Source organism: Pelobates fuscus, chromosome 8 (genome assembly GCF_036172605.1).
Source record: "Pelobates fuscus isolate aPelFus1 chromosome 8, aPelFus1.pri, whole genome shotgun sequence".
Lineage (NCBI taxonomy): Eukaryota > Metazoa > Chordata > Amphibia > Anura > Pelobatidae > Pelobates > Pelobates fuscus.
In genome coordinates this window covers 120,687,796-120,750,508 of record NC_086324.1, presented here as the reverse complement: position 1 = coordinate 120,750,508, position 62,713 = coordinate 120,687,796, and the positions used below count along the sequence as shown (strand labels likewise).

General features: G+C 42.1%; 1 protein-coding gene across 1 annotated transcript; it reads left to right on the top strand.

Moving 5' to 3' along the window:
• Positions 1-5,077: 5,077 nt before the first annotated feature.
• Positions 5,078-46,888, top strand: ARPC1B (actin related protein 2/3 complex subunit 1B). The gene is made up of 10 exons (XM_063430263.1): positions 5,078-5,221; positions 10,703-10,768; positions 25,143-25,247; positions 25,623-25,845; positions 26,787-26,894; positions 28,007-28,213; positions 28,617-28,692; positions 43,282-43,478; positions 44,196-44,286; positions 46,620-46,888. The coding sequence occupies exons 2-10, from the start codon at positions 10,705-10,707 to the stop codon at positions 46,656-46,658; spliced, it is 1,110 nt and encodes a 369-aa protein (XP_063286333.1). The 5' UTR covers positions 5,078-5,221; positions 10,703-10,704; the 3' UTR covers positions 46,659-46,888.
• The last annotated feature ends 15,825 nt before the right edge of the window (positions 46,889-62,713 follow it).

Here is a 62,713-nt window from a genome sequence, read left to right as displayed (position 1 = left end):
GGGGCTTTTGAACTGCAGCCCATGCAGTGATTGGTTTTCTGTGTCCTCTTTCTTGGAGATGAATCCAGAGAGATTCTAGGGCTTAAAAGACAAGGCCATGTGTTAATACTTCCAGGCCGTCAATGCCCCCATGAACTGGACTCACCTTTTTCTCATAGATCTACTTCTAATGGAAGTGGGAGAAGAATCCATCTAAGTTAAATAAGGTTACAATATTAGAAGAATAATAATAATAAAAAAATATTTCCAAGAAACATTAGCGATTTTTTAAAGCTTTACTAACCTTATGACGAATGCAGGAAGCAAAGACAGCCCACACTTACACCAATGCTTCTTATCACCTGTTCTGTTAATGGCTTGATAGACTCCACAGGAGCCTCCTGTATGTAATTAAAGTTAAAATTACAGAGCAGGAGATAAAAAAAAAAATCACTTTTTTAAGTTAGTTGCATCTTATTGAAAATGAAACCATTTATGTTTATGGCGTGTGAGCCACAGCCAAGGGAGGTATGGATAGTTCTGCATAATAGAAGCAAAAATGATTTAACTCCTAAATAGCAGAGAATTGAGTAGTGAGACTGCAGGGGCATGATCCATACACAAAAGGCTAAAGTTGTTTGGGTGACTATAGTATCACTTTAATTTTATAAAATAAGACAGAAAATTACATATTTGTCTTGTTCTTGTTGGGAAGAACAATTTGCTTTTGGTGACACCTTATTTAATTGTGTCTTAATTGATTACCTCTTATCCTATGTAGAATGCTGTTATTTTGCTTTGGTGTTACACTTGACAGGTTGAATGTAAACTCATCTCTGGCCTGCATCTTCTTGACCTCCTTCCACCCTCACCAGAAGCGTGTGGCATTGCAAGACACTTTTCTGATGTTTCCTTTTGAATTCCTTAAACTCAGGGTCTCCTATATGACTTGATCCTGGGTCATCTCCAGCCCTTCTGAAGTAATCTGTCCAGTCAGTCAGAAACATGTTGAACCCAAGCACCATGGAAACAGCAAACTGGCTAATACATTTAGGGAACAGGATTGCCCTAATTGTTCTCAGTAATGGAGTCTCCTATCACTACAACCTGTCTACCCTATCTGAATTAGACAAGCTGTTGCCTACGTGGCGCAATAATTTCAGAGTTGACCAAATCTGTTGTGACTACTGTCTTTCTTCTTCCCTCTCCCATACAACACCTAGATGTTCCACAGTTGTGTACCTCTTCTACCTATTCCTCATGTGCCTTACCTGTATCCAAATTGCTAAATGACTCCACTAAATTTTACTCAGAATGTTTAAATATTGATTTGAAACATAAAACTGTGTACTAAGTCACGTTCTCAAGCTTGAAGCACATATTGTTGACACAGAAGAATGGAACTTTTTGCAGAAATGAAGCCAGATAATACGATATTTACCTACACAAACACACTCACACATTCAGTTTCAAGCAATGGCAAACAGGGTATGTCTCCTACTGATTCTTTTGTTCTGAGCAAACCTCCTGTCCACATTCCATGCATTTCAAGAAATAAACTACCGTGGACTACTATATTAGCTGCTTAAAACAATGGTAACATCACTGTCTTAAAACTGGGCAGCCCAGGTTTTGAATCTCATTTAGAACACCTCGCCAGTAAGTGTCCTTTGGCAAGACACCTAACAGTATAATTCATTTTAGCAGAATTCTTTTCAACTAAATATTCCCTTAATAATTGCAGAATGCTGTGAATATGTTGCTACTTTTTCAGTAGGTTCCCACCGATTACCAAAGACACATTACATTCATTAAACCCAAGGAGATTTGGCTGTCAATACAGTCTTCAAGGGACACCATCAGTCTAGGTATTTTTCAGTTTTTCAGTAGAGGATGATATATCCTCTTACTCTGTGATCATTTATAGTTACTTACAGTAACAGTTTTATTCACTATAGTGAAAATTGTCAGAAATTCACAGAATTAAACATTTAGAGTAAAAATAGCTGAACTGAAAATATTCTCTAAGTCAGCTATACTTCCAGCTCAGGTATGTTGGTCTTTTAATTTCTGTTAATTCTAACTTAAGCAAAAAAAAACCTGGTAGTGCTGAGTACTTACAGAGCCCTCTCTACTGTGTACACGTGCAAAATATTTCAGCTAGCAGATGCTGATATCTGAGGGTTGCGAGTTAAAGGGACACTGTAGAACCCCAGACCACTTCAGCTCATTGAAGTGGTCTGGGTGTTGTGTCTCTTTTGCACCGTGGCCAGCTCTTAGTCTTAGTTGCTTCCTGGTTTAAATAGACCTTTAGTCCGGTATATGACGCTGGAAGTCCTCACGCTTTGAATGAGGACCTCTAGGTTCAGATATTTCCCCATAGGAAAGCATTGATTCAAGGAGGACACTAGCCTTACAGACTAAGTTTACAATCCATCTCGAGAACAGGAAGGACAAAAAAAAATGCATTTGAGAATTACACACTTGAAGAATACAAACAGAGTTATTCACTAAAGTGAGAATTGTGGAAATTTAAAATTACTTTAATATTCAAGACTAAAATAGCTAAACTGGAAAAATTGCCACGCTGTGGCAATAAGTTCCTCCTCATAGAGATGCATTGAATCAATGCATCTCTATGGGGAAAGTTCAGTGTCACGCTGAATGCCAATGCTGCACATTGTGCAGTACTGACACAGAAAGCACCTCTACTGGTCGTGTAACGAGCCAGTTATGTAAACACTGCCTTTTCTTTTAAAATATTATAATACAATATTATAGAGAACACTGTGAAATCATGTGCTTTTCTACCTTTGTTTCATAATAAAACAGATTTTAAAAATATATGTTTCATTATATGAAAGCCCTATTTGTCTTGCACTCTGTCCTTCATGTCTGTCTCGAGAATTGGCATGCAAAACTTAATGTCTTGACATTAGAAGTACCTATTTAGGTACCCGTGGTTGGACTATAGCAACCGAACGTGTTGTGGCATTGACACCATAATAATAATAACGGTTAAAAGTGTTAGTCAAACAGCCAAGATGGCGGAGGCCACGTGTGCGGGGACCGATCTGCAGATCCTGAGGCAGATGGCGGACGGGAACTGACTGCAAACGTGTTGGGACCCACACAGTACAGCAGCACCCGAACCCGGAGACACATCAGCAGCAAGACCCGGCACATCGCTCAACCCATATGGACGGAACCACCCATGGGACCGATCGCCCTTCTTCTGGGCTGGGTGCTCACCTAGAGGAACTCCTCTGCAGCCTGCCATACTCCCTGGGAGAAGACCGCGATCCGGCAGAACCCAGGGCCCACGATCCTGCTGAAGGGATCAATGGCGAAAGGGCACGAGCGCCTGTTAAGGCCTCAGGCTGAAGGCTGGTAGCCCATGGTAGCGGTACCACCACAACGTTGGGAAATCCTAAACCCGAGAGACGGAACCACGAAACGCTTACCCAGGTTTTGGGCCACAAACCCTCGCCACTGCCAACAGGTAAAAGCCTGTGGACTGCTTTGAACTGTCTGATTGCCTGGCTGCACACAATCCAGGGCTCAGCGGGCAGGGCCCGTACACAACAGGGCACAGCAGGCATTCTCCTCTGGGCAACATGCAGAAACAGACGGGACTTAACTCATCTATGTAATTATCATGCATACTGTGTTTTCTGCCTAAACGAACCAACATATGTCTTTTCACTGTGTTCAGTCATGCATGCAAACCCCTTAGCCCGTACTAAACAGTGATATCTTGAATTCTGCTTACTGCTGTCACTAGACTAACTGTATTTGTGTTAATAAGGTAAACTCACAACCCACATACCTCCTAGTGCTTAATACCACCATGAGTTACCATAACACTAGGCTAATCGGGCTGCAACCTTAACGCTACACAACCGGTGAGAGCCAAATATGGGAGGGCTACCTGCCTGTTAATATGCAGCTGATGCCTATCTACGCTATCAATCCCAGTCCGGCTGCATATGCTACCATTAACTGACACACCAAAACTTAGCAAAATGAGGCACTAAATCGTGTATTGTATACTGCACAGACGTTCCTGTTATCTGTTCGCGCTACTGAACAACGTATCCATATAGCCTGTTAAGCCCAGTTAGAACACCAAGTACACCCTCTTGGCATACCTGAGGGTATGCCATTAAAATTCTGTTTAATTGAGATGTTCTTATCCCCTGCTATGTTAATAGCTTGCTAGACCCTGCAAGAGCCTCCTGTATGTGATTAAAGTTCAATTTAGAGATTGAGATACAATTATTTAAGGTTAATTACATCTGTTTGAAACCAGGTTTTTTTTTCATGCAGGCTCTGTATGATATCCAGGGGAGGTGTGGCTAGGGCTGCATAAACAGAAACAAAGTGATTTAACTCCTAAATGACAATGAATTGAGCAGTGACATTTTAGGGGAATGATCTATACACTAAAACTGCTTTATTTAGCTAAAGTAATTTAGGTGACTATAGTGTTCCTTTAACAATTCACAAAACAGATCCCCCAGGGACTTCCTTTTTTGTACCCCTTGAGATTTTTTTCCCTGGGGCTACTTGTTCTTTAGTTTTCACATTTCTGTGAGGGTTACCCCCTTTATGGTTCTTCCTACACACATTTGCTAGCTCCCCATGAGGGAACTAGTTTACTTTTCAATCCTAAAACATAGCTGTTTGCTATATTGTACCCCAAAATGTATTTCACATTGAATTCCAGCCAATTAACACTTTAGTGACGAACTATGAAAAGTAATGTGGAATATGGTTCTTTAGAATCCCGTGACAACAGGATAAGAATTGCATGTTCTGATGGATGAAAACTGTTTGTAAGCCAGTTCCCCAGCAGGACCAAGTGCCCCCTCTCTTTGCAGACAGCACAAAGGCCTCTCTGATTGCAGCAGTCTGGAAAATATTGGACATGTCAAGCGCCTCCAGATGTGTGACCCTATGTGAACGTCAGCGTAGCACACACAGGCAAGGAGAAGGGAGGGCGGGCTGATGCATTTACATTCAGCGAGTTTCTCCCTTTTTCTGTGCTTTAAGCACTGAGCTAGGTCCCTCCGCCCTCAATCAAGGAAGTGGTTGCATATCTCAGAGGAAAAGGGAAGTTCTGAGAAACTCTGACACTCATTGCATTCAGTTACTGAGCCAGTGGCTGCATCCGTGTAGACTGCTCAGAGTCCACAGATTGCAGCTCATTATTATACCTGAAGGCCCCAGGGAGCTACAGGTGAGTGATATTTATTGTCGTAAACATTATCAGCGATGAGAACTGGAAATCTATACTCGTATACAGGCTCACAAGGGAAGGGTCTTATTAGACTTTTGAGACTTTAGCAGACATTCCCTTTAACACTAATTGAAGACCCCCCAGCATATTACGGTATTGGTGCAATATTTGTCTTCCTAAAACAAACGTGTGGTGAGATTTGTTGTCCGTATCAGACTCTAATCCATGTGATCCCTTTTTTTTTTCTTTCTCAATATCTCCAGCATAATTACAGAATACTAACATTGGGTATTCACTGAATCCCTAATTAAAGAAAATTGAAATCCAATTTGTAAAATTTAGGCAACTGTAGTCAAAATGTGACTATTACAAAGCCTGAGACTGTTAACATATCCACTATAGGCTGGTTTTCTTTTCATTCATATTTCAAATTGTTTCTTTTTGAAGTTTAGTGAATAAACCCTTAATATTGAGCAATCCTATGTAGACCAATGTCTTTGTGATGGCTCAATGGGTGACTTTCTATGCTATTGTATGGGTTTTGTCATTGTGTCCAATGAACTGCCTAATTGCATTATGAAAGCTTTAAGTTATTACTTTATCCTTAATGTGGCAAAGCATCATGGGAGTTTTAGTTCTGAAATTATTTGTCTGTAGTAAACTCTTGTAATTTGTAGTTCTCTCTCATTGTTGGATGATCTGTCTTGCCTTTTCAGAATAACCTTTTTACTGATTCAGTCAGTGTAAACTAGGACAGTACTGCCTCTCTGGCCACCTTAAATGTCAGGGTGTGTACATCTGTTTAGATTTTTTCCCTAGAGCACTCAGATCAACTGTCAGCCAGAATTTTGCAATGACTGGAACAATTGATCGATTCCATTAAACAATGCTAGAAAATTAGGAAAGCTACTATGTGACATGTGGGCTTGCAGTACAGGTTTTAGGAGGAAGTAGCAATTAAATTACCCTACAAACAGCAAATGACAAAAACACAGACAACAAAGGAAATTGACTAATTCTAGAATCTGGAGATATTTCTGCATTTGTCTTAAGCTGTTTTAGCAGTTGTTTAGCCGAATATAAATATATATATCTTACCTAATTAGATAGGTTAGCAACAGTGCAATGATGCTACTTTGATACCAAAGGACCTCATTCTTAACCCCTTAAGGACACACACATATGTGACATGTCATGATTCCCTTTTATTCCAGAATTTTGGTCCTTAAGAGGTTAAAGGAACTTGTTTCTCACACATGCACAGCCAGCCAAGTGTGTCCTTCCCATATCTCCTCTGACTTATCAGCTGCAGAGAGGCCAAGGCCCCCCCAGGTTTTTTTTTTTTTTTATTTTATTTTTTTTAAACCTCAAAGACTGAGAATGGCAGCCACAAACAGCAATCTGTAATGGTTACTGTGTTCAGCCTGTCCCTTGAACTAGACTGGCTACTTTCAGTCCTCAGAGTTGCCCACTCAAGCAGGTCTGATATTAGATGAGCGAAGGACAGGTCTTGCATATGGGCATGGCAGACATATATATTGTATTGTGATTTTTCATTTAGTAGTGGAGTCTCCTGAATCTGGGTGACAGAGCTTAGTTTGGCAGCAAAACCACGTGGGACGTGGTAGGTCAAAGTCCCTGCCCACTACAGGCCTTCTAAAACGGTATAAAAGCACAAGAGTAATTTTGTAGTGCTGCTTATTTCAGCTTTACATGGTCTTTATACACTAGAAAGTTGTGCTTACAAAATTATTTGGCAAAAAGAACATCTATATAATGAAGCATAATGTTGCATAGAAATTACATTCTTATTTTATGCAAGTTTTTTGTTTTTTTAAGTTTAGCTCAAATCTGTATGATTGGTCTTCACATACAATACCGTAGTATTGCAAGAGCATTCATACAATTTGAGTCTGCATTTTAGGTGAGATCCATTGACCAGGGCAAGTAAATTAAAAGAGATTGTTATATCACTTGAATTGTTGCGAGAGATGAGATACATTTTTAAGTGTCTAGGGCTGGCAACAAATATTTTAACATGTTCACCACAAAATGCATTGGAGCTCAGAAATGTTTCAAAAGCAGGAAGAGGTTAGATGAGTCATCATACACAACCACCAACTTCTGCATATGCCTTTACACTATTTGTCCTTAAATAGACACATGTATGGTAAAACAAATTCACTTCTGCTTTATATAATTCAAAAAAGACATTAAGATAACTTTTAAATGTGAAATCAATTTTTTTTTTTTTTTTTTTTTTTATTATTTCGTTGCTCTGGGGATTTAATGAAACTTTACATCATGGCAGAAACTGTCTGGGGAAAGAATATAACTGAATGCCATAATGATTTTATAGAGCTAACTAAATAAAAGTACATCTGGTATGTTAAAGTTCTCTGGAAGGAGGTTGGACTTTTTAGAAGAATTTAGTTAAGCTAAAGCATTGAGTTTTCTGATGATTTGGCACTATATACATATGTGACCCAGAGCTTTACATTACAGTTTGTGAATTGAGATGTGCATGTTTTAGCAATACTTAGTGGATTTTTATTTATTTATAAAATATTTTACCAGGATGGATACATTGAGATTTCTCTTGTTTTCAAGTATGTCCTGGGTCCAGAAACCATTGCATTGTTACAATAGGATATAATATTACAAAAAATACAACATGTATATCACACATAAATATATGCAGTAGTAACATCACTGCAGATCTTACGGCTTGACTGGTGTGCAGATTTTTGTTTAACAAACCTTTAACATTTTGTTAATAAAATTAATATGCATATACAGGGCTAGCGTAAGATCCTAAAATAATTTTTGAAAGAGAAATAGATTAACCATTATACGTAGAGTTTTATAGGAACATGAGATATACAACATTTTCATTTAATCCTTTTGGAGCCACTGTGCCAAAGGAATATATCCAATAGGCTTCTTTTTGCAAAAGTAGTTTGGATCTGTTTCCCCCATGTATTGAGGTAGTAGGGGGGATATGATCAATGGCCATGAATCTCAATGGTAGTCTGTGTTGGACTGACAAAAAATGTTTAGCCACTTGAATGTCCATACGTTGGTCACAGAATGCTGTCGTTATAGCAGATCGATGACCTCTGATCCGATTTTCTAAATTTTAAATCAATCTTTCCTTCATAAGATCAACCACAGGGACATGTAATTAGGGATGTTACATGGTCTTTGGCACACAAAATATAATGTTGAATGGGGATGCGTTTGCCACTGTGAGGGTGTGAAAATGAGGTACCACTGATCGTGTGGCTACACGTAACACAACCACTGCACTTGACCCATCCATTTTTAATGAATAGAGTGGGCTTCCTGCAGCAATGTACAGGATTAGTCCGTCCCAAAAGATTTTTCAAAGTTCCGTTTCATTTATAACTGATTATGCGACATTTCCAAAACCTTAGGTAGGTAAATTATCACATTGCAGCAATCTCCAATATTTATTAATGGAGTCTCTTTTTTATATATGCAGTACATATAAGGAATGTAAATGTCAGAAACATCTTATTTTGTTTCATCTCATCCAATTTTTAAAAGCACAAAATAGAGAAGGTCAATCATGATTAAAAATCCAATCAGGTATATAGTTGTCTTAATGGAACTCCCCATCTCATGCTGAATTAAAGTGGCACTGTCTTGTCAAACTTACCTTTCTCTTATTGTTTCCTCTTCTCTTCCTCTCTCGGAATCTGTTCTTCTTTTTCTTTATTTCTGATCTAGTTGCAGCGCCCATCTTCTGAATATAATATTTGTTCTAGAATCTGAAATGTTTCATGGTTAGTGTCTAGTAACACATCTCCAGATTGAACTCAATTGGAGGTCCCTTGTAGTTCATTGTCCTCTACGTGGGAAATAATGGTATGTATGTTAACGCTTCACATCAAGAGTTACAAGGAAAACATCACAGTCCAAAAGAATGTCTTTAAAGCGCAAAACATAACGTCAGAGATGTCCTTCTCACATGTAGGCAAAGCCAGCATTGGTGCATTATAAAGACCATTCAACTGCTTGCTAATGTGTTCTAGGAGCTCATCCATGGCTGACATGATGGATCTACTTGGAGGTCTTTTTGAATTTTGAGGAGAGTAAGTTAAGATGGGACACATGGAATGTTTCTCAAATGAAAAATTTTGCTTCACAATAGGTAATGTATGAGGCTTCCAGACCTCTGTCAATGGTAGCTTTGATAATGGTACTGGAGGTCTCCATAGGGTTGGAAAGTGAGGGAAATATGTCTCTGTCACTGAGTCATTCTGATAGTCATCGTAATTCATGAGATCAATAACGCTGCCCTTATCATCAAAGTAGGATCCTTAATGGCTCTCTCTGCCTGAGAAATCTTACTGTGGGGACATTTATCAGCAGTGTGTGCAGGCAAGCTGTCTGACCTTACAGAAGTCGATCAGAATGGTGCCCAAACATTTCAAGGAGTCTATCGACAGGGTTTAGAATGTACAAAATTCCATTTAAATGCATCTAGGCTACAGGTGGCCACAAAGGACAACCCTTTAGATAGTATGACAGTCTCAACAGGAGTCATAGTGTGTTAAATTGAAAATGGCCATCATACTTGCACGATAAGAGTGCTATTAGTGCTATATTCTACACTATGCTTTTTATCTTTATATGAGCTTTGGAGCCTTATTTTACTTTCTGTGCAATTTTCTCCAACGTTTTGGCTGTCTGTAATGCGTTGTATAGTTGCAGGGGTTAATTTGACTTTACTTTAGGACTGGTTTGTCTGGTTCTCTCACTTTAGACACTTAATGCACATCTTGCTTCCAGCTTTTTTGGCTGTTGGTGATGTCTTGTAAGGGTTCATTTCACTCTCCCCCAGACCGGTTGGTCCGGATCTCTGATTTGGACACAGCCTTTTTTTTTTTCTTCAAATCTTTTTTTTTTTTCATCCTCCTTTCCTCTGGTGTACACTTACCTGTTGATGGCAAAGCTAGACATTGCATTTGTTTGCTGCACATTGTCTTGAAAAAAGTCCCAGTTTAGATGAGTGAAATGTTGCTTGTATCTTTGGCAACAATTGACCTGCTTTTCACAATAAAGCCATTAACACATTAGGAAGGCCTCGGAGTTCTCTCTTATTAAGTTGATTTGGCTGGGGTTTAGCACCAGGGTGAAAATTTTGGGAGATGTCAAGTGCAAAGTTTAAGAGGTGGGGGGGGGAGAGGGTATATGTGTATATGTGTATATATATATATATATATATATATATATATATATATATATATATATATTCCAAAAAAACAAAAGAAAGTTGAACAGGTATTATGGGCCTTGTATACTACGGCAATACAGCTGGCAAAGCATCATGGGACTTAAAGCTATATGGGATATTTCTTCACCACCCTGATGTAGAATATAAATGTTGGGATGGAGAGGAGGTTGCAAACTCTGCATCTATTGGCTTTAATCTATTCTATTACTGTCTTGCAGATATGTCTTTCCACAGCTTTCTCTTGGAACCAATCAGCTGTCATGCGTGGAATAAAGATGGAACACGTGAGTAGTCTTTCTTAAATCCTTCTTTTCTTCACTGATAAACTGTTACATTGATTGAAATCAACATGTAACATTTAAAGATCACTGCGATATAAAACGCATGCAGTGAGCAAAAACAAACAAGAATCTATTGATTATCCGGAAGTGTGATTTTATATACTAAATTGATATAGAATCTATATACGTGCAAAGATGTAAAATTGATGTAAATATTGTTAAAGTGAACCTGCTATGAAAACATAACTTGCCTTAAATCACCCGAAATATATTTACATCATATATCACAAAGATGCATTTTGTATTCAGTGTAAACTATTGAGATGTACTACATGCACCTCGCTTCCATCACTGCCATCTTCTGAGGTTGTGGGAGTTTTTCTTCTTGTAACACCAACCTCTGGCCTTATTTCATGGATTGCTTCACATAGCAGGACAAACCTCCTCAGTGGCCCTGGCATGCTGGCTTATGAACGCAGTGAAGTGGTCTTCTACTCTCTAGCCAGAACTAGCAGCGATGGCTAAGGGGTTTCCTTAGTGCAGGGGAGAGCAGAAGGACCATCTGTGGGAGGTCTTTTCTGCTCTCTTTTATCAGTCAGTTCATCGGCATAGCGTCTATACCGAAGACTTGAGTGAGAGGTGGGAGAAGATGTATTTTTAGATAGATCTTTCTCCCAATTTATACATTTGTTAGCAAACCTGCTACGGCAATGTATAAATTTCATGCTCCTTTTCAAAGAGCATAAGTAGTTTGGGGCATGACCGGTCCCTTTTAATTTAGTTTTTAAACACACGTGAATGTGTTTGCATGGTATCATTCAGAGAGATTGTTTGCTACATTCTTAGGACTTAGGATCCTTATGTTGCTGACCTCACATCAGGATATATTAAGACCTAGTTATTGCAGACTGCTGCTTTTTAGGCTTGTACCTTTTGTCACCTATAGCCATCACAGCATCCTATGTTTATATTTAGTAATGGGATCCAACTTCTGGCAATAGGGGGTATATAGGTTTTATCCAATAGACCTCTCTATATTCTTACATTTAGGTCTGTGGCACTATAGCATTATGGGCTATTTATTCTGACGAAATCTAAAGCAGATTAGTGCCTACTATCAGCCTTATTTTTTGACTATACCCCCTAATTTTTCCATAGGGTGACATTTATTTATTTGACAAAGCGACCCAGCTTCCTTCTCTCTCCAATACACTGAATAGTTGCCTAGGTTCACTGAGATATTGTTACAAATTACAAATTATATAATCACATTTTGATATTATCTATCTCATAGATAAACCTAGTAACTTCTCTACAAAGATGTACTGAACATTCAGCAAATAACAGATGATTCCTATATCTATATATATTGTATTCTTTCACTGTATATACACATTTTCACTGTTCTTTTATTTCTATTTTTTTTTTTAATCTTTCTTTTATTGAGGCATTTATAATACGGGGTACAGAGTAAAGAGTAGGGAATGCATAATTTGTACAGAGTGGGAACAAGACAACGCAAGAAAGCATTTCCTATGAGTGTCAGCCTCATTTTATAGTAATAGAGTGTAGCACAGTTATACCAACAAGGTGAGCGATCAGTAGTAAAAGTAACAAAGCATCGTAACCGCAGGCTTAATACAGATCTGAACATTTCAGTCGTGAAGCAAAGGAATTAGTGCATACGCTAAATTAGAAAACATATATTCAGTTTCTAAATTCTTGGAGATCTGTCTCATTTTTATATGTACAAAACATGCTAGGCAAGCTGATAACAATTTGCTATGCTATGTAACGACGTGTAACCATTAGAGGGCAGTGTCAGCACAGCTTAGGTTGTGTAAATAAAAGGATGATGGTCAACAGGCTTGATGGGTTAGAAGGTATGAAATATATGGCGGTAGCGTGTGGGTTAGCCGGAGGTTGGGCAATAGCCCTAGGCAAGTTAAAGGACCACTATAGTGCCAGGAAAACATACTCGTTTTCCTGGCACTATAGTGCCCTGAGGGTGCCCCCACCCTCGGGGTCCCCCTCCCGCCGGGCTCTGGAGAGAGGAAGGGGTTAAACTTACCTCTTTTTCCAGCGCCGGGCGGGGAGCTTTCCTCCTCCTCTCCTTCTTCCTTGCGACGTCATCGGCTGAATGCGCATGCGCGGCAGGAGCCGCGCTCGCATTCAGCCGGTCGCATAGGAAAGCATTTACAATGCTTTCCTATGGACGCTTGCGTGCTCTCACTGTGATTTTCACAGTGAGAATCACGCAAGCGCCTCTAGCGGCTGTCAATGAGACAGCCACTAGAGGTTTTGGAGGCTGGATTAACCCTCAGTATAAACATAGCAGTTTCTCTGAAACTACTATGTTTAAAAAAAAAAAAAAAGGGTTAATCCTAGAGGGACCTGGCACCCAGACCATTTCATTAAGCTGAAGTGGTCTGGGTGCCTAGAGTGGTCCTTTAAGTGTTAGCATCCCCAGGGCAGACCTAGTGTACATTGTGACAGTATAGGAGTCAAATAGGCTATGTGGTCGCGTGTGCCATGCGTGAGTGAGGATTCCTAAGCTGTGGTCTGCGGGTCTAAGTAGATCTATTCAAAAGCGTCAGGCCTGCTGTACTCTAGTAGTAATACTGTACAGTGGGTTTTAATAGGCCCTTAAGTGTGTCATGGCAGTCTCTAGTCCATCATATTGCCGTAGCGGACATGCAGGGTTTGTCTGCAACGTGAGTAGTGCGGCCGGTGATCTGGGTACGTTCTGTCTCACGGTCAAAAGTGTCCGTGAGCTGGTCCTGCAGGTCGATGAGTCCCCTGTCAGCCAATGCCCATGCGGAGTGCGAAGGGACCTCGTAGTTGGGACCTCCCCCAGCGGGCGTTATGGTGTCTCTGTTGAGAAGCCTCCCTCCAGTCCCCAGGTGCTGGAAAGGCCTGCACCAGCGTTCCACAGACTCGGGTGCCTCTTTGGGCCGGTCTCCCCTTTGTCGGGCGCCTCTGGAAGCCCGGGTGTTCTGCCGCCGCCGCCAGCGGCGGTCGGGCTTCGGGCGTTGTGGTCGGTGCCTTGGAGATAATCTCTGATTGGCCGTCTTCCCAGGTCGGCCCTGAGGGCGTACAATAGTGGTAGCTCTGCATGCGGTGCCTTGGTGCGGCCCGCTCTCATGCCGTCTCCTTCTCTGCTTGTTGTGCTCGCAGAGATGCTTCTTAGGGGTAGGCTTCTGCACAGTGTAAAGGCAGGTTTTAGCTGTTGCTCGTTGGGCCATGCGGAGCCAGAAGTTGTGGCAGATGGCATTAAACCTGGCCTCGAATAGATCCTCCCAGGGAGTGTCCGGGTCATCGGGCTTGGTATTCCACGTGGCGGCCATCTTGGTCGCGCCATGGGTTCCCTGTCGTGTGGTGCCCTCACTCTCTGGTTCCCCTGAGGTGTTCATCCTTCCACCTTGAGTGGACCGGGATATCCCCCACCGGTCCGGGGGGGGGGGGGCGGGTCAGAGTGCAGTGGGTCCGCTGGTCAAGCCGGAACGTCGGGAGGTTGGCCGCCTCTCCCCCGTCCAGGTGCCATCAGGCCGCAGCAGGGCTCTCGGGCTATTGTCGGTATAGGTGCTTGTGATGCATTTGATGTCGCTTGCCCGGAGTCCCCTGGGTGCCAGTGCTTCCAGGTATCGGTAAATGAGCCCTGAATATAGGCTTTTTAAATGCGTTTTCGTCGAGTTATAGCAGGAACTCATGAAGTGTGCGTCTGCTCTGCCTGGCAGTCAGGCTCCGGTCCCGTTCTTTTATTTCTTCTCCTTTGTTCCCTAAGAGAGATTTTAATAAAAAAAATTTTTTTTTTCAATATATATCATTCAAGTTCTATACTGCCAATTTGCTGCCATAAAATCATGAACAACTTGCATTCAGGGTATAGGGACTGATAATTGGGAGAATTTCGTTATAATCCTGGTTCAGTCTCTTTCTCTCTTTATTTACATTTCCTCTAGGGTTATGCCCTTATACCCTGCAACCCCACCAACTCCACTGTAGGATTCTTTTGGTCTTTCACTGGACGTTGTGTCATTAACCTTGTATAGCATTTTGTTTATCTCTAAAAACTAGTACGTCAGCAGCCAAACGTATGGAATTTAGTATGTCCTCAATGTATGTATTGTCTGTTACTAAGCTTTTTAAATACAAAGTCTAATGCGTGTTTGTGCGTGTACAAATGTATATATTTTAAAATGGCTCTCAAACAATTAATCTTTGAAATTCCAATGTCACCAAAAGAGATGTATATGTAACAACGTAGGACTACTTCTTCCCATGTAAGTGCCATCTTTAGCAATGGGTGGCTGATGGTAGCAATCATCTTGTGTTATGAGGAAAAAGATGCATGGGGCACCTTCCATAGACCCCATTTATGGTCTGGCAAGGGCATTCCAATATATATATTTTTTTTAAGGGACAGATTCCTAGAATCACCAGTGGTTCTTAGGGGGTGTCCATGTAAACACCAGCAGGAGTCTTGGGTCATCTGCTTTACTAGCTTTCCGGCTGGAACAGTTTTAGGCAAATTACAGGAACTATGAATTCCGTTGTTTCCCATTAATATCTTCCTTCCTGAATAACTACTTTAACAACAGCTCACAGTACCCAATATATTTCAAAACTCTAATTTAAAAAAAACACCACAAACAAACAACAACAAATTTTTATATATATATTTTTTTTTTAATTCAGTGTTTTTTATTTATTTTTAGGTTTTCCACATCCTCCTCCACCCACCCTTTTTTACTTTTATTTTTTATTATTAAAAGAACACTCAAACCACCTGCACAAAGAGTGTGTTCCCCCCCCCCCCCCTTTTTATTTCTTCACAAAAAGCCCTATTTGGCGCTTTTATAGATCGATAATCCTTGTTACACACCCCTCCCTGGCTGTCAGACAACTGATCTTGTTACATCCTGGTTTTTTGATTAAATGGAGCTAAACTAAAGAGACAAAGGCAATTGTTTATAGCACCTGCCTTGCAAAAGGATTTGTAATTGGACTGCCACAGAAACTTTTGGCTGTGGACAGCTGTAATTGGACAGCCACAGAAACTTTTGGCTGTGGACGTCTGTAATTGGACAGCCACAGAAACCTTTGGCAGTGGACGTCTGTAATTGGACAGCCACATAAACTTTTGGCTGTGGACGTCTGTAATTGGACAGCCACAGAAACTTTTGGCTGTGGACGTCTGTAATTGGACAGCCACAAACTTTTGGCTGTGGACGTCTGTAATTGGACAGCCACAAACTTTTGGCTGTGGATGTCTGTAATTGGACAGCCACAAACTTTTGGCTGTGGATGTCTGTAATTGGACAGCCACAGAAACTTTTGGCTGTGGACGTCTGTAATTGGACAGCCACAAACTTTTGGCTGTGGACGTCTGTAATTGGACAGCCACAAACTTTTGGCTGTGGATGTCTGTAATTGGACAGCCACAAACTTTTGGCTGTGGACGTCTGTAATTGGACAGCCACAAACTTTTGGCTGTGGACGTCTGTAATTGGACAGCCACAAACTTTTGGCTGTGGACGTCTGTAATTGGACAGCCACAAACTTTTGGCTGTGGACGTCTGTAATTGGACAGCCACAAACTTTTGGCTGTGGATGTCTGTAATTGGACAGCCACAAACTTTTGGCTGTGGACGTCTGTAATTGGACAGCCACAAACTTTTGGCTGTGGACGTCTGTAATTGGACAGCCACAAACTTTTGGCTGTGGACGTCTGTAATTGGACAGCCACAAACTTTTGGCTGTGGACGTCTGTAATTGGACAGCCACAGAAACTTTTGGCTGTGGACGTCTGTAATTGGACAGCCACAGAAACTTTTGGCAGTGGACGTCTGTAATTGGACAGCCACAGAAACTTTTGGCTGTGGACGTCTGTAATTGGACAGCCACAGAAACCTTTGGCTGTGGAAGAAGCGGAGGGCTTGCAAGGGCTGCAAGACAAGAGAACTGCAGTTTTAGCAAACTGTTTTTACTTATACCCCCATAGGAAAAATGCACAATTAAATGCATGCATGTGTCTATTTTAGATATATTCAATACGGATATATTTTGTTAATAAGTAAAGTGTCTTTAAAGCTCACTTTAAATTCAGCATTGGGGTAGTCTTCATTTGGAAGCTTGGTCCTCCTATGTACTGAAGTTCTCTGCTGCAATCAAATGCTTCATATAGAGAAGTATTTGGACCTATATAGTGTATGTGACTTTGTTTCCATAATCCACAAATTGGAAGCAAGGGGATAAGTATTTGGCATCATCATTCAATGCATTATAACACGGAGTATAAAGAACCCCTAAAATCAAAGCTTTTACGAAGCAAATACCTGCAGTCATTGATGTAGAAACCAAAGGACATCTGTGTGTGGGAGAGTCTTACATAACAAACATGCATACCTTAAGGAGCATGTGTTAATCTCTGCAGTTTTCTATAGGAAAAATGATACACTATCACTGGAATGTATAGACCAATTTAATCTACCTGCTCTCATGTTAAATATATGTATTATACAATTAAAAAAAAATTATATATATCATCTGTCATGGCCTTTTAACTGGGAAAAAAAAATAGTTTTGTTATAAAAGCTAAGTGGGCAAAATTACATGCTCCTGTTAACATGTAGTTGATCTCATCTTTCTCAAAAAGTAAACTTATGATTTTTATTTTTTTAACGGCTCCACCATAATGACTAGCGGGGATCTTAGAGATTATATATTATAGCGTAAAAATTATATTAAGAGATAAAATAAATAAATACAGTGTTTTTGTTAAGTAAAGATACCCTCCTTATTTTGATTCTTGCGTAATCCTGGCCCTTTTTTCGTGTATTTATTACACTGCATCTCTCTGGTATTGAAGGTGTTAATGCTATTTTAAACAGGAAATGGGTTAGTCATGGTTTGGAGGAGGGTTGAATAGACAAGTAAGCTTAGTCATAGCTGTGCCCTGGTTTTACAATGCTCAATGCTCAAAAGCACATCCTTTTTCATACACATGCTGAGAAGTAAAGCCACACTCTCCCTCCAAGGCTGTCCTGGTAGGACAAATTAGTGAAGTCTTAAAGGAACAATCCAGGCACATAAAACACTTCACCTGGATGAACTGATTTGTGTGTCTCGAAGCTGTCATATCTGTGATTGCAACCATTTATAAAGTGCCAATTTCCATAGAAATCAGCACTTTTTTTTTTTATTTTTAATAAAACTTTGCTGAAACACCTCCACAGTAGTCGGTCAGACAACCAGGGCGGTTTTCTTCTATTTCCGTTGGTTCTACAGAGCTAATGGAAGCCGCATGTCCTTTTATTTAGACAGTAATGAGAAACCGTAATATTTACACGTGTCTAAGAATACACCTCTAGTGCCTGCCAGTCTTTAATGATGATGGTGAATGCCACCAATGCTTCTCATTGACGTAATGTGGTGATTGCCGTGCATATGTTGTAGGTCTGCAGTGCTTAAGAGTAGTCTGCTTTGGGGCTAGATTACAGGTAAATGTACCTATTTACAATAAACTTGTCTACTTAGTGGTAAAGTCCACTAAACTGCAAATATCCAAACAGCAGGAAGGCCTCTTCAGTATGGATTTATCTGAGCTTGTGCTGGTAACTGACAAGATATTATCTAAAGTCTGGAAAAGCAAATGTGATACACAGAGATTAAATGGTTTTGGTTTAGCTAAATGTGGATATTGAGCAATATTTAAAGGGAAACTATAGGATCCTCCTCCCCCACTAGAAGAAAGATTTGTATAATGCTTTCCTATGGGTTTTGGGTGCTGCTGTATGTCCTCATCTATAGGGTTTTGTGTCCAGGAACCCCTTTTTGTGGCTGTCTGAGTGACAGCCTCTAAAAGTGGATTTAGGCTGCAATGTAAACTCTGAAAAGGCAGGATTTATAATAATCAGGATGCAGCTATTCAGTTGACTATAGTGACTCTTTTTTAAAGGACCATACATTAAAATAAAGCCACACGGCTGCAAATCACTTTTATTTATACCAGTTAATCTACTTTCCGGCAGCAGAGACGATGATACATTTTCCAGCAATAGATTAGAGTGGAAATTTAGTTCCTTCCCTCATAATCTTACACAATGCCCAAAAAAAAGAAAACATTTGGTGGCCAGCACATTTCCCCTTTCCTTCCCAGGTAAATTGGCGTTTTGTTTGCCTGCTGGTAGAAATGTATTCGTTTTTTTTCTGTTTGAACAGTGCAATGTTCATGGGCTGCATATTTTGATTATTGCTGTGCTGTTTGCCCACACACCTTTTCTCTGCTAAACATCACATGAAGTACAATGTTATCAGTTCATAAAGGACGTTTTACACCTCTAAACCGTGTGGTGTAAATATACTTATCTAAGCCACTATTTGTGTTACAGGCTAATATTGTACTATGCACTTTGCGGATTATGTTACAGTACATTCTTATATCTTATGGGCCCGATTGCTTGTCCAGAAAGGCACATAGATAATCCGCAACACATGACTAGGTAGTCACAAATATCTGGTTGGATACAAAATTATTTTTATGCAGCTGCCCTAATAAACCAACCTAAATAAGAACATATGGGTCTCTGTGGCTGCTGAATATACAATTGTGCCTACCACCAAAAGTTAGGTGTATTGATTCCCTCCCATTAAATTATCATCGTCTGCTCCCTAATAGTGAGGGTGGCACTGGCAAGAAATCTTTTTTTCACTCTTTCAGGGCTCTGCGCTGACAGACATTTAAATGTGGAAAAGTCCTTTATAAAGGCCTACACATGCTTTGAAATGTGAGTCAGAAGGCTCTGATTAAAACATACAGTACAGTAGTTTTCTCATTTTCGCTGTGTTTGTTTCACTGTAATCTTGTCTCTCTAACCTTAATTCTGTACTTTTGAATCTGCTATTGTTATTTCATTTTCCTCATTAAAGGAGCACTATGGGCACCATATTACTTAAAGCGGCACTGTCATGCCAAACTTACCTTTCTTTAAGGATCTGTTCTTCATTCCTTCCTGTCTGCTCTAGTTTTCTTTAAAACATAAGACAAAGTAGGGACGACTATTTGTCTTATGGAGGTTTTCTATGCTTGACCAACTTTGACCAGAGGTCAAAGCAATTTCTGTTTCCTGTGGTCATGCAATTTTCCCACAATTCTCACCTTTCCTCAGTGTTCTCGCTATGCCTCCTTTCCGTATTCCCAAACACTGGCAAAACTACCGAATTTCGTCTTAACAGAATGAGAGCAGTTCGTCCACGTGTTAGGACGAAATTCTGGACTTTTGTTCGGGTCGAAATTTCATTAGAATAGTGCTTAGTAGATTCCCACGGTATTGGGGAGCTATCTTCCAACTTTACTAATACTAAGTGAAAATTACTTGGTATTGGTAATTAACCTGCCCCAACTCACTATATAAAGCCTGTGGCTGCTCACTGTTGTAAAAGAATAATATATAATCCCTTCCCCCCCCCCCCCAATAAATGGGCTCATGGTGGGGCATCTTTTAACTAGCCTAGGGGGAACATAGTGTCCCGTCCCCCCCCCCAAGCCCTCACCAGTGCCCTTATAAAGACTTATAAAGCCTTCCCACGCCCTGCAATTAGGTTCAGAGCGCTCTGATTGATTGGTTTAAGCCAACCAATCAGAGTTCTCTGACGGGTAATGAAGAGACTGACCGGTAAGTCTCTACATTTACCTGTCACAGCACTCTGGTTGGCTTGAAATTCAACCAATCCGAGTACTCTGTGTCATTTTACAGAGTGTGGGAAAGTTCTTTGGAATTTTTCACATAATGTGTAATTTGACTCATAAATCTCTGGTTGATTGAAAGCAAATTACAAAGCATGGGAAAATTCCAAAGAAATTTCCCACGCTGTGTAAAATGACACAGAGCACTCTGGTTGGATTTCAAGCCAACCAATCAGAGTGCTGTGACAGGTAAATGTAGAGACTTACCGGTCAGTCTCTTGATTTACCTGTCAGAGCACTCTGATTGGTTGGCTTAAACCAACCAATCAGAGCGCTCTGAGCCTAATTGCAGGGCGTGGGAAGGCTTCATAAGGGCATGGGTGAGGGTTTACTTTTATAGCCCCTACTTGTGGGGTTAGTAAATAGATGAGCCAGCATGGGGCCATTTGTTAGAGGGGGGGAGGGGCTTTTTTCTTTTTTCAACAGTGAGTAGCCACTGGCTACTCACTGTTTAGTAGACATGCCCCTAATTGTGGCATAGCGAGTAGGGCCATTCTGGAGATTTTAATCTCCTTTATGCTATTATGGGGTCATATTACAAGGAGGGAACTGCGAGCCAGTAGCTCCCTCCTTGTAATAAACCAAACAAACGAACGAAGAGGTCTTCGATCATTCGTTTGAAATTTCTAATCATTTATTCGTCTTTCTGACGAATTTAATGAATAGATGAAATTCAATTTCGCATGCCCCAGTGTTTAACTGGGTATGCGTGGAAATTTCACAGCGCTATCTAGTGTGGGCAGATGAGGTGTCCCACAGGGACTTCATCTACTCACACAAATATGGCGGCGCCCAGGACCTAGGTCCGGGCAGAAAATAAAGATTAAAAAAAATAGGTAAGCTGGGGGACTTATGGGTATTTGGGGGGGAAAAGAAGATGTAGTAGAGTCGGGAGGGGGGTTAAAAAAACAATGCCATGACTGTGTCGCTTTAATCTAAATAATGTTAGGTACCAGGAGGTTTTCCAGGGGTTAAACTGTTAATGATCAGTTGAACGCCAACATTTTCAGTCCAGCGCCAGTCTGGTCCGCTGCCGTAATTCTGTTACAGTCCAAGGCTTCAATCAAGAAGCATCAGACGAGCTCTGCTAAGAGTAAAAAAATACACCTGCTTCTTGATGTTTTGTGAATGGGGAGCTATTGACGCTCTTAGCCTAGCAACGGTGCGCATGTCCGAGGCTTCCTGAATGAAGCCTCGGACTGCATTTGATGTTTGGCAGCAGACCTGACTGGCACTAGACTGGGGTTTAACTGTTCGTTGTTGGTTTATCCCCTGATGGTAAACTTGCATCAGAACCTCCTAGAATTATAACCACTTAATTTTGAGGAAGTTGTTGTGGTACCTGGAGTGTTCCTTTTAATCACTTCCTGTTTTTGTTGTATTATTTTGGACCCAAGTCCCTCTGTCCCTTTTTTTTCTATCATATGATCCCTCTTTTCTAGGCTCTTCATAGTGTTTGTGAGTCTGGGTGTATAACAGAGCTCCACAGTAGTGATGTCTCGAACGGTTCGCTGGTGAATAGTTCCCGGCAAACACAGAGTGTTCGCGTTCGCCACAGACGGCGAACATATGCGATGTTTGGTCCGACCCCTATTCGTCATCATTGAGTAAACTTTGACCCTGTACCTCACAGTCAGCAGACACATTCCAGCCAATCAGCAGCAGACCCTCCCTCCCAGACCCTCCCACCTCCTAGACAGCATACAATTTAGATTAATTCTGAAGCTGCATTCATTATTTTTTTTTAATTTTTTTTGTGTGTTTATTATACATTATCCTCCATAGCCAGTAACCTGTGTTTATTATACATTATCCCCCATAGCCAGTAACCTGTGTTTATTATACATTATCCCCCATAGCCAGTAACCTGTGTTTATTATACATTATCCCCCATAGTCCTTTATCGTTGGACCTAGGCAGCATGATGTCTTAGGCCGGCCCAGAGAGTGAGTGAGAATATAATATAATATAATATAATATATAATATAACTTTTTTTGACTAATATAATAGCAGTCGGTTTCCTTCACATGTGTGTGTTTCAGGGCCTGCCAGGGCACAGTGTCACACCAGTGCAACTCATATCTGGTGTAACAGTAGTGTACATTTAAAAAAAAAAAAAAAAATACAGGGGGCTTGTTGTCACCTTTCGGGGACCCTTGGTGTTGTACGTGGCTGGGTGGAGGAAGAGACCTTCAATTACATCAGTGAGGACAAAGAACGGACATGGCTAGCTTGGTATCCAACCTTGTGCAAACGGGGAGTTTGCGGTTGTGCAAATGGACTATTTGCGGTGCGTTAAACGGGGAGTTTGGTCTGTTACTGTGAAGCGGGCGTAACCCTTACACTACCGGATCGATACAACATCATACCTGATGTTTTAAAGCATGTTATTCCAAACAATTTAGGAATGTTAGGTGATTTATGCCCTTTATGGATTAAAACCAAACTCTGCATCAACTATGTAATTTTCCATGGGAGTTTTGCCATGGATCCCCCTCCGGCATGCCACAGTCCAGGTGTTAGTGCCCTTGAAACAACTTTTCTATCACTATTGTGGCCAAAAAGAGTCCCTGTGGGTTTTAAAATTCGCCTGCCCATTGAAGTCTATGGCGGTTCGCCGGGTTTGCCCGTTCACAAACATTTGCGGAAGTTTGTGTTCGCCGTTCGCGATGGAAAATTTCATGTTCGCGACATCACTACTCCACAGCAATAAAATTCAGAGTAATGTGTCTTTAAACAACTATAAATGTGTTTAGAAATCAGTATGTGTAAATAACCACATACATTGCACTTGTGCTATATTACATTTTAGTTGCAAAAATTAACTCCCTTAAAATTTCCTTAAACAGCCCTGTCCCTGGCCACACCCCCACTCACACCCATGAAATCAATGTGCCCCTCTTTGTCCATTTGAAATATTAGGAGGTATGCTTCTCATTAGTAGTTCAATTTAATTCCTCACTATCCTGTGATATTTGCACTCCACTTTCAAATATTCAATAACCTGGCCCACTGCCAAGAAGCCTCGTGTTACGCCCTATTATAAAATGAGACTATGGTCACTGTAAAACCAGGCATGATCAATAGTGTGTGTGTGTCTGTCTCTGGGTTTTTTTTTTTTTTTCCTTCATGCATTGTATTACTTCGAAAAGTATTATGATCTCAGCATGATAATGTATATGTATTCTTAATAAGTCAAGATACATTTAATATACATTTCCTAAACTGTTTACAAATTGCATATCAGGGCCTTGGTCCTCAGTGAGTTAAATGGGGTGGTTTGACTTGGCTCAGTTTTCCATTAGTAATCGTTTCACAAATAATCCAAAAATAAAATAATTCTGGAACAAAATGCAATAGACTTAACAGACATCATATTAAAGTTATGATTGTAAAGAGAAATAGCACTATATTCCCATACTTTTAAAGAAAATCTTAATTCAACAAACCGGGAATTGTAGAGAACTGAAAATTATAGGACACAAAAGTAGAACTATAAAAATCTCAGATTGAGCTATCATTTTTTTTGTTTTTTTTGTTTAAGCTCCACTACATTGGCGTTCAGATTGCATTATCCTTGTCTATTCTCCAACTCTGCCAGTTAATGAACAAATCACTTAAACCAGTGGTTCCCAAACTTTTTAGGTTTAAGGTGCCCTTAATATTTCAATATTTTTTCAAGGCGCACCAAGTAAAAAAAAAATTCTAGGTTGTATACATGTACAGTGCTGAGGTCCCTGTTCAGCAGAAATGTTTCCGCGCCAGGGGCGGATCCAGAACCTAAACTCGAGAGGGGCACTAGTATATTATTTAAAGAAACAATTCAGGCACAATAACCACTACAGCACACTGTTTAAGAAGACTTTGTCAACTTACCAGTGGTGTGTGTGTGTGTGTGGCGCAATGTTTGTGTGTATGTGAGGGATGCAATGTGTGTAGAGTTAAGTATGTGGAAGGGGTGCAGTGTGTGTACGGGGTGAGTTGTTTGTTAAGGATGTATTGTGTGTGTGTGTGTGTGTGTGTGTGTATGGGGATCGCGAGAGGAGAACTCGGCGGAGCTGCAGGTAAAAGCTCCCTCCCCTGTCGACTGCCAGCATTACAGTGCTAGCGGGCCGGTGAGGGAGATCTCTGATCTACCCTCCGGTCCTGCAGAGCCGACAAGGAAGAGGGAGGCACAGTTCCCGGTGCTATGACCACAGCACCGGGGAAATATTTTGCGGCACCCATGTGTGTATGGGGCGCCGCGGCACATAGTTTGTAAACCGCTGACTTAAACGATTAGTTTGCACTGAAAGTACCTTTGCTATCCTGTTGGGCTTTGCAGTATTAATCCTTTAATTTAGCCTTCACATTTATTCATCTAATGAGCAGGGTCTGGCAGGCAGCCTACATTGTGAGAAAGGGAGAGGAGAGAAATCTTAGAGCACAGACTTCCAACAAGCTCAGTGAACGTTGGTCAGTTCAGTTCCACACCTACTGGCACTCCCTAAAACAAACCCCTTTAGAATAAATCTAATTACAGCCTGAATTCAAGGTGGCAGCAGATGGATTTTGGGCGCCCCACAGTGGGCATATATGGGATAAAAGAAGCACCAAATAGTAATTTACTTTTTTTTTTCCATATACAGAAATTGCATTTTGCCCCAACAGTCACGATGTTCACATCTATAAGAAGGATGGAATTAAATGGACTAAAATCCATGAGCTAAAAGAACACAATGGACAAGTGACAGGTATAGTGTTTGAGTAACTTCTTTCTCCAAATAATTTGTATGTAATTCTTTTCATAAAGCGCCCGTGTCATTTTTTTTGTGTTTTTTTTTTTTAATCTCTCTCGTTATGCCTTTGGCATCTTAATGACAATATTCTCCCTGTTGCCACTTGCATTAAGCTCTACCCTTTAAGTTTTGTCTACTTGGAAAAAGAAGTCCATTAGTTTTTGTATTTTATACAAACTAAAAAAAATGGAAATAGATTTATGTTTTGTTGACAGAACTGATTTTAAATGTAAAGGGTGACTGAACACTACGAGTCTGTTTATGGACAGAATATATGAAATAGACAAATTAAAAAAGAAATGCTGTTTAAGAATTATCCATTTTTCGTAGGTATTGACTGGGCTCCTGAGAGTAATCGCATCGTCACCTGTGGCACTGACAGGAATGCGTACGTGTGGACTTTGCGTAACAACGCATGGAAACCGACTTTAGTCATCCTGCGTATTAATCGCGCTGCTCGCTGCGTCAAGTGGTCTCCCAAGGAGAATAAATTTGCTGTGGGCAGTGGCTCCAGGCTCATCTCCATCTGCTACTTTGAGCAAGAAAATGATTGGTGAGTATTACTTTGATATTCACCTTCTGAAAACTGGTTCAGTGCTGTTAAACCTAGGTTAACAAATTCCAAGAACCTCCAGAAATATTCTATTTTAACATGTTAATTTTTCATATTTTATGGTCCAAGCTAAAACTCCAGCCACAGCGGGATAGGGTTACAAATTACCCCTTAATTTTAAGTTTTGCCTAAAGGCATTAATACTAAGCTGATTTGAGAGCGATTTTACCTCCGATTGGGTCTCCTATTTTTATTTGTAAACTGTAGGATGTGGGATCTCTTACTAAACTCTGAAATATAGGAAAGTGAAAGCTGAATGGCAAAAGTAGACCAGCTGTGACTACAGTTAAAGGGACACGGCACCCAGACCACTTCAGGTAACAGGTTGACGTGTCCCTTTTGCACTTAGTGCTGCAATGTAAAACATTGGAGTTCCAGAGACCTGGGGGCGCTTACGGAATCCCAACAGACTTTTAGTCCATTATCTGACACTGGATGTCCTCACGGACCTCCAGCGTCAGATTTTCCCCATAGGAAAGCATTGAATAATGCTTTCCTATGTGGAGGTCTAATGCGTGTGCGGCCATTGCCGCGCCTGCATATTAGAGCTCCCCTGCCGGCTGATGTCGGGGGCGGAGCTTGACGTAGCGCCGAGGGACATCAGCGCTGGATTCAGGTAAGAGGCTGAAGGAGTATTAACCCATTCAGCCCCGCGAGAGGGGTGGCCGAAGGAGGGGGGGAGACCTATTAACCCTATAGTGCCAGGAAAACGGCTTTGTTTTCCTTGCACTATAGGATCCCTTTAAATTGGAGAATGTTTCCAAATCCGTTGTTTTGGCCTAAATTTTGCAATTTGGTTTTCAATCCACTACAATTAGGTGTTTATTAAATAAACCACTGTGTGTTAGAGGACCTTTAATACTCTCTCACTTGTATTACAGGTGGGTCTGTAAACACATTAAGAAGCCAATCCGTTCTACTGTTCTAAGCTTGGACTGGCATCCAAACAATGTCCTTTTGGCAGCAGGATCAAGTGATTTTAAGAGCAGGTATGTTAAGAATCTGTGGCTGGAATAAGAATGATACGTGGAATGTTTGAGAACTTTGTCAAAGGATCACTTGCATCTGACGTACACCTGTACATTCAAGTAGTTTGCCTAAAAAAGAGCCCATTGACCCTTCATAAAACAAAACTATAAATGTGAAAGGATTCTAGTATAGGCAGTAGTTGGATGGGAAATTGGGGTCAAGGTTGGGCTTTTTAAGAATCGGGGTTATGGTTGCATGTTTGAAGGGTAGAGGAAATGTCCCAAAGGCGAGGGAGCGATTGAAAATTTTAGTGAGAGGCAGAGCAAGAGAAGGAGGCAAAGTGCGGATGAGATACGAAGGAATAGGATTGAGGAAACAAGTGGTAGGGCGGGAGGAACGGAGCAGAGCAGAAACTTCTTCTGCTGTACCTGGTGCAATTGAGCATAGGACAGCTGAGGGAGTGTGGTTAGGGGAAAAGTAGGTAGTGGATGGAGAGAGATGAGATTTCTTCTCTGATTGTGAATGAACTGGAGTTCATTAAAAAAAAAAGTGTATTTAAGTGCTGTTCCCTATAATCTTCTTCATCTAACACTATCATCAAACATTGCCCCTTTAATATTTCTTCTGAGCCAAAAATAATCCCTGGCTCTAGTCATGTGACATAACAAGTGGGTAGTTATTGTTTGCGATTCTTTGTAGTTCTTGCATAGCAAGCAAAGTTTTTTGTTTTTTATTCTCTATTGAGATTGAGGAAGTTTTGCATAACATGCTGCAGTCCTAAAATAATCCTTTTTCTTTTAATGTTATCTTTTAGTTTATTAGTTATAGGTGTAACCGTGTCTTTTAATTAACACTGCCAAATGTACATTTCAGTCTGCATTACACAAAGAAGATTTACCAATAGGTGCAAAGACATGAGGTGGAAGTTTGTGTACTTTTATGAAGCCTATTAATCTGCATTTAAATCGGGCTTCATTCAATAATGAAATTTTGTTTTGCAACGTAAAAAAAAATAAAGCCCTGCATGTAAAACTGTGAAATATAATGTGAAATCATAACGCCATGGCTGGGGATATTTTTTTTTGTCTTTTTTATATTTTCATCCTATTCACCCTATTTTTTTTCCTTTCAGAATATTTTCATCCTATATTAAGGAAGTAGAGGAACGCCCAGCTCCAACTCCATGGGGCTCCAAAATGCCTTTTGGAGAGCTGATGTTTGAGTCCAGCACCAGTTGTGGATGGGTGCATAGTGTCTCATTTTCCCACAGTGGAGACCGTATGGCATGGGTGAGCCACGATAGCACCATTTGTATTGCTGATGCCACCAAGAAGATGAGGTAAGAACAAGGGTTCAGAGAGTGAGTGAGTGAATGAATGAAAGAAACATGGAAGAAGAAATTAATAATGGCTAGAGGAATTAGAGTAGAAGTTGCAGTTGATGTAAATTTACAGCAAATAATGCTGCCCTTACCGTAAAGACTTCCCTTTAACCCCTACAATACCTTTCATGAACACTAACCAATAATTCTTTCACTACCATAGCCTAAAAATATCATGTAATGTAAAAGTTACATAATGATGAAGTATGTAATAGAGAAGGGGAACGGATGCCTTCTCACGTTTCTGGAGACCTTTTGGTCATGTGGTTTATTATAATGTCTCTGGAACCCCTCACGTGCATTATTCTCGGTTCCACACATTTACTGGATAACTAAAAGTGTGTTGTTTTTTTTTCTCTAGGGTTGCATCCCTGAACACCGACACACTGCCTCTCCTGTGTGTGACCTTTATTACTGAGAACAGCCTGGTTGCTGCCGTGAGTAACAATCTTTGCTAGTTCTGTGAATATGGGCTGTACTTGGGTTATTCCTGAATAGAAGTCTTCCTTTATTTTCTTTTATATTGATATTTTAAAAACTATCCTCATAGTAAATAATCTGCCCCTTTATATCCCATCATTCTCCTCCGTGCTCAACTCTTCTATCTGACCTGCTCTACCCGGTTTTCAATATTTGTTCACCTCAAATGATCCCCTCAACTTGACTTCCCATCTTTCTCATGTTTCAAGAATTTCCTCCCCCGTCTTTTTTGTTTTGTTTTGTTTAATCTTACCATCTCATCCTAAATTCCCCAACCTTCTAGCCACGTACCCCTCTCATTTACATTTTCTCCATCCTTCAAGTAGGTTCTGCTTGCTACCACTCCCTTTAAAATCACATATTCTTCCCCATATTTTTCCTTTCAAGTGTATGTTTACCCCATTCCTTTTCTGTTTGCTATATTTCTTCCTGTCCTCTCTCCTTTATGTATAGCCCCCCTCTTCCCTGTAGTCTGTATCCCTCTGTACCCTCTCCACCGTTTTTTCTTGGTACTTTTCCCTTTCACCCACCCTCACATATAAATATTCTTCAATTCTCTCTGAAAATCTTCCCACACCACTAGTAACCTCCTCTACCCAAAATCCAATATTCACAATAAAGGGACACTATAAGCATCAAAATAACTTTAGCTTAATGTATGGTTTTGGTGTATAGAGTGTACCCGAGTATCTTCTCAGTAAAATCACTTTGTTTATGCATCCGTAGTCACACCTCCCTACATGCAGGGCCGTTTGAAGGAATTTGGGGGCCCCAAGCAAAATGGACATGGAGGCCCCCCCCCCCCCACCCCCAACTCTCCACCCCCCACACGCACGCAAAGCCTACAGGAACCACAGCATAGCCCTGACAGACATACTGACACGTACACAGACATACTGACACACAGACATAGTGACAGACATACTGACACACATACTAAGACACACATACTGACACACACAGATATACTGATACACACAGACATACATACTAAGACACACACACAGACACCCTGTCACACGCACACAGACAACTTGACAGACATACTGACACCCTGACAGACATACTCACACACAGACAGACACCTTGACAGACATACTCACACACAGACACACTGACAGACATACTGACACCCTGACAGACATACTCACACACAGACAGACACCTTGACAGACATACTCACACACAGACACACTGACAGACATACTGACACACTGACAGATATACACACAGAAATAGTGACATACAGTCCAGCTGTGTAAAATGAGGAATAGATCTAATGGGGCACAGGGCAGTGCTGAAATATAGCTGGAGGTTTTAATGACCGTAATTTCACCCATAACATAAAAATACATAATGTCATTGGAAGGCAATGCAAAATAATCACATCATGAAGCTATTGGAGCATCTATAAAACCTTATGCAAACATAAAATGGACATTGGACATTTGTAAATGATCTATAAATATGTATAACAATTGGTCTTTAAAGCCATATGTAAAGCCATCATCACATGCCTATGCAATGCACTGTATATAACAAACACACAGAAAAGCAGATCACTGTATAAAAAAACAATATCAATACATTGCAATATGAATTTTGTAGCCCAAGTCTTCACACCCTCCAAACTACTTAGCATTTACACTTTATAACTTTAACCAGGATGGGTAAAAATCTGTGCTCTAACCCTCCAGCCTACCTTATGGGTTCCCTGGGGTCCAGTGGCAGGCTGAGGAAGTTGGGAGTGTGAGGCTCCTGCACTCCATCTCCCTCCTGACGGCCTCCTCCTCCTCCATCCCACGCGGCTTCATTCCATCTGGGAGGAAGTGACTCACGGCAGTCACTTCCTCCCAGCCTGCTGCAGTAAAACAAGGGGGCCCGGTCGTGCTGTTAAAGGGCCACAGCGCCCGACCGGGCCCTCTTAGTATGTGGGCTCCCAATGCAGCTGCTGCACCGGCGGGCCCATGGGGAAAATATTTTTTTTTATGGACAGCGGGCATCCCTCCTCCCCCCCACCCCCCACCCCCCATCTTCTTCTCACCTCCCCTTCTCTGGCTGTGGCCGAGCTCCTCTTCCTCCTGTCAGTCCGTCCGGGTACCGCGCGGTACAGGAGATTCAGTTTCCTGTTCCTGGCCGGACTGAAAGGAAGTGAGCACTCAGTGTGCACTTCCTGTCAGTCCGGCCGGGAACAGGAAACTGAATCTCCTGTACCGCGCGGTACCTGGCCGGACTGACAGTGAGGAGGAAGAGGAGCTGAAGGGGAGGTGATGACGAGGAGTGCTGCAGCTGCCTGAGGCTCTCTATAGAGCGCTCAGGCGGCTGCAGCCTTATAGGAAGCGCCAGCTCGGGGCCCCAAGCAGTTGCTTGGTTTGCCTGTCGGGTAGCGACGGGCCTGCCTACATGTGACCTACACATTTCCTGTAAAGAGAGATGTAATGTTTAAACGTCCTTTATAGCACAGTCTGCTTAATTAAGAATGTCTTGCCTCCTGCTCGGTTAATGGCCTTCTAGACTCTGCGAAAGCTTGCTGTTTGTTCGTAACCCCTTAAGATTTCTATATTAAACATAATGTAATATTAATAAAATATAAAAAGGATTGAGAAATTACAAAATTTTGTTATTAATTTTTTTTGTTCTGCATGGCTTTTTTTTTTTTTGTCATTCTTTCTTTTATTGAGGCAAATATGAAGTATACAAAATAAAGAGTGGGAGATGCATGGGTAGTTCAACATAGGGGTATCACAGTAAAAGCATTGTCAAGTACATTTCCAGCTTATTGGTGCCTCATTTTTATGTTTTGTAGGTCGCTTAAAGAAACATGTTTTAAACGTAGTCATATACAATATTTTAACACGCTTGATAGACTTCAGGCTAACATGTCTAGGAGAGCGGTACTAGGAAGAGAGTGTAAGTCTATATGTCTTAAAAGTAATGCTAGCTAAGGTAGGTATTTAGTCATTACATGCTAGTGGTAACAGGCTAGTCAATTCAACAGGGATACAGGAGAGGAAAATAGCTCTATTACACAGCAATATCATCAGCAATATTTCACAGCTACAGGCTGCAGAAACTGGGCTGCTATATACCGTTATAGATGGCTTTAGCGATAAGTGGGGCTTCAGTGGAAAGGGGAACTGGGTCAGCATCGCCCACATCTCACACTAGAGCATTCTGCCCTCATCCTATGCCCATCCTGCCTATCAGGGTTCCATAGGGTGATTTAGTGAGGCATGGTTGGGTGCCTGAAAGTGAATATACGTTAAAACCACTATGAAAGCGGGGTACAATACACGTTTGTGGGGCACGAGTATATGATAAGAAAAAAGAACAGATAAATCGCCGGGTAGTCAGGCTTGTCAGTATGAAATCAGCAGGTGACAGGCTATCTGGGAACATGTCTAGTGGGCGTAATCAGGCGTTATCAGATTGTGAAAAGAATATTTTAAGAAGTGCAAACCAATTAAAAATGAAAAAACAATGCAGAGCACTTAAGAGTTCAATGTTGTATGCCTATCTCAAACCGTAAAATCAGAGAAGTACACCACCTAAAGTCCGTATGAATAGAGTGATGGGTAGCAGGCTAGCCCCCAGTTGTTACCGAAAGTCAGCCGCCTCCCCTAGTCGGCTTTCTCATGGTGCCTGCAAGTGGGGGATAGTTGAACTCGTCGGGTGTCCGTTAGGATAGACCAGGGCAGCGGTGCCATCTGTGCCAGTGCCAGGAGACAGTCCGTGGCTTCTTGCCCGTTCATCCAATGCCTTGTCTATGCGGTGATCGGAGTTCGCTTGGCAGTGGGTAGGTATCATGCCGGAAAGTACCTGTCTCCCAGACGTGAAACAGTGCTGCGTCCGGGTGCGACGTTGGAGGTGCTTTTCTGGGGTGGTCATCAGACATGACCGTGGCGGTCTTAGGTGCCGCTTGGCGTATCTGGTGGTCCAGCAGGGCTTTGGATGCGCTTGTCTGCCGTCAGTGTCTGACTGCCGCTGGGTAGTGCCTTCTGTGCGCCCCGGCTCCGGAGTCTCCGTAGTGGACCCGTGTTTGAGGTGCTGCGTTTTAATATACTGCTGGAGCCCTGGGATTGTCCGTTAGTTTGGTCACCTCTTGTGAAGGTACCTGTGCCCGGATCTGCACGGTCTGTTTCCCGGCTGCGTGTTTGCCTGCGGTTGTTCTGTCGGACGCCCGCCTGAAATATCTGCTGTGGGGCACCGTAGTAGCTTCGGCGGGTCGTCGGGCGGATCCATGAGGCCACTTTCCGGGCCGCTTGATGGCAGGGCATACCCCGCTTGCACAACAACTCATAGAAGGCCGAGCAGAGCCGATCAAGGGTCTCTATGGAGGCAGGCTTCAGGCTGCTGTTCGTGGTTTCTCTCTGTGGCTGCTGACGGGCGGCCATCTTGGATGCGTTCCGACAGCCTTTCGTCCGTTTATATATGTAAAGTTCAGCTCGATTGCTAACCGCGGTTATCCGCTTGTCTCACGGGGACCGGGATGACCCCCACTGGTCCAAAGGGGGGGGGTTAGGAGGTTAGCTGTGATTGCTGGAGTGTGCGGTGTCGGAAAGAGCGGCCGCCTCTCTCCGGCTCCCGTCCCTGCAGGCCTCAGATTATTCTTCCCGCTCAGAATGCCCAGACAGGCTCCCAAAGGGTATCCCCCGGGACCTCCGTTTACCCCCAGTCAGAGTAGCACACTTCGTGACGTCTTTGGGCTGTATAGCCGCCGTTTTTGTCCACTGTTTCGCTTGCCCGCCAGGAGCTCTTACCCCGTGCGACTGTCCGGCATGGCGGTCAGACTCCGCCCCCCTGCATGGCTTTTTAACTGTGAATGTCACAGTACTGTTAGCTATTACTGCAATAAAGTACACATATTTGTATTCAGCAATGTCTCATGAGTAAAATAGTGCCCCCAATGTACAGGTTATATGATGTTTTGGAAAGTTACAGGGTCAAATATAGCACATTATATTTTTCAGTTTATACATGTTGAAATTTGCCAGACTGGTTATGTTGCCAAATGGTAGCCCAGGAATGAAAATTACCCCCGTGATGGCATACCATTTGCAAAAGTAGACAACCCAAGGTATTACAAATGGGATATGTCCTGTCTTTTTTTTAGTAGCCACTTAGTCACAAACACTGGCCAAAGTTAGTGTTCATATTTGTTTGTGTGTGAAAAATGCAAAAAATTAAATTGAACGCTAATTTTGGCCAGTGTTTGTGACTTAGTGGCTACTAAAAAAGACTGAACATACCCCATTTGCAATAACTTTTGTTGTCTACTTTTGCAAATGGTATGCCATCATGGGGGTAATTCTCATTCCTGGGTTACCATACAGTCTCAAAGGCAACATAATCAATTGGGCAAATTTCAATGTGAAAAAAAAGGAAATTCAAGTCTTTTATATTTGACTCAAAAACGTTTTGAAAACCCAATAAAACCTGTACATGGAGGTGATGTTGTACTTGTGACACTTTTTTTTTTTTTTTTTTTTATTCTTTATTTTTGAGTGCATGAATAGACATAGCTGCTTACTCTGCCACAATAGCGTTCGCAAGCATAAACATATCACATTTGTTTTACATTTATCGCATTCAATCAGTGCACAATTTTTGTGTAGAACTGCATAAACAGAGCGTAGCTTTATAATGGTTATGTTTTATAGTTACATTTAATAGCTTAATCTGCGCTTTTTAAGATATTTATGCACGCTAAATAAATACAAGGTAACTGTGTGAACCATAGAGTGAAAGCACCGAGTTTAAAAGATGGTGATAGGCTAAAGAGACAGTGGAGAGACAAAACATAGTCAGAAGATACAGTGGTACCAGTGTGGGATATAGTTCAACGTTTATAATACATGCTAGGCCATCCGAGTATTTAACGTTTGTGTATAAGCCGGTTTAGACATATTTTGCAGGTAAAGTCATTGCTCAGTATGATACTGCTCATTGTAGCGGTTTTCTCTCCCCCTCACATTATGCTATATAACATGCTTGCGCCTCTGTATGCAGTGAGATGAGGTGTGCCGTGTTCGTGTTTTGTTAATGATGATAAATAACCGCTTTGGGGCATTAAATGATGTGGCAGCACTATGTTGCCTTGGTGCCCAGCCCCCCAGTATGCCCAAGCTGGCTAGAGTGGTGTTATGCCGCCACGTGGAGCAGTGGCGGGAGAGACTAGGTGGGTAATGCTTAGTGGGTGATGTTGGGTTGTAGGCAGCTAAATATGGGTGTTGGACTAAATGGAGTAAGACAGGTTTATCTACACATTATATTATAAAATAAAATAAAACTGTTGTCACTTGTGTGCCACTGGGTCTCTTAGATCTCAGGTGAAAGTCTCTGTCAGACGTGGCTTGCTTGACAGCCCGCTACTGTAGTTGGAGAGTCAACCGATACCTTGGCTGGGCGCTCCGCTTCCATGTGTGTACTGTCCAGCAACTAATGTCCCGTACATGCTCAGGGACTCTTCGTCCCGCACCGTATCATGGCTTAAAGGAATAGTCCGCCGCTTCTGGACCAGTTGCTGGTGTGCTGATTGCGAGGTATTGGAGCGGTGTGGCCTCTCGGGTCTACACAGTGCTGCCGCCCTCAGGGGGCTTTGCATGGCCCTACCGCAGGCCTGCCGGCGTTGTGACAGGCGTCGTCTGTGTTGGCTGTGAGGGGATGTAGGCAGTGGTGTATCCTGGTTTTGTGCTGCCCTAGGCAGGACAAAACTCAGGCGCCCCCCCTCCCCCCCCCACCCAACCTTTCCCCCCGCCCCGCATTCTAAATACACACACACACACACACACATTCACTGACAGATACGCATACACTAGCTAACAGAAACACACACTCGCTAACAGAAACACACACACACTAACAGACACACTCACACTCAGTAACAGACACACACTCACTAGCAGACACACACACTAACATAAACACACACTCACTAACATAAACACACACTCACTAACATAAACACACACTCACTAACATAAACACACACTCACTAACATAAACACACACTCACTAACATAAACACACACTCACTAACATAAACACACACTCACTAACATAAACACACACACAGTCAGACACACACACACACAGACACTAACAGACACACACAGACACTAACAGACACACACAGACACTAACAGACACACAGACACTAACAGACACACAGACACTAACAGACAGACACACACTCACCCACCCACATTAACACATTTTTTTAATTTATTTTTAACACATTTTTTTTATTTATTATTAACATGGTTTTTTTTTACATTTATTTTTAACACATTTTTTTAATTTATTTTTAACACATTTTTTTTATTTATTTTTAACACTTTTTTTTTATTTATTATTAACATGTTTTTTTTTTACATTTATTTTTAACACATTTTTTTTAAAATTTAACACCCCCCTCCCCCAGCCTCCTTACCTTTGGGAATGGTGGGGGGGTGGGGGGTGTCTGTACCTCCCTGGTGGTCCAGTGGCTGCTGGGCCATCGGGCGACACTGCCTGGCGGGCGGGCGGCTGGCCGGCGAGGGAGCACTTCCCCTGAGCTGTCTGCTCAGCTCCCTCGCCGGCCTCAGAGTGAGGCTGGGAGCCGGAATATGACGTCATATTCCGGCTCCCAGCCTCACTCTGCGGCTGGCGAGGGAGCTGAGCAGACAGCTCAGGGGAAGTGCTCCCTCGCCGGCCGCCCGCCCGATCGCCCAACAGCCCGCCGGCATGTCTGTTAGCCGCAAGGCTAACAAGACATTTGCCTTGGGCATTTGGGGGCGGCTTTTTTTGCCGCCCCCTGGAAAATGCCGCCCAAGGCAAATGCCTTGTTTGCCTCGCGGCTAATACGCCCCTGGATGTAGGGCTCTCCCGGAGTGGGGTGCTGCGCTTCATGTGGGTGACCGGTACTCCTGCATATCCGAGGGGTAAGTTTTCCTGCTTTTTGCCTTTCGCTTTCGTTTCGCTGCGTGTACTGGTTTGCTGTTCCCCCGTCTCTTCCGCCATTTTCGTGCCTGCCCTGGAGTTGGTGCCGAGGTACAGTATTGCGACCCCGAAGGCAGATGTCGTGCCAGGGCTCCTTGATGGGAGTTGACCTCCGGCTGTTGCGGGTGGCAGGCTAGCTTGTGTCTGTGGGCGCTGTGTGTTGCCAGCACTGTGTTGTTGCCGGCCCTCTTAGTGCCGTTAGGGCGCGTGGCGTCCGCCATCTTGATTAAGGGGTATAGGCCGCAGATTGTGGTGGTAACGCTGCTGGGCCTCGGATGACCTGCCTCAGAGTTTGGACCGGGATCACCCCCGCCGGTCCAGGGGGGGGGGGGGGGGGGAAGGAGGGAGAAATAGGGCCAGGTCTTCACCGATCTGGGCGTCTGGCAGAGTGCTGCTGGGCGGGATAGCAGGGCAGTGGCCGTCTGCCCCGCTCACTGCCGGAGAAGGCCCCCTCAGGTGCAGAGAAGATTTCCCCTCCAGGGGACTGGAGCTCGAAGAGTCAGCCTCGCCCTGGATACAGTGCCCTCCGTGCGCTGAGTGCTCATGCTGTCGGTCTGAAAACTCGTTAAAAATCATGCTTTTAAGGGTTTAGAGAGTGTAAACTGGCAGGAGCTGCTCGTACTTGCGACCGTCCAGCTCGGCGGTCCGGCCCCGCCCCGCCCCCGTGACACTTTTTTCAACACAAATATAACAACAATATCATCAGTGAAAGTACAGTTTGTGTGTGAAAAATGCAAACGAAGGCATTTTCACTGACTATATCATCATTGTGATATGTTTTACTGTTTTTAAACACTAATATTTGTGTTTAGTGAAGTCTCCCGAGTACAACAGTACCCCCCATGTACAGGTTTTATGGTGTCCTGGAAAGTTACAGGGTTAAATATAGGTCATGCGAGCCAAATTCTCTGGACTTTCTGCCTGGGTTGTCGGGCAGGTCCCTCAGATTGTAATTAATAAAACAAATTAATTATATAAAAATATTATATAAATATTTGTAGTATTTAAATATGTATGTATACGTGTGTGTGTGTGTGTGTGTGTATATATTAATATCAAAATACAGTAAGTACAAATTAAAACCAGTATATCATTTAAAACATTTTTTTTTACATTTTATTAAAAAAAATTCAATTTATTTATTGATTACTTTTAATGAGTGTGTGTGTGTGTGTATGTGTATGTATGTATGTATATATATATATATATATATATATATATATATATATATATACATATACATATACATATACAATAAATACACAAGATCCAGCGCACTCTTAACCACTTACTTGGGAAAAAATTCCATCTGAGGCTCGTACTGCAGAGAGCCTCAGATGGAATTTTTTCCCAAGTAAGTGGTTAATCTCATAAGAGCAGACATTAGACTGTGAGAGTAGGACCTGCCAAAGATGGGGTACATTGACGTTGTGGCAGGCTTATGCAATGTATGATCATATAATGTAACTAAATCCCCATTTTTTTTTTGCCTAGATTAGGTGTTTTTGAAAAAAAAAAAAACTTTTACAAACTAATAAAATCTGTCAACATTGAAGTTGCTGTTTAGTAGATAGGAGAGTGCGCTGGATCTTGTGTATTTATTGTATAATATGGCCCCCAGCAGCACCCCATTTAAGCATGTTTAGGTGAGTGCAACCATCCCCCCATGTTTCATATATATATATATATATAGCCGAATAATACACAAAAAACTAAAATAAATTATCTGTGTGTATGTGAACCCCACTAACTGCGTGGGGTTTTATTTATACACAGTTAGTGGGGTTCACACACACACAGTTTATTTATTTTAGTTTTTTGTGTTTTCTGTGTATTATTCGGCTTAATAAAGATTATACTAAAAGTATGAGATTTTAATTTTAGGAGGTTGTTTTAGGTGAAGTGTGGGTTTTACCTGTTCTCAAGGAGTAGGTTCTCCCACACCATTTCTTTGTTATTTTAACTTTATAAACTCTTTTGCAGGCATTAGAGGGACAGCCTGAGAGCTCAGGCAGTCCCCATGTAGGCACTGCATATTCCGGCCATGTTATCTCGAGGACCCCACGATCACATGGCCGGGGAGGGCTGGATTGGGCAGTGGGGGTCTGCCTGAGCGCTCAGGCAGACCTCAGGATCGCGACCGCCGGTGTGGGATTGGCAGGGACCCGGGAAGTCCCCTGGATGGCGGGGACGTTCTATGCTGCTCTCCGGCGTTTAGAGCCGCCCCAAAAAGGACGGCATAGAACGCCCGCCGTCTTTAAGGGGTTAAAGGTCATTTAACTGAGCAGGAGATAAACATTTCTAAACACACTATGCTGATTTAAAAATTTTAAACAGTTTTTTTCATGCAAGCTGTGTGAGATTCAGCCAGGGCAGATGAGGTCAGGGCAGCATAAACAGAAACAAAAGTGATTTCATGCCTAAATAACAGAGAATTGAGCCGTGAAACTGCTGGTGCATGATCCATACACTGAAACTGCTCCAATAAGCTTAAGTTGGTGCTCAGAATATGCTATTTGATAAGTAGTACAACAGAAAAGCATATTCAACTAAAAGGATTTTCTCTAATGTATTGAGCTTGGTTAATTCAGTCAAAATGCAAAACCATTTACCGTATATACTCGAATATAAGCAGAGGCCCCTAATTTTACCCCAAAAAACTGGGAAAACTTATTGACTTGAGTATAGCACTAGGGTGGAAAATGCAGCAGCTATTGGTAAATTTCTAAATAAAATTAGATCCTAAAAAAATTATGTTAATTGAATATTTATTTACGGTGTGTATGAATGCAGTGTGTGTGTGTGTGTGTGTGTATGAATGCAGTGTGTGTTTGTGTATGTGTTGGTGGGCATTTTGATTATTTTTATTTTATAAATATTATTTTATTTTATTAATATTTATTTTTTTTGTCCCCCCTCCCTGCTTGATACATGGCAGGGAGGGGGGCTCTCCTTCCCTGGTGGTCCAGTGGCATTGGCAGTTCAGTGGGGGTGAGGGGGCTGGCAGAGCTGTTACTTACCTCTCCTGCAGCTGCTGTCAGCTCCCTCCTCCTCCGCGCTGGTCCGGTCAGCTCCCCTGTCAGCTCACAGTGTAAGTCTCACGAGAGCCGCACTATGACCCCGCGGCTCTCGCGAGACTTACACTGGGAGCTGACAGAGGTGCTGAACGGACCGGCGTGGAGGAGAAGGGAGCGGACAGGAGCTGCAGGAGAGGTAAGTAAACGCTCTGCAGCCCCCACAGCCCCCAGTCTGTATTATGGCAATGTAAATTGCCATAATACAGACACTGACTCGAGTATAAGCCGAGTTGGGGTTTTTCAGCACAAAAAATGTGCTGAAAAACTCTGCTTATACTCGAGTATATACGGTATATTAAGTATCCAGTGGCACTTGATTTTTAGTTTTGGAGACTGACTTTCTCAGGAAATACCACCTTCACATTGTTTACTGTGGACATCCATTTTATCACAGACCTTATTGGCTCTTGTGTTCCGTTGATTTAGTTGACTCAACCAGGAATGCAGATTTATAGCAAAGATTAACATTTTAATCGTAGAAAAAAAGGAAGCAGATGGAGTCCCCAATTAAGGAAGGAAATTATCATTGTGCTGTACTCGCTGATAGGAAAGAAACCAGAACAAAATCAATGGATCTTTGAATAACTTCACATATGACTTGGGATACAACTTTCTGTCATTGTAACGTCTTTGGTTTTTGATAGTAAATATATTCCAAAACTGCAATTAAAAGGAACCAGAGTCTGTGTTTGGTTTATAAATCCTTGTAGGTTTAACCTTTTGGCAGTATTGCCTTATCTTGCTTATATTTATATCCATTTTCTTATTTACCTGGGAACTTGTGCAGGAAGATATTTCATAAACATATTAGATTATACATGGTAGATGACGGGTACAGTGGATGTATCTGGGTAGATGACGGGTACAGTGGATGTATCTGGGTAGATGACGGGTGCAGTGGATGTATCTGGGGAGATGACGGGTGCAGTGGATGTATCTGGGGAGATGACTGGTGCAGTGGATGTATCTGGGGAGATGACTGGTGCAGTGGATGTATCTGGGGAGATGACTGGTGCAGTGGATGTATCTGGGGAGATGACGGGCGCAGTGGATGTATCTGGGGAGATGACGGGCGCAGTGGATGTATCTGGGGAGATGACGGGCGCAGTGGATGTATCTGGGGAGATGACGGGCGCAGTGGATGTATCTGGGGAGATGACGGGTGCAGTGGATGTATCTGGGTAGATGACGGGTGCAGTGGATGTATCTGGGTAGATGACGGGTACAGTGGATGTATCTGGGTAGATGACGGGTGCAGTGGATGTATCTGGGTAGATGACTGGTGCAGTGGATGTATCTGGGTAGATGACGGGTGCAGTGGATGTATCTGGGTAGATGACGGGTGCAGTGGATGTATCTGGGTAGATGACGGGTGCAGTGGATGTATCTGGGTAGATGACGGGTGCAGTGGATGTATCTGGGGAGATGACGGGTACAGTGGATGTATCTGGGGAGATGACGGGTGCAGTGGATGTATCTGGGGAGATGACTGGTGCAGTGGATGTATCTGGGGAGATGACTGGTGCAGTGGATGTATCTGGGGAGATGACGGGCGCAGTGGGTGTATCTGGGGAGATGACGGGCGCAGTGGGTGTATCTGGGGAGATGACGGGCGCAGTGGGTGTATCTGGGGAGATGACGGGCGCAGTGGGTGTATCTGGGGAGATGACGGGCGCAGTGGGTGTATCTGGGGAGATGACGGGCGCAGTGGGTGTATCTGGGGAGATGACGGGCGCAGTGGGTGTATCTGGGGAGATGACGGGCGCAGTGGGTGTATCTGGGGAGATGACGGGCGCAGTGGGTGTATCTGGGGAGATGACGGGCGCAGTGGGTGTATCTGGGGAGATGACGGGCGCAGTGGGTGTATCTGGGGAGATGACGGGCGCAGTGGGTGTATCTGGGGAGATGACGGGCGCAGTGGGTGTATCTGGGGAGATGACGGGCGCAGTGGGTGTATCTGGGGAGATGACGGGCGCAGTGGGTGTATCTGGGGAGATGACGGGCGCAGTGGGTGTATCTGGGGAGATGACGGGCGCAGTGGGTGTATCTGGGGAGATGACGGGCGCAGTGGGTGTATCTGGGGAGATGACGGGCGCAGTGGGTGTATCTGGGGAGATGACGGGCGCAGTGGATGTATCTGGGGAGATGACTGGTGCAGTGGATGTATCTGGGGAGATGACTGGTGCAGTGGATGTATCTGGGGAGATGACGGGCGCAGTGGGTGTATCTGGGGAGATGACGGGCGCAGTGGGTGTATCTGGGGAGATGACGGGCGCAGTGGGTGTATCTGGGGAGATGACGGGCGCAGTGGGTGTATCTGGGGAGATGACGGGTGCAGTGGGTGTATCTGGGGAGATGACGGGTGCAGATAAAGTGGGTGTGTAGGGGATTTCTGAGGCACAGTTTGTTGTAATAAAGTGTCACTCTCTGTAATGGCAATGAATTCTTCTAAAGATAAGGGCAATAAATACAAACTGGATTATTTGCTGTAGTGAATTGTGAGAAATGTAAATTTCCACTTATTTATTTTTTACCAAAATTGCTAAAATGGAAAATCCTAGAAGCCATAAACATCAGCAAGGTTATTTGCTAAACTCTGAATGGCAAAATATAAGGCTAAAATAGCTCGTCTGACTAAAGCTGTGTTGGGGAATTCTTCTGAATTCCTGACAGTTAACACTTGGTGAAGTATTATTTTTTTTTATATATTGTTCTGATTTTACCATTGTATTCTCTGTTCCTCATCTGGTACATTATTTGCCAAGGCCTATCGAAATTGGACCAATTGTTACTTAAGATGCATTAAAAAGAATGCTGCCAAATGAGTGCTTAAAGTGACACTGTCACCATCTGGGATATTTTGCAAATACCCATAACTGTGACTGCTTCTCTGGGTGGCTGTTGAGTGCAGGGGAAGGTGAGTTTTACTTACCTGAACCTCTGCCTTCTTGGCCTTTGCTATAGTCATCCTTGCGCTTCAGCAACCAGGAGCTGATGTCAGTGCCGTACTCTCACACATACGCTAGAGTGCAACACTGCAGTCTATGGAAGAACCCGCAAGAGGGCATGATCCCTCAAAAACAAAGCCTTTCCCGCTAGCCACTTCTAGTGATGGCTGGGAAAAATGACAAAACTTGACAGTGGAAGCTCCCCTTTTGTCAAGTGTAAGGAATACACGAAGACAAAGTATATGTTTTTGTACATCTTTTGACTGCATTGGAATTTTGTCTATTAAATATTTGTTTTTTTTGGGTAGGGGGCCAGAGCTGTTTTTTTAACTTCTTAAGTCACATCTTTATTTTAGAGTATAGGTGAGAATGTTAGAATTTGATTCTAGTCCTACATTTATTTTTCTTTCACATAGTATATTATAGTTTTGGTTAAATATACCATGGTAAATTATATATAATATAAATGGCGTAAGTAGTATATGTAATTATTTATTTTTGCTTTTGCAGCACCTATTAAAACTTTTCCTTCCTTTTCCAGGGTCATGATTGTTACCCAATGCTTTTCACCTATGATGATGCTCAGGGGAGCCTGAGTTTTGGGGGGAAATTAGATGTCCCCAAACAGAGCTCACAGAAGGGACTGACTGCACGAGAGAGATTCCAAAATCTGGATAAGAAAGCCAGCTCTGATACCAACAATGCCTCCATGGATTCACTGCACAAGAACAGCATCAGGTAGAGATACGTGAAAGACTAGCACTGACCAGCAGGAGGCACAAAGGATGATGGATTAGGAAAACATATTTTGCAGTAGACAAAATAAACAATGTCCACTTGTGCAATTTAAAATAAATACCACTTTGCACGAATAAAACAACAATCTTTGCATAGACTTGAGTTGTGGTTTTATAGATGTATTCTATTTTGGATTTATTCGGTTAATGTATAGCACCCTCTTTAGTAGGTTCTTTTTTTTATATATTTTTTTTCTCGTGTGTTAAAGTCTCACTATTGGCACACAGACCATTTCATCTGGTTTTGGAGATACCGCAATATTTACATTGCTTAGCTAAACATTCCCAGGCAGCCACTATATGGTGGAGAATTAGACTTGGTTATTTGATGTTCGATGTGCTCATGTATTCAGTGAGGGCATTGAACTTTCAATGCAAGGATTTGATTGAAGAAGTGCTTCTCATCCACAATGCCTCTCTATGAGAAGCATTTGATTGGAAGAAAAGTTTAATAAACATGAAGATGAAATTGGAGGTAGGCCAGACAGGACTGATTCTTTGTGCCAGAAAAAAAAGGTTAATTATTGTAATTTTTTGTTTTATTTAAACCTGTAAGGGGAAATATGGGGGTCACAACTATGCAAACAGATGCTTAAAATTACAAATAAATTATAAGTTTCCCTTTAAGTAATTCATATTAATTATGTCATCTTCACAGTCAAATCTCTGTGCTGAGTGGAGGCAAAGTAAAATGTTCCAAATTCTGCACCACTGGAATGGATGGAGGAATGTGTATCTGGGACATTAAGGTGTGTAATAACCTTTTAATATGTTGAATATTCTTGTTCCACCTGGAATAGTAATGAACAATGCATACAGAGTTTTATCGACTAAACTGGTAATTGTGGAGAATTGATAACTTTAAAGTCTAAACTACTGACCAGGAATATAGTAGAGCTTGGAGGCTTTCTTTTGTTCTTAATTGATTTTGACCAAAAATGTACAATTTAGAGTTAGAAGATGAAATCAAAGTGGTTATTCACTGCCATATAAATACTATTTAAAAAAAGTTTTTTTTATAAAGGTTTCGGACTATGCAGTTTGACACTATACAGTTGAACAGTGTGACATTTTTAAATCAATACATTTTACACTGGGACAGCAAAGGCCCTTTATTAAAACACTGTAGCTAAACAATACACTTTTCAGATAACGATTTGATAAACACACAATCCTATGCATATATTTGTGGAAAATATAAGGAACATCATTTGGTCTTTGATCTTAGGGTCTTTCAGTGTAAGCTAATGTATTGCTAGAACACCTTGCTTGGTTTGTGTATGCTGGGTATGCAGAAGTGTGTGCGTGTACCAATTAGTGAGTGGCACAGTGCCACCAGTGACAGGGAGGGGGGGAGGGGGGGTAGAGACAATTAAGCTCTATCCATGTATAAAGCCATTGCATGCTTATACCCCAATATTAAAGGAACACTCCAGGCACCAATGCAACTTTAATGCATTTGATAGAGTTTGGCCTCATTAATATGCTGGTTTTGGGGGTTTTTGAATGCTCGTTCCAGTTTTTGCACACAACAAAAATGTCTGACTACTTCATTGAGAAGTAAAATCTGCAGTAAAATGATTTAGATGATACTGCTATTACACAGAGAGAACACCATAATGTAAAGTTCAAGAAATACAATATATATATATATATATATACATACATACATACATACATACATACATACATACATACATACATACATACATACATACACACGTATTGGGACACCTGGCCATTACACTAACAGGGACTTTTGTGACATTGCGTTCTAAATACGTTAATGTGCATGGTCCTCCCTTTGCAGCTATAACCGCTTCCACTCTTCTGGGAAGGCTTTCCACAATTTGGAGTGCTTCTGTGGGATTTTTTGCCCATTCTTCCAGTAGAGCATTTGTGAGGTCAGGCATTGATGTTGGACGAGAAGGCCTGGCTCACAATCTCTCTTCCAATTAATTCAAAAGGTGTTAGATGGAATTGAGATCAGGGTTCTGTGCAGGCTGGTCAAGTTCTTCAACACCAAACTCATCCAACCATGTCTTTATGGACCTTGCATTGTGCCCTGGGCACAGCCATGCTGGAATGGAAAAGGGCCTTCCCCTAACTGTTCCCACAAAGCTGGAAGCCTAGAATTGTTCAAAATGTCTTGGTATGCTGAATCTTCAAGACTTCCCTTCACTGGAAGAAAGGGGCCTGGCCCAACCACTGAAAAACAGCTCCATACTGTTTCCCCCCTTCCACCAAAATTTACAGTTGGCACAATGCAGTCAGGCAGGTAACATTCTCCCCCTGCATCTGCAAAACTCTCCCATCAGAGTGATTAATCACTTCACAGAACACGTTTCCACTGCTACAAGTTGTACATGGTGATGTGAGGCTTGCATGCAGCTGCTCAGCTATGGAAACCCTTTCCATGAAACTCCCTTTGCACAGTTTTTGTGCTGAAAGGCCAGTGCAAGTTTGGAACTCTTCAGCTATGGAATCAGCAGAGTGTTGGCAAATTGTACGCACTTTGCTTGTCACACCTCAGCACAGTCTGGTACTTTACGTGGTCTTCCACTTCATGGCAGAATTGCTGCTGTTTCTAAATGCTTCCACTTTCCAATAATACTACTTACAGTTGACCGTGGAATATCTAGCAGGCATGAAATTGCAAAGGTGGCACTCTTACAGTACCATGCTTACTCTTCAAGATGACCAATTTTTTTCCCAAATGTTTGTAAATGCAGACTGCATAGCTAGATGCTTGATTTTATACACATGTGACAATGGATTTGAGCGGTCCGATTGAAACACCTGAATTCAATCATTAATAGATGTGTCCAAATACATTTGTCCATCTAATGTATGTACCAGTTATAATAATTAAAGACACAGGTGTTCACCAAATTATGGAAAAACACTCCAAGACTGTTTTCCGTTTGGATTTTGTACATTAAAATGTGAAATTACCTTTGAATTTCCTGACAATTGGCAGTTTAGTAAATAAACCAGTTCAATGGCAAATTCTTCCGCTTCTTTGTAGTATGTAAATGTGAATTGATCAGGTATTCTAACATAGTTTCTGCTTACTCCACAGAGTCTGGAATCTGCACTGAAAGATTTGAAGATAAAGTGATCAGAAAATTAAATTTAAAACCTATACAAATAATTTTGCCAGTCTGCTTCAATGTAAATGTCTATACTCAAAGCTTTAATACATGTTAGTCTGAGCTTTTAAAGGTCAGATTTCATATTGCGATGCAAATGATATGCTTTACGCAGCCTTAATGAGAAAACAAAGTATGCTGGTCATAAGTTTATTTCACTTTATCAAATTGATTAAAGTTTTAGAATTTTTATAACTAATCCTGCATGTGAATTTTTTATTTTATCTTGCTGCATAATTTCTTTGGTTAGAAAATGATAAGTCCATTATGAGTACATATTTTATACTATCCAACCTAGTGAACAAAACTGTCTAGCCCTGCTTGGCCATGGTTGAACTGAATGGTGATGAGATGTATAGGAGCAACTGCTCTAAACCTCTGGTACCCCAAACTTAGTTGATACTTCTACTGCACAAATGAGGCTGGCTGGGGTGGAAAGGCTAAAAGAAAAACAAAAAGGGGGTATGAATGATAAAGAAAGAAAAGCTAAGGCAGAGAGGGAAACACATGAAGAGAAGGAAAGGTTTAATTGGTTAAGGAGAAAGTGGAGAGGATAAAGAAAAACACCAGATCGTGTGTAAAAGGAACACTATATAAAAGTAAAGTCCACAAGAGGAAAGTGTGGGCTGCTGTAATGGTGGAAAGAAGGTGGAAAGAAAGAGGAAGCAGACCACAAGACAAACAGTCTGGGAGAGAGATTGGCACCAAACCATAAAATAAACCCCGATGGAAAATAAGATAACACAGCAAACGGGTAAATAATCTCTAATATATACTGTCTGTGGAAAGGGAACAGCAAATATAATGATCTTGAAGAGCAGAAAGCCAAAAATCTAACAAAGCTCGCTCCCTAAATTGCTTTCAAAGGTAAAGAATTAGGGAGATAGGAGGGGAAAAAACAAAAAAGTTATTTCCATGGCAATAATTACCCTAAAGGGTTAAAAGCCTTCTCTCAATAAAAAGCAAAGCTCAAATAAGGAAAAGGAAAAGAAAGGCAAGAGAAAAAGTAAAGACATACCAAAGATAGATACTTTTCTGCAATTTTGTAAGACTAATTTGAAGACCAAAAATACTCCAAGATTGGATTAAAAGAAGCCCAGAACTCCCTCTACCGCATGAGATATAGATTTAAAAGACCAGAACTTACACATACTTTTATTTTATTTTTATTTATATTTTGGTTTCTAATATAGGCCTTTGGATCTCACTGGTATATTCTATATAAAAATATGGCAACAAAAAAAAGCAGTAACAAAAGAAGACCAAGATAAACCAAAGGATCAAGAAATAAAAGGCTCCCATGATTCTTTTCACCAAATGTAACCCAAGATGTGGAAAGAAAATAGCACTAGATGAAACAAATCCAACAACTGAAGAAATCTAATATAAATTTGTCCCCTCTAATGATGAAGTAGACTCTTCTATTACACAAGACTTCTTACAAGAATGCTTTGACAAATCATTACTTCAAATAAAAAAAGCTCAAAACAGCTGCAACAAGAGATACCAATAAAGAAAATGTAAACATAATTAAAGTAAAGATGCAAGCAATGAATACAGAACAAAATTCTATTTAAAGAAACAAAAAATAGATGTTGCCTTTCTACAGGAAACACACTGGAGTAAAGGGGATAGCAATTGGTTCACAGGAAAAGATTTCCTCGTTATTCCGTATGCTTCAAATAAAGAAAAAGAGCAAAGAGGTGTAGCCATTATGATCGCAAAATCGATCAATTTTGAAATATTTATCAAGTCTGGGATGACACATAAGAATACTTTGCAAGATGGATGAAGAGTTATTTACATTGGTGAATGTGTATTTGCCAAACGTGTCTCCAGTGGGTCCCCTAAAGAAACTTATAGATATGGTAAATAAAGTCAGTAAGGGTATGATAAGTAGCCAGAGACTTCAATAGGGTTATGGATGTAGGGCAGATAAATGAGAACAAATTAAAAAGCAAGCTACGAGTTGAACAAATACCATCAATAGTTTTGATTTGTATGATGCTTGGAGAATTTTCCACCCAGGAGAAAGATCTAATACCCATCTCTCCAGGGTGCACCTGTCTTATTCCCGGATAGGTTATATATGTGGGAATTTGTCTTTCTTAAATAGAATTTAAAAAAATATATAAAATAGGCAATACATGGTCAGACTACATTATTCTTTTATTAGAAATTAAAGATTCATTTAAATTTAATCATAAACCACCATGAATACGATTTTGCTTAATTCAGAAGAAAAATATATATAATTTAATCTCTATATTAAAAAAACAAAAACAAAGGATACATCTCCAGCAAATAAATGGTGTGCCTTTTAAAGCAGTCATAAGGGGACATTTTAGTTAAACTATGAACTTTGAAAAAACAAGGCAAAAGTTTGGCCGTTTTATATATACAATTTTATAATTTATCAACTTTAAATAGACAACACCCTTCAAATCAAACTTTCTCTGAACTTTTAAAATTACAAGAACTAATAAATACTAAACAAAGACAAAACTAACTAAATTCAAATGAAAAACATAAAATACTATGACAAAGGTAACAAAGCAGATAAATTATCTGATAAACTTAAAAAAATAATTTTTAAAAAGATGACAAAAATAACTATTGGAAACAAAACTATATTGCTCCCGAACAATATAGACAAGGCCTTTAACAACTACTATAAAAATCTATATAATATAGAAAATGATTCACAAGGTATAGATCTTGATACATTCAAAATCTTGATTTTCCTAAACTTTCAGAATCCCAAAGATAAGATTTAAATATAGAAGAGGCAAATAGAACTATAACCAGACTACTATTCCGTAACAATCCAGGCCCAGATGGTCTTAATGAATTTTGTAAAACATTTAAAAAGGACTTGCTGAGCCATTAAAAATTTTAATTTAATTGTATAGTTTTTCAAAATTCCAAAAAAAAAAAAAAAAAAAAGGAACAAGACTGGGATGTCCACTTTCCCCACTCCTTTATCTTATATCAATTGAACCAGTGGCAATGAAATTTAGAAATAATGATAATATCAAAGGACTTTCTTTATCACAGACAATTCAAAATTAATCTGTATGCTAACGATGTCCTAATGACACTAACTGAACCAAAAGATTAATTACCTTCCTTAGTGGAATAAACTTATGCATACAGCAAAATTTCAAATTATAAAAAATATTTTAAAAAATCTATGATTTTACCTTTAAATATAGACCAAGAGTTAAAAAAAAGTAATTCAAAATCAATATCATTTTAGCTGGGTGAAACACAGTTTTACATATCTAGTTATACAAATCACTAAAGATCCTAATAGACTAATGGAAATAAGTTGTATGGATTTGTTAAAATCTACAAATCATTCTTTTAAGGAGTGGAGGAAAGTGGAACTCTCCTGGTGGGACCATCTCAATCTAATCAACTCTTATATTTTTTCCAAGATGGTTATATGGGCAGGTAGGTAACTCTTCTTTGAGCTCCATTTGAGCAGCTGTGGTTTGACGACTTTCAAACCTTGCCAGAATTAGCGGCAGATTTCCTCAAATCTAGCGTGGTAGGGTTCACTCCAGCACTGACTCTTGCCAGAGGGCTATATGTCTGGTGTTGCGGCTGTGGCAAAACCAACCTCGCCACTGGGCCCTGGAGAAGCCTGTTTGCTAGCCTCCTACCTGCTGACTATGGCCACTGGGTTATTTGGGGCATATTGTACTTTATATTGCTGCTACTGGCCCTTTAAAATCAGCGATGGACATATTGGGACTTTTGGGACTACTGTCCCTTTAAGACTGTGGAGCATATTCCAGTATACTGCCTTTAATATTACATATGTATTTATGTGTTGAGTTTAACCTGGGATATGTATGCAGCATTCATCTGATTGTTCGGTAGAATCACTCCATTCATTATATTGAGTGAAACTACCGAACAACCAGACCACCCAGGAATAAGTGTGCCTCCAATTACAGTTTGCAACAATGTTGCAAACGGGTAATTGGCAATCAGTGTAATGTATTCTTTGTCCTCTGGGTGGCCGCCATTCGGGAAACAAACACGTGGCGGCGGCCATCTTAAACTACCGAACAGCGGTGTTTTGCCGTCGAGTGTCTGGAACTAAAATCGGACACTTGACTAGGCAAACACTGCTGAGACCTCCATACTTCCAGAAATTCGTATAGAAACTACCGAATGACCCGCCGTTCGGTAGAAAGAACCCCACAAACAAGGGAATTCATTCAAACCCTCTCCAGGCTCTATAACACAGGCAATTCGTCTGTTTTCATTCCCTTGTTTGTGACCGACCACAGGGCCAAAATGCATGGAACTGTTTTCGGATACTTTACCCATGCGGTCGGTCAAATCTTTGGAACCCCATATCTCCCGAACTGTTCATCCTAATGACTTGAATTTTGGATATGTTTCCCCCCTGAATAAGGGCTATCCAGCAATACTGGATTTAAAGGTGTACCCCCTGTTTTTGGGGTACATCCAGAACTTGGCTGGAAAAGTGTACCGGATAATTGGGTTTAATGTTATCTGAGGGGAGGGGATGTGTGGGCTGAACCATGTATGTGATTGGTTATTTTATGCCTCCCCCTGGGTGTGGCCTGTATGTGGATTATTGTAATAAAAGCCAGGCTGGATGAGCCAGTCCAGAGTTCCTGTTTTACCCTCAAAGTGATGTGTCGTCTCATTATTGGGGGAAGGATTTATTGTATGCTGTTCCAGTTGACTGCTAGGAGTACAAGCCTATTCGTATGGTTCCTATTCAATGGTCTACAGCATTCATACACTTGGGAGAATTTAAAGGTTTCTCGGATTCGGTGATTATGGTGTCTGCCAGAGTGCTTGGAGTCCTCAGGAAGCACTAGGAGCATCCATTAACGGAGGTACCGAGTTGGGGTGCCAGGCGATCCGTTACAGCGGCTATCTTGGACACGCCACGAGGTGCTTAGGGTTCCATGCTTGTGGGCCTTAGTCGTGGGACTGTGTAACCCAGTGGGGACCGGTATATCCCCCACCGATCCAGGGGGGGGGAGGTAACAGGGCTGCAGGTCCTGAGCTGTGAGATAAACGTTGGCATCAGGGGACAGGCCGCTTCTCCCAACAATCCATGCTCCAAACCCAGTAGGTCTCAAGACCTTCAGCAGGACGCTTCAAATCAAACACCGTTGGGTAGGTATTCAGTGCAAAGTTAGTGCCGGTAAAATAAAGTTTCAGTTGTCGTGGTTTCCCCCACAAATGCTTGTTTTTGTCAGTTGAGGAGAACTACAAAAAGGTGCATCTGACCATCTTGGATGCCAGCCCCTGTCCCCACCTCTTTCAATTTCTAACCCATGTCTTACAATGATACAATCAAGTTTCTCAAATTTTATATGGAGGTCAAAAACCCCAAGAATAAGTAAAAAAAAAAAAGTATATCTAAAGAAATATAAAGGTGGATTACATTTTCCAAATCTAAGAAATATATACCAGGCTGGTGTAATGACCCATGTGTATTGACTACAAATACATTCTCCTGAATTAGAAGGGTGGCAAGACATTAAAAAAAAATTGATAGGACATGAAGATCTATCTTTAATTATGTGGAATACAAGAGAAAAACAACTGATTGCACAATTTAAAAATCAAAATACAATTTTTAGCCAACCCCTAGATGTATGGTTTAAGATGAAAAAAAAAGCCATGGGTCTAACATCTAAATAAATTCCAACAATACAAATTCATATCTTAGAATCAATAACTGAAAACCTAAACTTGGAATAACCACATTATTTAATTTAATTGAAAATGATTCAATAAAATCTGACCTAAATGCTGAATTTAATTTACCATACACAGATGTTTAACTACCTCAGAGTAAAACAATTGTTAGATACACATCTCATATATAATGAAACAACTTTAATTTCTGAGTTAAATAAATATATTTAACTACTCAAGAGTTTTTTTAAAAAAAAATACTATCTTGAACTATATAGTGTTCCTTTAAATCAAGTGAAATGGATGATGGATGTCACTATTTGACAGTCTCATCTGCAACTCACCACCAGCCTTCTTCTATAGTGGCACAGAGGAGCCCCCTCACAGTGCTCTGTGATTGCACAGGCTGCACACCCCAAAGGCCAGCCCTGGGTAGTTGGTGAGAAGTGGGGAGTAGAGCTATTGTAGAAGTGCTAGTGATCATATAGTGATATTCATTAAACATACCCCTGAATTTGGACATGCCTTACAAATACACACTTCACACATTATCTGCTCAAATACTCTAATGCAGTGGTCCCCCCAAAAATGCTATCTAGAACTAGCAAATTAATTGCGCATCTTAATAAACCACAAAAAATCCTGTTATGAGTAAATGGAGAAAAAATCTAGAAATTAATATGGACAAAGAGGAATGGAATAGAGCATTAAGTAACTCATCATCTATAGTCCACTGTCTATATCTATTAGAAACACAATATAAAGTAGCTAATATGTGGTATTGGGTTCCAACAAGAACAGAAAAAATCTTCCCCTCTCAATCAAATCTATGCTGGAGGTGTAATAAATTAAAAGGCACATACACTGAATAAAATTATAAACGCAACACTTTTGCTGAACTCAAAGATAAGAGAACTTACAAAAGAGAAGTAATGATCACGCCTGTCACCCTCTCAGGGGTACTGTCTAAACCAGGGACCAGATGTATGAATTGGAACTGGATAGCAGTAGAAATAGATGGTTATCCCACAGGATGTATAAAAGGAGAAAAACTCGTTCGTTTATATGATAAAGTGATTTCTTCTTAGGCTCATGAATAAAAGAAAAAAAAAAGGATAGTGCAGATGGTAAAAATAACAAGATTTATTCACACAGATTGCACTTACAATGGATCAGTAGTAAAACAGCATATCTGCACATTAAAGTGATGACCAGGACTTTGAAATAGAAAGAAATCCCAGGGTAGAGATGCATAAAAAGTAATAAAATGAAATAAAATCAAAAAGTGGACTATAATAACAATGAACTGGAATAGTAAATAATATAAAAAGTCCAAGGTGTAATATCCAACGCGTTTCGTCACTGCAGTGACTTCCTCAGGGATGTAATCATGTTGTAAACGTCTTGGTTTATATACCATGTCAATTTTCAAATTCAAGGGGAAAATTTATCTGATCATGTGTTACTTCTGGTTTTCGGCCGTCCGACTTCCTGCGTTCCACCTTGGAACGCATGACATCACTTCCGGTTTTCGGATATAATGAATCTAAACGAGAGGAGCCATCTTCTGCTAACACTGGTGATCGTGCAGCAGAAAAGGCTTCCCCTCTACAGCAGCATGTAAAATAAGTTCCCACTATACATACATGGGAGATAAACTCCTTCAAGAAATAAGGAAAAAGAAAAGGAAAATACATATCTAAAAATTATAATAATCATAAACCCTCAGGGTCTATATATAGGAATGAATATATATATATATATATATATATATATATATATATATATATATATATATATCCACTAAATAGACCTGATGGATTTACTAAAATATAATCTGATGTAGTGCATGTCATGTCAAATATATGACCTGCTTAACAACATAGAGAATTATTCTGAATTGATAAAAATGGATATATCATTGTTTTCTTTCCAAGTATAATATATAATCTATAATCTTCAGATTCTGACCCACACTATATAGGGGGAACAACACAAACAAAATTGTCATACTGATACATATCAAAATTTATATATATAAATATGTTACAAAATGTATAAAAAACAACAAAGAATGCAATTAAATAACATATACATGTAGAATGAACTTGGTTCAATATGCATCTATAAAATAAAAATAAGGAATATTATCCATATATTATTGTACATATTATAATATGTCCAGATAATGGACTTATATATATGGATATAAAAAATAATAATAGTAAAATAAAATAAAATAAAAATCCCAAGCTCCACTTAATGAAACAAGAATAAAGAAAAGAAAAGAAAAAAAAATAAAATAAAATAAAAGAAGAGTAATTAAAAATTAGTCTATGTATCATTGGATTAAACTAAATTAAACCTGTTAAATCAATATCTTGGTTTAAACCCGTTTTTAGTGTTCTTAAATTATATATCCATTCTGCTTCTTTTTTGATTAATTCTTGCATTCTATTCCCTCCTCTCCAATGTACATCTATCTTGTCGATTCCAAAGGCACGAAAAGTCGACCATTCAAATAAGCTACATGTATTGCAGTCAAAGGTTACCTCTTTTTACAGAGGAATGTGCATAACAAAAGTGCTCAGAAGAGTCAAAAAGTGATTTAAAGGCAGCTCAATACACTTGTGTGGAAATATCCTCTATTCCACTGAACAAATTAGTAAATTTTGGTGCGGTGTAAGTGACAAAGACCTAAAACCTATAAGTGGAGCGTTCAAACACATATATAGCTTACCAAACGTTGTCTCATTCAATGGTACAATATGGGGTACATGTCAAAATAAAATACAGAAAGATACAATATAGTGCAGATGGTACTTTAAATGGCTTTGCAGTGATTATAGTAGTATCGTGATGAATTATACACTCACATTTCAGGGAGCCTGTATATAGGAAACACTGGCTCCATATTAAGGCTTGTGTGCTGTTATGGTAGCACCACCCTCCTACTTCGACTTGGAGAATATCTCGGAAATACAAAAGGAAAGCAGACCAATGTGTGGATTTATAGCGGTAAAAAACACAAATATGTGTTCAATAAATGTGGTGCTCACCTGGTCCTGAGCCTATGGATCCTGGCTCTAGGTATATGAGTTGTGTGCCAGTTTGGATGGGGATGGCACTACTCTATGAGGATTCCTTGGAGGCTCCAAAAAAGGACTTGAATGGGGTCTGGTCCTGAGCCTATGGATCCCGGCTCTAGGTATATGAGTTATGTGCCAGTTTGGATGGGGATGGCACTACCCCTATGAGGATTCCTTGGAGGCTCCAAAAAAAGACTTGAATGGGGTCTTAAATGAAAATGGTAAATTTATTGGTATAAAATCAATAAAAACAAATGTAATGAAAAAGTCCTCAAATAAAAGTCCTTTAAAAATGGCCAATACGCGTTTCACTCTCAAATAGAGCTTCTTCAGTCAGCTGGTACAGTGTCTAGGTACACTGTGGTCGATTTTTTTATTTCTTATATTGAGAAAATGTTCTCTGAACCTAATGTGTAATTTACGGGTAGTCCTGCCGACGTAAAATTTCTTAATTGGGTATGTTTTTTGGGTATATGTGCCCTTAAAATCGACAATCTTTTTTTCTAGATGTGTATATGTGGAACATTTTCATTGTAAATATGAATTTTATTGAACGTTTTCTCTGTGTTCTTTCAATTGCAATATAACAACTCTTTGGACTCGCAGGTCCCATATGACACGTACAATTGTCGGGTTACAAAACATATGAGAATAATTACTGGTTGGCATGGCTGCTCGCGGTTCAGTGTTAGTTTAAGTTAGGCCATTGTGTAATGGACTCTCCGGTCCGATTTCCTGCATACACAAATCATGTAATCCGCCATGAAAGCGCATGGCCTTTATGAATATACGCCAATTATATATATGCCTTGAGTTTGTGTCGGAAACCGTTCGGCTCCATGTGTGGTGTCTGCGCCTGCGTCTGTGGGATCTGCAGTGTGGGCTTAGACTCGCGGGTTTCCTATCTTACTATGCTGTGCGCTGTCGTGTTCTGAGTCGCCATGCGCTGGTCTAGGGTTGTTGATAGTGGTTCGGTGTGTACAGATTCAGGCAGTCAGTGTACAAATTCAGGCAGCCGATATTCCTGTCGTTCGTCTTGTGGACGTGAGCTGTGGTTGCCTTTCCTGTGTGTGTGTTGTCTTGTTTCAGTGTGTGGCTGTTGTGGTTGTGTCACCTCAGGGTGATTCGGTTGTGTTCGTTAGCGTTTGTGTTTGTGTCGTGTGACCCTCTCTCTCCTTCTGCGTGGGGTGTTAGCTCCTGACTGGTCTTGTTGCGTCCCCATGTGTGTTTCTCTGTCCCCTCCAGTGTGTAGGGGGTTGAAGTCCTATTTTCTAGTTTCTAATTTCTGGTAGTCCAATACCTCCCACAGATCCGCTAGGCGGGCTCTGTATGTCATCGGCTCTCAGTACGGTCGTGAGCGCCCCGTGGTGGTACTGGGGGGTTGGTGGGTGCTACGGTATGGGGGTGGGTGCGGGGAAGGACGGGAAGGTGGGGTTGTCTGCCTTCCTCCTCAGTGCGCCCGTGTCCGCCCCCCCTCCGACGACCGCCCCGTCTCCCGTCTCAGTGCCTCTCATTGTTTTCCTACATTACGTGCCGTGCAAGATCCACGGCGTCCACCTTTCCACGTGTTTGTCATGTTTCCCTTGGGATTCTGCTATCTTTGCCTCTGCTCTCTTGATGTCCTCCACCCGTTTTTTCCATTCTTCTATCGTGGGTGGGTGTTCCTGTTTCCAGTGTAGAGGGATCAGGGATTTGGCCGCGTTTAGTAGATGCCTCAGTATCGACCTCCGGTAGACGGGGATTGGACTTTCTGTGTGATGTAGGAGTGCGGTTGCCATCGTCCAGTCTGTGGGTTCATCCAGTATTCGTTTTATCTCATTTCGTACGCTCTCCCAGTAGGGTTTTATTTTCCTACAATCCCACCAGATGTGTTTTAGGGTGCCGGGGTCCTACCCGCATCTCCAGCAGGTGTTTGGCATTGTCGGGCTGTATTGGGCGATCTGGGATGGAGTGCGATACCAGTGTGACAGGAGCTTATAATTCACCTCCTGGTATTGGGTGCTGGAAGCGCTTTTGTGTTGTAGGGTTAATATTTGTCCCCATTGTTCGTCCGTGAAGGTCTCCTCCGACCAGTCCTCCCATTGTCTTTTGTATAAATTGTTAGCAGTGCGGTGGGACGTCTGCAGGTTCTGGTACAGAGCGGACACTCGGCCGTCCGAATCAGGTGTTTGCGTGCATAACTTCTCGTACCATGTTAGTTCTCTGTGTATCTTGTTCCTTCGGGGCAGGTTTTGATAATAGTGCTGCAGTTGGAGGTGGTGGAATTGATGCATTAGTGTGGGCGTTTCTGTTCCCTCAATTTCCCTCAGCGGTCGTATTCCCGTATTGTTCAAGACTGTGTGGATCGGTATATATCCTTCCCGGTCTTCGGCCGGCCAGGCTGTTGGTGGGAGACTGTCCCCCAGGTTTGGGTTGTTTGTGATGGGTATCAGGGGGCTGGGCTTAGGAGAGATCTGCTGTTCTTTCCTCATTGCAGACCAGTGTTTCTGGGTGTGTCGGAGTGGTGAGTCGTCCCCGAGGAGCGTTCGGTGTCTCTGTCGGCGTTCCAGATCAAGTTATGCAGGTTTTTGCCTGCTGTGTCCCTCCACAGCTGGACCCATCGTTTGTGTGGTGTGTCGACATGGAGTTCTTTAACTCTTTGTAGGACAGTTGCCTGATGGTATCTGTTGATGTCGGGCAGGGCTAGCCCGCCCCAGCTCCTTGGAAGGCATAGTTTGTCATAGCTAATTCTGGCCCTTTCCCCCTTCCATACATATTGTATGAATGCTGTCTTGAGTGTCTTAAAGAATGCGTGGGGAATGGTTTGCGGTGTCGTGTGTAGGATATACAATATCCGTGGCAGGATGTTCATCTTTAAGACCGCTATTCGGCCAATCCAAGATATGTGCGGGTAATTCCATCGTCTGAGGTCCTCCGCGATGTGCGTTAGGAGCGGTGCGTGGTTTTGAGCGTATATGTCTTTGGATGTGTGCGTTATCCAGAGTCCTAGGTATCGCATTCTGTCCTTGCACCAGTGGAACGGGAACTGTCGCCTCAGCTGTTCGCAGTCTTTATCCGGAACCGTGACGTTGAGGAGTTCGCATTTGGCCAGGTTGAGTTTCAGTCCAGACAACCGACCATAGGTGTCGAATTCTTCCATAAGTGGTGGTAATGAGTCTAGTGGATGGTCGAGGAAGAACATCATGTCATCCGCGTATGCGGCTACTTCATGTTCCTGTGTGTTATGCCTTAGTCCCGTTATCCTCTCGTTACGTCTGATGTTTTCCAGCAGGGGTTCCAGCGTGAGGGCGAATATCAGGGGCGAGAGCGGGCATCCCTGCCTCGTTTTTGATGTCGAATCCGCCCGTAAGTGCTCCATTCACCCTGACTCTGGCGGTCGGACTGCTATAGAGCGCGGAGATCCAGGAGAGCATACCCATGCCCATGCCTGTGGCGCGTAGCGTTTCCAGCATAAAGACCCAGTCCACCTGGTCGAAGGCTTTCTCCGCATCTGTGGAGAGGAGCAGCAGTTGCGATGTCTTGCGTCTGGCTAGATGTTGGATGCCGAACAATCTCAGAGTGCAGTCTCTTGCCTCTCTCCCTGGTATGAAGCCAGTCTGGTCTGGGTGTACTAATCGTGACATCTGGGTTTGCAGTCTCAATGCCAAGATCTTAGAGAAAAGTTTTATGTCCGCGTTGAGGAGCGATATGGGACGATAGTTGCCTACAAGTTCTGTGTTTTTTCCGGGTTTGGGGATCACTGTGATGATAGCTGCCAGTGCCTCCTTGTGAAAGGTGTGTCCTTCTCTTATGCCATTGAGTGCCTTGGTCAGGTACGGAAGTAGTATGTGTCCAAATTTCTTGAGGTATTCTACCGGGAAGCCGTCTGGTCCCAGGGCTTTGCCCGATTTTGCTGTTTTTAGTGCGCTTCGTACCTCTTCTTCGGTGATAGGTGCGTCCAATTCCTCTGCGTCAGCTGGCGCAATGGTTGGTAGTTGTAAGTTAGTAAGATATTCAGTTGCGGCTGCCCGCCTCCTGTTCGGGGAGTGCCCTTCGTTCCCATCATGTACATTGTATAGCGTCTTGTAGAATCTCTCAAATTCATCTGCGATTTTCGTCGGGAACTGTGTTGTGTCACCCTGTGCCGTTCGGATGGTGTGGACTTGTGCCCTACGTTGAGTGTCTCTCAGCATCCGTGCAAGGAGTCTGCCCCCTTTATTTGCATGCCTGTAGAAAAATGCTCGGGAGCGTTGTATTGTTCTGGCATGTCTATATTCAAGGAGGTAGGCCAGTTGTCGCCTGGCGGATAGTAATTCCCCGTAGGTGTGTTCCTGTTGGTCGCGTTTGTGCGTGATTTCTAGTTCGCTAATTTTCTGTGAGAGGGCTACGATCTGGTGGCTAGCTTCCTTCTTTCTTCGGGTGGCAATTCTTATAAGGTGACCCCTGATGACGCTTTTATGAGCTTCCCACACCGTCATGTCCGATACTCCATCTGTGGCATTCTCAGCAAAGTAATGCGTGAGGTGGTCAGCTATCTGCGTGTGTATAGCCGAATCTATCAGCAGGGAGTCGTTTAGCTTCCACGTGGTTCTTGCAGGTCGGAACAGAGGTGATCTCATGTGTACCTGTACCGCGCTGTGATCCGACCAAGTCGTGGTAAGGATTTCCGCCCTCTGCATGTGCGTGAGCCCTTCTTGTTGCACGAATACGTAGTCGATCCTGGTGTATCTGTGGTGTAGTGCGGAGTAATAGGTGTAGTCCCTGTCTTCCGGTCTCAGCGCTCTCCAGGTGTCTACCAGTCTCATGTCTCGAAGAGCCTTGCGGATTATTTTAAGTGCTGTGTCTGGGACGCTGCTACTTCCTGTGGAGGTGTCTCTTCGTGGGTCCAAGGGTACGTTGAGATCTCCTCCAAATAGTAGGGTCCCCTCCGTGAAACGGGAGAGACGCGTCAGTGTTCTTCTGAGGAAGCTGGCCTGTCCGCTGTTTGGGGCATACACCGTAGCGAATGTGTACATTTTACTTGCTATCTCTCCTTTAATGAAGAGGAACCGTCCCCCCAAGTCCACCATCTTGTCCGTGAGCGTGAATTGTAAGTGGGATGCCACTAAAATCGCCGTCCCCGCCTTTCGTGAGGTCGGATGGTTGCTATAAAAGTTTTTTTGGTAACAGTTGTCCCTTAGCAGTTTGTTTGTTTCCGGCCTGATGTGTGTTTCCTGTAGAAGGGCAACTGCTACGTGTTGTTGCTTCAGGTTGCGTAGAAGGTGTGACCGTTTCTCCGGGGTGTTGAGTCCCCTGCAGTTTTGTGTTCGAATCACTAAGGGTGCTGGTGTGTACGCCATGTTGTCGGGGCCCCGGGCTTCCACCCGGCCGGCGGGGTGTGTTCTACCTCCCCAAGGGTTACTGGTTCCCCGTCGGGCAGGCGGGCACGGGCGCTCCTCCGAGCGTGGCTGTTTGGGGCGGGGAGGAAAGGGGTACTGACCAAGCAGGGGAAGGGGAGCTACCGGTTCAGGAGCTGTGTATGAGTGTGTGTGTGAGTGTTGAGATTATGTCAGGGTTGTAAGGTGTGTCAGCAGCCGTGTATGTTGTTAATCCGCTGATCGTTCTAAATTACGTGTTTCGTGTGGTCAATGTATGGGGGGCAGGGTGGTGCCCCCGGATAAGATGGCTCCGTGTGTCTGGGTGGATAGGCAGTGCCGTACCGCCGGTCAGATTCCCGGCTAGGCTGCGGCAATGGTCCCCCAGTGGAGAGTCTACACGGATTGTGAGTCGGGTGGTGGCCTGTGCCTTTTGGGACGTATCACTCCCGTTATATCACTTGTTGTGATGTGTGTTGAACTATTTGTGTTCCGCCAGTCTGCGGTCCCGCTATATTGGTAGCTTGTTAGATGCACTAATGTTGTCTTGTTATAATATTTGAAGTATAACCTAGTGGGTGGGGTCGTCGTCTGTTACGTCCAGTGTGTGTGGAGGTCTGTCTCTGTCGTCAGAGGAGGTCGTTAGTGAGGTGTCGCCACCCTCCGTGTCATTTTGTCGCCGCTTGTGGAGCGCGTGTTATGTGGGTTACCTATGATAGGCATGGGATCCGGATCGCATGGGAGGCGGCACTTATATGTGTGGGGGTTTCCTTCGGTGCATGCTGAGCTGTCCTGAGTGACGGGAAAGCTCATCCATGGGCAACAGGCGTGTTAGGCGCGGGGTGACAGCTATTGCTCACGGGTGGTCGGTCAAGCTTCATAGGTGTGTCTGTGTCGGAGTTGGGTGGCAGCCCAGTGTGCTTACACTGTAAGAATTTGCATTAGTTTGTGTATACATTTCAGCAAATGGTGCAAATATTAAGCATGACATTCAAATACATTCCATGTTACATTCTCCCTCCCTCCCCTCTTCCCCCACCCTACTTCTTCCCTCCCCTCTCCCCTAGCATTGGTACGTTGACCTTTCAATTTGTCATCTTATGTGGGTCCCCATTTCCCTGGTTTACTTTCTGAGTCCTATCAAATCTCTTCCCCCCCTACCCCCTGCCCCCCTCAGCTACTCAGGCTAACAAGATTAGTTACTCTTTGCGGTTCCATGTCGGGTCCTTTTTCCTGCCTACCCCTACCCCTAGCTCAGAGTCTACTCCTCATTTTCTTTCAAGCTCAATGCGCCCTAACCAACTGCCGGCTGCCTATTTCAGGTGGCGGGTATCCTTCCCTCATGTCCCCCTCTCCCCATCTCCTCGCCTCTCCCATATCTGGCCTGATGCTGCTTGGGTCCCCTTCCTACCCCCCACCCGCCTGCGTCTCTGGTCTCGAATCCCGTTTTGCACACGCTTTCTGTGTCTTTAGGCAATGAGGTAATGACACGTGAACCCGGTTCGGGGGTTATGCGTTCGATTCAGAGTGCAATCAGTGCATGCATAGTGTCCATCTGCAGCAGTCCCAATTTACCCCCCTGTCCCGTCCCCCCCAACCTGCTGAAGTTCCCTGGGGTAAGTCGGGGGGTGAGAGTTCGAGGTGCTAGTCGTGGTTCAGTGTCCCATTGTCTCTCTCCGCTGGGCGGAGGGTGGTGTTCATGGCGTCGTGCGTCTATGAGGTGTCAGAGGTTTTTTTTTTTGTTTGTTTGTTTTTTTTCCCCTGGTTTTTTTTTTTTTTTTCGTTTTTTTTTTCCTCTCTTTTTGCGTCTTTTTGAGTCATATGTCATTGTCTCTGTCGTCGAGTGTCTATAGGTCAAAGCGTGTGTGGTACTTATCTGTGAGTCTTGCGTCTGGAGAACGT

Bases quoted from the DNA above. Each gene is read 5' to 3' on its own strand.
- ARPC1B (XM_063430263.1), top strand. From the start codon at position 10,705: ATGTCTTTCCACAGCTTTCTCTTGGAACCAATCAGCTGTCATGCGTGG. The intron at 10,769-25,142 runs GTGAGTAGTCTT...TTCCATATACAG, and splicing joins GTGGAATAAAGATGGAACAC to AAATTGCATTTTGCCCCAAC. The intron at 28,214-28,616 runs GTAAGAACAAGG...TTTTTTCTCTAG, and splicing joins GATGCCACCAAGAAGATGAG to GGTTGCATCCCTGAACACCG.